The sequence below is a fragment of the Aquarana catesbeiana genome, linkage group LG04 (genome assembly GCF_042186555.1).
Source record: "Aquarana catesbeiana isolate 2022-GZ linkage group LG04, ASM4218655v1, whole genome shotgun sequence".
Classification (NCBI taxonomy): Eukaryota; Metazoa; Chordata; class Amphibia; order Anura; family Ranidae; genus Aquarana; species Aquarana catesbeiana.
In genome coordinates, this window is record NC_133327.1 from 524,325,870 (window position 1) to 524,397,958 (window position 72,089).

Sequence of the window (72,089 nt, forward strand, 5' to 3'; positions counted from 1 at the left end):
ACAGGGGTAGTTAGTTTGTGTCCCAGTTCTGGCGAGCCTTTTTTGCACAGTTGGCAATTCAGCTTGCTTTCTCCTCCTCCACAGTCTAATGGGGCTGCATAACGAGCCAATCAGTCCTTGGAGCAATTCCTACGTTGCTATATTTCTGACCATCATAACAACTGGTCAGACCTCTTACCATGGGCGGAGTTTGCTCACAATAGTGCCTTGAATTCTCCTTCCCGATTGTGCTCGTTTATGGCGAACTATGGTTTCCAACCTTCCATGTTGCCTGACTCATTTGTTCTGCAGAGTATTCCTGCATTAGAGGAGCATCTCCGTGGTCTTCATTCCACTTGGGCACAAGTCCAGGAGGCTTTGTGACATACTAATGATAGGTACAGACTCCATGCTGACCGCAGACGCCTGCCTGCACCTTCCTACCAGGTTGGGGACAGGGTCTGGCTGTCATCTCGCAACCTAAAACATCATGTTCCCTCTCTGAAGTTCACACCTCAGTTTATTGGGCCTTTCAGTATTCTTCATAGGATTAACCCAGTGGCTTACGTACTAGACCTTCCTTCTAATATGCTTATCTCAAATGTATTTCATGTTTTCTTATTAAAACCTTTGGTCTGCAACCGCTTTACCACCTCGGTGCCTCGTCCTCACCCTGTACAGGTTGAGAACCAAGAAGCGTATGAAATACAGTCCATTGTTGACTTCCATAGGTTCCATGCACGCATACAGTACCTGGTGCATTGAAAAGGGTACGGTCCGGAGGAATGCTCTTGGGTCTCATCCTCGGACGTATATGCCTCTGTCCTCCTCTGTGATTTCCATAGACATTTTCCTCTCAAGCCTGGTGGTCCTGCTCATCCAATCTGGAAAGAATATATTACCAACAAGTGGATTAACTGCATCTTCTGAATTTATGGCCTTCGCCTACTGTCAGAAACCATGAATCAGACCGAGACAGAAGTACAGTTAAACCACACTTGTTTAATAATAAAAGTAGTGGAACAGCAAGCAGGATCTGGAGCCATCTGGGCTGGACGGCTTAAGTAGGCAGGAATGACGAGCAGGATGTCATCAACAGGTGAGTCAATGTAGAGAGATAGGAGTTGGCAATTAGCCAACAGCTGAGCAGCCAGCTCAGAGAAGGAAAGGCTGAGCCCAGCCCTGACACACTGGTAGACCAAAGGTCTTCAGAGAGGAAGTGAACCCCTATATAACCCCTCCCACACAGGAAGCACTTCAGTTTTGTAGCAAGCACTGAATCCTCAAAAAAGAGGGGAGGGATATCTGTGCCCCATGATGTACTCAAAAGGATTTTACAGGTAAGTATGACAAAAAAATCCTATTTTCTTTTTCATACATCATGGGACACAGAGTCAGGCTAATATTCATTACCTACTGGGACGTTCCAGAGCAATAGCCTTGAGGGGAGTGAGACACCCTGCCAAACAATAGCCATCAGAATTTATACGGCAGCCCGCAGTATACTGCGGCCGAAAGCCAAATCCTGGGCTGCTGAAACATCCACTTGATAAAATTTTGTGAATGTATGCACTGAGGACCAGGTAGCAGCCTTACAAATTTGAGCCACAAATACCTGATGGCAAAAAGCCCAGTAGGTTCCTACAACCCTGGTAGAATGAGCTCTCACCCTAAAGGCAGGAGCTTTACGTTTCAGACCTTAAGCCTGAATGACCAATTGACGGACCCATTGGCAATGGAAGCTTTGGAAGCTGCCTGCCCTTTCTTGGGTCCTTTTGGTAAAACAAAAAAGGAGTCTTATCCTCGGATCTCTGCAGATCCAGACAAATAAACCTTGACTGCCCGGACAATGTCCAAAGAATGCAGTCGTCTCTCTTCTGCCGAACAAGGCTGAGAGAAAAAAGAAGGCAAAATAATGTCCTGATTTCAATGAAAGGCCGACACCACTTTTGGCAAAAAGGGTGGAACAGGTCGTAACACGACCCTGTCATGGTGAAGGATCAAGTATGGTTCCCTGCATGAAAGGGCCACCAACTCCGACACCCTTCTAGCCGAGGTGATAGCCATCAGAAAGGCTAGCTTACTTGACAGCAAGTCTAATTGAATTTCCTTGATAAGTTCCAATGGTTGTTTCTGTAACACAAACAGCACCAAGTTCAAGTCCCAAGGAAACATAGGTGCCCTAATGGGGGGAAGCAAATGAGCTGCCCCCTGCATAAAGGTTCAGATCAGTGAATGGGTGGCTAAAGGCCTTTGGAAGAATACTGACAGGGCCGAAACTTGACCTCTGATTGTACTCAAAGCCAATTTGATTTCCGAAGCTGACTGTAGTAAAGAGAGAATTCTCCCAATCACGTATTTCCGAGGATGCCATTTTCTGGCTTTATACCAAGTAATAGAAGTCTTCCAGACCTTATGATAAATTTTCCTAGTGACAGCTTTTCTAGCATTCACTAGGGTAGACACTGCTGATCCCGAGATGCCACGGTCCTTTAACACCCTGGCTTCAATAGCCATGCTGTCAAATTTAGAGACTGTAAATTGGGGTGGAACATAGGACTTTAAGACAGTAGATCGGGCGACGTGGAAGCATCCATGGCCTGTCCATGGCCTGTCTATTGTCAGTCTCACAATCAGCCTTCTGGGCCAGGCTGGTGCCACCAGAATGACTGGAACTCCCTCTTTCTGAATTCTGCGCAACAAATGTGGAAGGAGAGGGATCGGAGGGAAAGCATAAACCAGGGAGTACTGTCTCTATGGAACTATCAGAGCATCTGCTCCGATTGCCAGAGGATCCCTTGTTCGGGACACAAATTGCTGTAGTTTGTTGTTGAATCTGGATGCCAATAGGTCAACCTCTGGCCAGCCCCAATGCCGGCAAATCTTCTGGAACACCCCTGGGTGTAGGGACCATTCCCCCGGGTAGATCTGCTGGTGGCTGAGATATTCTGCCTTCCAGTTCTCTACTCCCAGGATATGAACTGCCAATATAATTGGCACATGTCCCTCTGCCCAGGCTAGTATGTGGTTCACCTCCTTCAGAGCTGAGCGACTCATGGTACTGCCTTGGTGGGTTATATAGGCCACTGCAGTGGCATTGTCGGACTGAACCCTGATAGGGCAGTCCTGAAGCTCCACCGTCCAGGACCATAGGGCCAGACGTACTGCTCCTAATTCCAGGATGTTGATGGGCAGGATCTGTTCTGTCCCTGACCATTTTCCCTGAGCTGTGAGCCCTTCTAGGGTCGCTTCCCAGCCTGAGAGACTGGCATCTATAGTCAGTACTCTCCAAGTTACCAGGAGAAACGATTTTCCCTTTCGCAGGTTCTGATCCTTCAACCACCAGTTTAGGCTTAAGCTTTTCAAGGAGATAAGCACATTGGATAATCCAGGGCTTTTCCTCTTCTGGTCCAGGCCAACAAGATGTCTCATTGTAAAGGCCTGGAATGGAACTGGGCATAGGGCATTGCCTCGAATGAGGATACATCCTCTCTAGAAGACTCATACAGAGCCGAATGGAGGGTTGTCTGGTGCCCCTTATCTGATGCACCTGAACCTTCAGGTCACAGATCCTTACAGGTGGCAAGAATATTCTTGCTTGAACCATATTTAGGATCAAACCTAAATACTTTAGATTTTGAGCTGATTTCAAGGCTGACTTTTCGGTATTTATGATCTAGCCTAAGCTTTTCAAATACCACACTGTGCATATTATGCTCTGTTCTAGAGCCTGTAATGAGTGATCTCTGAGTAGGAGGTCGTCCAGATCCCCGAGCACCAGGATCCCTTAGGCCCTTAAATGACCCAGTACTGGTGGTAGGACCTTTGTGAACACCCGGGGAGCTGTAGTCAGCTCGAAGGGAAGAGCCACAAACTGAAAATGGCGTTCCTCAACTGTAAAACGTAGGAACCTCTGATGAGGCTGAAAGATAGGTATGTGTAAATACGCGTCTTTTATATCGATAGAGGCTAGAAAGTCTCCCCTCTGGGGTGAGGCTACTACTGAGCAGACAGACTCCATCCGAAAGGACTGTATCAGTAGATACTTGTTCAGGGATCTTAGGTCCAAGATGGGCCTTGTGTCCCCGTTTGGTTTAGGAACCATAAAACAGGTTTGAGTAAAACCCTGTGCCCCTTATGGATACCGGAACCTCTACAATTACTCCTTGATGTACTAGATGATGTAATGCCTGAAGCAATAAGTTTCTTTTTCTTTTCAGATGATCTGAGGGAACGCTGGATTTTAAAAACCTCTGAGGGGGAACCCCCCGCAACTCTAGCTTGTAACTGCAAGATATAATTGAGGTGACCCACTCTTCCTGAATTATTATTCTCTAAATGTCCGTAAAGTGCAGCAGCCTCACCCCCACTCGATGAAGTGGGGGCGTCCCCTTAAAAGGAGAGCTTGGTGCTGGGTTTAGAAGAATCTTGGACCCAGAGCTTCTTCTGACCCTGCAGCTTGCCCCTGGCCCTAGCGCCCTGTTGGCGGCGGAACCACCTTGACATTGAGACATTTAAGAAAGCAGTCCCTGAACGAGGGACGTCTGGTGCTTTTCTTCACAGGAAGTATAGAACTCTTCCCTTCAGAGATCTTTTGGATATATTTGTCCAAATGATCACCAAATAAACGTTCCCCATGAAAAGGGAAACTTGCCAATACATTTTTACGAGGAAGCTCGGCTGACTGGTTCTTAAGCCATAAGAGTCTGCGCTTATGTACAGACAAGAGAGCCAAATGAGAAACATGCGTATTAAATCCTTTAAGGCGTCAATAGCAAAACAGAGTGCTTGAGAAATATCTGTCTTACTTTCAGGCAGATCATCCTCCTGGTAAGGCCTATCAGGCCGTTTGACCTGATCCTATATGGACTGACAGATACCAATTGCTGCAACAGCTGGCTGAATAGCTGAACTGGCCAAAGAAAAGGAAGCCTTTAATAATGACTCAAATTTCTTGTCAACAGGATCTTTTAAACCCTGTGCATTATCTACCAGACAAGTTAAGTTACATAGTTACATAGTAGGCGAGGTTGAAAAAAGACACAAGTCTATCATGTCCAACCTATGTGTGATTATGTGTCAGTATTACATTGTATATCCTTGTATGTTGCGTTAATTTAGGTGCTTATCTAATAGTTTCTTGAAACTATCTATGCTCCCCGCTGAGACCACCGCCTGTGGAAGGGAATTCCACAACCTTGCCGCTCTTACAGTAAAGAACCCTCTACGTAGTTTAAGGTTAAACCTCTTTTCTTCTAATTTTAATGAGTGGCCACGAGTCTTGTTAAACTCTCTTCTGCGAAAAAGTTTTATTTCTATTGTAGGGTCACCAGTACGGTATTTGTATATTGAAATCATATCCCCTCTCAAGCGTCTCTTCTCCAGAGAGAATAAGTTCAGTGCTCGCAACCTTTCCTCATAACTAAGATCCTCCAGACCCTTTATTAGCTTTGTTGCCCTTCTTTGTACTCCCTCCATTTCCAGTACATCCTTCCTGAGGACTGGTGCCCAGAACTGGACAGCATACTCTAGGTGCGGCCGGACCAGGGTCTTGTAGAGTGGGAGAATTATCGTTTTATCTCTGGAGTTGATCCCCTTTTTAATGCATGACAATATTCTGTTTGCTTTGTTAACAGCAGATTGGCATTGCATGCCATTGCTGAGCCTATCATCTACTAGGACCCCCAGGTCCTTTTCCATCCTAGATTCCCCCAGAGGTTCTCCCCCCAGTGTATAGATTGCATTCATATTTTTGCCACCCAAATGCATTATTTTACATTTTTCTACATTGAACCTCATCTGCCATGTTGTTGCCCACCCCATTAATTTGTTCAGATCTTTTTGCAAGGTTTCCACATCCTGCGGAGAAGTTATTGCCTTGCTTAGCTTAGTATCATCTGCAAATACAGAGATTGAACTGTTTATCCCATCCTCCAGGTCGTTTATGAACAAATTAAATAGGATTGGTCCCAGCACAAAACCCTGGGGAACCCCACTACCCACCCCTGACCATTCCGAGTACTCCCCATTTATCACCACCCTCTGAACTCGCCCTTGTAGCCAGTTTTCAATCCATGTACTCACCCTATGGTCCATGCCAACGGACCTTATTTTGTACAGTAAACGTTTATGGGGAACTGTGTCAAATGCTTTTGCAAAATCCAGATACACCATGTCTACGGGCCTTCCTTTATCTAGATGGCAACTCACCTCCTCATAGAAGGTTAGTAGATTGGTTTGGCAAGAACGATTCTTCATGAATCCATGCTGATTACTGCTAATGATACCGTTCTCATTACTAAAATCTTGTATATAGTCCCTTATCATCCCCTCCAAGAGTTTACATACTATTGATGTTAGGCTAACTGGTCTGTAATTCCCAGGGATGTATTTTGGGCCCTTTTTAAATATTGGTGCTACATTGGCTTTTTTCCAATCAGCTGGTACCATTCCAGTCAGTAGACTGTCTGTAAAAATTAGGAACAACGGTCTGGCAATCACTTGACTGAGTTCCCTAAGTACCCTCGGATGCAAGCCATCTGGTCCCGGTGATTTATTAATGTTAAGTTTCTCAAGTCTAATTTTAATTCTGTCCTCTGTTAACCATGGAAGTGCTTCCTGTGTTGTGTCGTGAGGATAAACACTGCAGTTTTGGTTACTGAAGCCCCCCGTGAAGACTGAGGAGAAGAATAAATTCAATACCTTCGCCATCTCCCCATCCTTTGTAACCAGTCCTTCCTCATTCTTTATGGGGCCAATATGGTCAGTCCTCCCTTTTTTACTGTTTACATACTTAAAGAATTTCTTGGGTTTTTTTTTTGCTCTCCTCCGCTATGTGTCTTTCATGTTCTATCTTAGCCGTCCTAATTGCACCCTTACATTTCTTGTTGCATTTTTATAAAGTCTGAATGCTGAGGATGATCCCTCAACCTCGTATTTTTTGAAGGCCTTCTTCTTTACTTTTATATGCATTTTTACATTGGAGTTAAGCCATCCAGGACTTTTGTTCACCCTTTTAAATTTATTACCCAATGGGATACATTGGCTAATGCCCTTATTTAATATACTCTTAAAGCAAACCTCCTCCCTAGCTCCCTCAGTGATGTCATCTCTCACATTCACTTGTACATTATTCTTGATATATAGGCATACCCCTCCCCCTTTTTTACCCTCTCTATCCTTGCGGTAAAGGGTATACCTTTGAATGCTTGCCAGCCAATCATGAGAGCTGTTGAACCAGGTCTCTGAAATTCCCACAAAATCCAAATCCTCCTCGTACAACAGTATCTCTAGTTCACCCATTTTGTCCGCCATGCTCCTGGCATTGGTGAACATGCCACATAGTTTAGACCGGTCGCATATTGTCCTCGTATTGGGTGTTTCAAGATTGCAACTAGGACTTGCTACTATACTTACCTTGTGTTTTTGTGCTTTGGTCAACCTACCACTAATGCCCCCAATACTACCCTCTGGAATATCTTCCATGCTGTCTTGTTTAAGGAAGCAACTGCTGCATCTACTGCTGGCATGCTCCATTTTTTTTAATGAACTTTTCATCCATGGGATATAAAATAGAAAACCTCTTAGGAGGAATGAAAATCCTGTCAGGATGTTCCCAATCAGCATACACCACCTGTTCCAACAGGGGGTGTAGAGGGAAAGCCTGTGCGGCCTGAAGAGGCCTCAGGGATCCCAAAGAGGACCAGGGGGGCTCAGTCACCTCTGCAAGAGAGGCAACTTAAAGACAGAACAAATCATTTCGGTCAGAGTCAGGATCAAAAGCCTCTGTGACTGAGAGGCAGACATCAACTGGATATCTCCCTGTCCAGATTGATTGGAAGCAGACTCATCTGCTGGGCTATCCACAGAGTCCTGAGCTTTAAGCACTTCCCCATCCTCAACCCATTCCTGCTCCAGACTAGGAGGCTCCGGGGAGGGGATATGTCACGCTTCCTGCTACACTGCGGGATGGAGGCAATCATGCCAGCAATCCTGTGCTCTAACCTGGCTCAGGCCGATGACAATTCATCCTTAGTGATAAAGGGTAAAAGCAGCAGCATTGACTGTAGGCATAACACCAGATAGGCGCAAAGGCCTAGATTGCCTGGAAGCCTCTGGTCTTTCAGGGGATACAACACTAGGGATACGACTAGGTTCATCAGGAACTACTGACGACATTGGTGTGCCCTTCCCTATAGTGTTAGTCCCGTTCCTCTTTTTTGAAGACATTTACCCGCCACAAAAAGAGAGTACTTGGGTGTAGTATTAAAACACTTCAGAAGGGAGACCCTTTAATAGGGCTGGTAACAAATAAATGGCCCCTGCCCCCACCTATAACTGTCCTTCACAGCAAGGAGCACATGGAAGGGCTATCACATGAAAGACAAAAACAGAACATTCCATAGCTCAACTCACCAACCAGTCTGCCAACTGACCAAAATAACCTGTCCAACAGTCTGTGTTAAAAACAGGGGTTTAGGTAGCACTCATTTGCAAACGCATGCATAAGGTCTCTTCACGGCACCCTGTGTATGCTTGCAGTCCTAACGCTACTGAATTTATAAGCCTCTCCACAATAGAAGCACATGCATTAAATGGATAGATGAGGGGCAGATGGGCCTGGAGGCAGCCAATCCCCCTTAAAGGAGCAGGAGCACACTGGACACCCAGCAAGAGCACAATGGCAGCAAGGGTTTACAGTGTGTCCTCGGACCAAATATACACCGGTAACAAACAAATGGCCCCTGCCCCTACCTATAACTGGCCTTCACAGCAAGGAGCACATGGAAGGGCTGCAAGCATATACAGGGTGCCGTACAGAGGCCTTGCAGCTTATGCATGCGTTTGCAAATGCGTGCTAACTAAACCCCTGTTTTTTTCACAGACTGTTGGACAGGTTATTTTGGTCAGTTGGCAGACTGGTAGGTGAGGTTGAGCTATGGAATGTTCTGTTTTTGTCTTTCCTTTAATAGGGCTCCCAAGTCTCTATGTAACAATCCTGCTAAGCACCTTTAGCCTGCCAAGCAACTCTTGGTGACTCACGTGACCCATTAAGGAAAGAATGAACCGCTGCAAGTGTCTGTTCAGAGCCTGCTCTATGTCCCACAGCTGCCTTCTGGAAGCACCGCATGCATGGCCTATAAAGCTTAAAAAAGCTGGGTGTGTGCCGGAACGTTCTGTGCATGCGCACACACATGCTTGCTCCCAGTGAACGGACGTGGCTGTATTCGCATATGACACAAATCCTTGTGCATTCAATTAAAGGCTACTGCGCATGTGTGGAAAAGCTGCGTGCGCCATGGCCACCAAACAAACAATTGCTAAGTCCAGCAGCACTTTTACGAATGCATGTGTGCTATGGTCACCAAACAACAACTGCTGAACACAGTGTCAGAGGGGACGGGGTCACTGGGTGGCCCCGCCCCCCGTTATTTAAGAACCGTCAGAAGAGGAGACGCGTCACACAGCGGGAGCCTCCCACCATGCCAGCATGGATGCGGAGTGGCCCGGAGAAGAAGATGAAGAAGAAAAGAAGATGAAGAAGAGAAGAAGATGAAGAGAAGAGCGGGAGCCTCCCTCCATGCCATCATGGATGCGGAGCGGCCCAAGGAGAAGGGAAGAAGACGCCACGGAGGAGATGCTGGACGAGAACACCGGAGGAAGAACCAGAAGAACCAGAAGAAGATGAAGGAAGATAGAAGAAAGAAGAAGCATTTAAATAAAGGAATTGTCAAAAACTGTCTCTTGTCATTTTTAACATTTTTGACAGTTTTTTAGTGAAATGGTAGGGTACCCCCTTACCATTTCACACAGGGGGGGCTGGGATCTGGGGGTCCCCATATTAAAGGGGGCTTCCAGATTCCAATAAGCCCACCGCCCGCAGACCCCCACAACCACCGGCCAGGGTTGTGGGGATGAGGCCCTTGTCCTCATCAACATGGGGACAAGGTGTTTTGGGGGGCTACCCCAAAGCACCCTCTCAATGTTGAGGGCATGTGGCCTGGTATGGTTCAGGAGGGGGGCCGCTCTCTCGCCCCCCCTCTTTTCCTGCGGCCTGCCAGGTTGCATGCTCGGATAAGGGTCTGGTATGGATTTTTGGGGGGACCCCATGCCGTTTTTTTTTTAATTTTGGCGCGGGGTTCCCCTTAAAATCCATACCAGACCTGTAGGTTCTGGTATGGAATTTAGGGGGACCCCCCACGTCATTTTTTTTTAAAAATTTTGGTTCGGGGTTCCCCTGTGGGGAATTCCCATGCTGTTTTTATCAATGATCTTCTATGTGTATTGTCGGACCGGCAATGCAATAGCCGCGAGTAGTTTTAAATGACTTTTTTTCCTTTGAAATGTCATTTTGCTGTCAGACTGTTCTAAACACGGGAAACATGCGCCCCTTTACAGGCATACTATAGACACCCCCCAGGTACGAAATATAAAGGGATATTACAATTTTATTGTTTGACTTTAAGCATTATTAAAATCACTGCTCCTAAAAAAACGGCCATTTTTAAAACTTTTTTTTGCATTGATCCATGTCCCCTGGGGCAGGACCCAGGTCCCCAAATACTTTTTATGAGAATAACTTGCATATAAGCCTTTAAAATTAGCACTTTTGATTATTCATGTTCGTGTCCCATAGACTTTAATGGTGTTCGTGTGTTCGAGCAAACTTTTTTCCTGTTCGCATGTTCTGGTGCGAACCGAACAGGGGGGTGTTCGGCTCATCCCTACTCCTAAACCTCGGGTCGGGTTCCCTTGGAGGTAACTCCTGAGATGGCCTTTGTGCTCCCCCTCTGAAGGGTGGTCTCTGCTCTCCCCCCATCTGACTGGTGGGGTATGGGAAACCATGTGGCATATATCTTTTGACTATATCAGCATATGTCTTTTTCTTGGTTTCACAATGTAACGATTGAGGAGATATAGGAGTTTCAGCCACAAATTTAGTTATAGGTTCAGGCCTTACTTTGTCTTCAATGGTCTGTTGGATAGAGTACAAATTGTTACTCTATTTTACCAAGTATTCCAGTGAACATCCCAACTTGTAGTCCATTGCTAAACTAATTTTTATGTAGGTAGATAGGTGGGGCCTTGAAGAACAGGGATTGAAACTCAGGGTGATTGTAATCTGGCTCCTTTTCTGCTAAGTGATAAGCACTTTTTAGCACAGCCAGAAATTCAGTGGGGCTTTGATGATTGGTATATCACAGATTGTATATAGCCGCTCTAGCCATGGTAACGTTTATGTATGGGCCCAATTCTAGATGACAGCAGTGTTTAATTTCTTGCCATGAAGTACCATACAGACCTTTTAAAGATTCACAGATTCTACGGTATTTGGTTTCAAATACCCACGGCAAGAAATTAATCCTAGACTGGTCATCATCCAGGCCCAAAACTGAGAGGGTATTTTCATAGGCCTCAATGTGGTCAGTGATATACATGGATCCCTTCTTCATAAAGACCGGGATGGCACTTTTCAAAAATGTTATTATTTTTGAGGCGTCCTGTTTAGGGGTGCATGTCTTTTCCTCTGAACCTAAATAAAACTGATTATACTTACCGTTACATGGTGGTTTCATTCCTACCCTCCCTGTGCTTTGCAGATGGTTTGGGGTAGTAGATGGGCTCTCTTTCTGATTCCTCCCCACTGTTTAACCCTTCAGATTGAGAGTTAGATCTGGGATTATAGCCAGACCACTCAATTTTAGGGTTAGGCATATGAGCACTACCCTGGGGCATGAACTTCACTTGTTCTTTTAATTCTCCTAATTGTTTAATTAGGAATTCCTGTCCTGACCTCAGCTCATCCACTTCTCTTTTTAATTTTCAAATGCCTACTACTCGGCAACTTTCACCAGGGGACTCTTTTTCTTGTCTTTAACTCTCCAGCTCTTCTTTTAATTGTTCACACTTTTCATTTAATCTGAGATTTCTAGCCTGGTGTATTTAATCGTATGCTTGCACAAGTGCTATCTCATCTTTCAGTTTCGGTCTGAAATTGTGATAACGATCTGCCTTATCAGTGGCCTCATTAATTTTTTTAGTGAGTTTTCCTACCTCACATTCCTTTTCTTTTAAACGGGATTGGGACTATATCCTTCTCTTTATGCAAAATATTATTTATGTGACCACAATAACTATGATTGTTCTTGTACAAAACATTAATGTAAATATCAGCAAGTGCCTTCAATTAATATGTCGTGCTTTTGAGGATCATTTTCCTGCATGGTATTTATAAATGAGTCATTTTATAATGATAATATTTTTAAGATACAGGATCAATCAATATGAACACAGACTAAAACTAGGAGCTTTATTCACCAGATATGTATTCATACAAAATAGTTATATATATATTGGTTAACAGAAACAAACGTTACATAAAATTAAGAATATAAATTAAAACAGCCGCTAATGGGAGTGTTGTACGTTCTAAATGACACAGAAATGATAAAACTTCCCTGTAGACTCAATAACCAAGTAAGAATGACGATTAGACAGAATGTCTGTATTTCATTAATTCAGTCGTTACTATACTGCAGGTAAGTAACTGATCAATAGTGTGAAATAAAATTAGACATCTGCTATGTCAATGGGATGGAAACTATAAAAATGATAATGAAAAATTGAAGTTTAAAGAAAAATCTACAAGGAGATTATCAACTCTAGAGAAATGGTTATCCAACTGTCTATAATAATCAATAAATAAATATTTTAGATAACACAAATGAATATAAAGTAAAAATCAATACAACATAATTACCCTTTCCAAAATGGCTAATGGTCTGAAGTGATGCTTACCAGAGGTTTAAAATGGCTACTGTGGCTTCCAAGATGGCTTCAGCTTAAAGAGGAATTACTTCTTGCGTCCTCAGAGTTTCAAATTATAAGGTGTCAAGGAATCTTCATGACATATGAGTTAATGAATGGAGTATGTGTGTCTGATTTAGTGTCTTCATAGCATTTATCTTGATCCTACATACCATTTTGGACAACCGGCTTATAAAAATTATAATAACCTGGCCCACAAGGTGTGACTAAATTTCCATTGGTTGAGGTATCTAATAATCTACCTTTCAAGAAATCCTTTTGTTTGAATTGTCACTGCTTCTTTTAACCACCAAGGGTCATCATAGAGCAGAAATATTCAACTTGAAATATTTTTAGTAAGAAAGTGTCATCTTTACGATGTGTATCTAACTATATAGAGTTGCTAATATATATAATATTTAGGAACCCTGGTAACCAGTACAATATACGGGTATAATTTTACTCATCAATATCACATACAATTATTAAATATGGATAAATGTATTATTCTTGTAGATATTATGAGTACTTATTCATTTAGCTAAAAACACATGCTATATGTATATATTTATGTAGACATGGTCATGATATATACTGTATATGTCATTCACAACTATGATTGATATACTTTAAAATATTTCTGAGTAAGGGAAAATCTGATAGTCCTTTGAGTTGCCTAACATGGACTTTGCCCAGTCTGATTTACTAGGTAGTCAGTTGAGCTGGATAAACAACTCTTGGAGTCTTCACAATATTCTCTGTCCACTGACAGGGGTTTCATCTGGAGAATAATCAGTCAAGTATTTATCTTGTCGACTCATCTTATTGGCATTAGGTCTTTATTAATCTACCAACCCAAAATGTATATATCTTTGGTTCTTTGGTTTCTAGCTTTACAAATAGTTCATTTATAGTATTTAAGGATAGGTGATTCATTAAAAGTTGGGAAACAGATGAAGTCATTGTAACCCTTCCTTCACCTTCCTCTCATGGGGCTCATGACATACAAAAAAAAAATAAAAGATGTTTTTATTTCTTCTCAAAACTTCTAACAATATATATATAATAGATGTATACAACTGAATAATGCTTCTGATCCCCTGTATCATGTTACCTATTGTAAATGCAACAAGGTTCATTGTAACCTAAATGTGCAGGTTTATTAAAGCAGTAATAAACCGCCACTGAAACAAAATGTAACTGGGCCCCCCTGCAGGGTTAAGTCATAATGTTCTAGTATGCACCACATACTGCCACATTATGACAGACTTACCTATAAAGCGGATACCTCTGGCACAGCGCTGTCACAGATAACCAGCACCGCCGTCTTTACCTGGTTTTCCTTTCGGGTTCATGAACTCCGGCTGGGTGAATGGCAGCTGTGACATCACTCAAATGCATGTGTGCAGGAGCCCTCAAGTCGGCACAGAGCTCTGAAGGTACGGCACAGGTATGCTGTCTCTTCAGAGCGTATGCGCCGGTGACATCACTGGCAGCGTCTCTTGAGAATATCTCCTAAACTGTGCAAGTTTAGGAGATAGTCACATTACCTACAGGTAACCTTTTATTATAGGCTTACCTGTAGGTACAAGTTCAAGAATGGAGTTTACCTCCACATTAATGCATTACCATAATTAACCACTTCAGCCCCGGAAGGATTTACCCCCTACCTGACAAGAGCACTTTTTCCGATACTTGTCGCTTTAACTGACAATTGTGCGGTCGTGCGACGTTGCACCCAAACAAAATTGATGTCCTTTTTTTCCCACAAATAGAGCTTTCTTTTGGTGGTATTTCATCACCTCTGCAGTTTTTATTTTTTGCATTATAAACAGAAAAAGAGCGACAATTTTGAAAAAAAAGCAATATTTTTTACTTTTTGCTATAATAAATATCCCTAAAAAATATATAAAAAACACATTTTCTTTCTCAGTTTAGGCCGATATGTATTCTTCTACATATTTTTGTTAAAAAAATCGCAATAAGCGTATTACTATATTATATATATATCTATGTAGATTGGTTTTCGCAAAAGTTAAAGCGTCTACAAAATAGGGGATAGTTTTATGGCATTTTAATTATAATTTTTTTTTTATTAGTAATGGTGGTGATCTGCAATTTTTATTGTGACTGCGACATTATAGCGGACACATTGAACACTTTTGACACAATGTTGGGACCATTGTCATTTATACAGTGATCAGTGCTATAAAAATGCACTGATTACTGTGTAAATGACACTGGCAGGGAAGGGGTTAAACACTAGGGGACGATCAAGGGGTTATGTGTCCTAGGGAGTGATTCTAACTTTGGGGGGATGGGCTACCACTGACATGACAGCAATCACTGCTCCCGATGACAGGGAGCAGTAGATCTCTGTCATGTCACTAGGCAGAACAGGGAAATGCCTTGTTTACATAGGCATCTCCCTGTTCTGCCGCTCTATGACATGATTGCGGGCCCCGGTGGACATCGAGTCCGCGGGACCCATGGGCACGGACACAGAGCACGTGCACGCGCGCCCATAATGCCGTACCTGTACGCCCATTTGCCCAGCCATGCCATTGTGCCAAAGTACCTCGCTTCTCTCCCCCTCCTCTCTGCGAGGCAGGAAATTGCAGGTGTGGCCGCCCGGCTGTGGCTACACAGCCGGGCGTGCACTGCGCATGCGCAAGCTGCACTACGTGTTATAAATGACCGGGCAATCTTCTGGGACCTGTGACGTGTCCCAGAAGATTGCAGGGAGGGAGGAGGGAGAGGTGAACTTCCTTCCGGCTCCAGGAGAGGAAGTGGGAGCTGGGTACCTGAAAACCCCCACCCCCAAAAATGACATGTCAAATGTTTCATGTCAGGGGGTCACGAGTACTTAGACTGGAAGTTTCATTTTTGGGTGGAACTCCACTTTAAATCGACAAGGCACATGTTAGCTCATGGGCTTATCTCTTGAATTTAACATTTTCAGTACTGGGAGCATAGCTACTACCATACTTTCAGTACTCTGATGCTGGATCTTCGGTTCTCAGCTCTTGCAGATGCAGAATCGTCTGCGCCCACTCTGCCTATCCCTCCTCGAGGTAGAGAAACTGCTGTGTGAGAAAGCAGCATTGCTCCTGCCAAATCGCTAGGAGTATAGCGATGGCTGTACTCCCAGTGCTCAGTAATACTGTCATTTTTAAATAAGAGAGATAAGTCCATGAGGTGGCATGCACTTTGTTTGACTTAACCCACAGTTAGCTAGCACATTTTAGAAAGTGGATGGATTCCCAAAGCTTTACCTCAATTCCCAGTCTGGGCAGCCACAAACCAAAAATGAGATGTTTGTTTTTTGTTTGTTTTTTTTACCTTATGACTTTTTGAGTATGAGTATAATAAAAACTGCAGAGCTTTTCATCCTGTGAAACTGCATGTACATGTTCTGTGTGATTGGTCTGGGGGAAATTACATTATTTTTCTTCGGGTCCAATGTTTTTCATTTTTACAGATCAAATTGAAAAATAGTGCATTATGACCATTAGATGGGGCTGATATTCATAAGGAATACTTATTTACTGTTATTGTCAGCTCCATCTAGTGGTGATAAAGCAGTATTTTCTTGATTCGCTCTATTCTTTTTTAATGAAAAGCCTTCAATCTGGAGTTAAAATAGCCTTATAACATACGTGTTTGCTCTCATTCATACAAAACAAATGTACATTCAGTTTCACGGGATGAATAGTTCTGTGAATACATTATAAATTCCCACTTTGTTTGTTGTTGCCATCTCAGCTCAGTGTTGCAGGTAATGGTGATTGGCTTAAGGTGAATACGATATCTGTGTAAATAAATGCCAGGGCACAGTCTTAACACTCATTAGCGCTGAAGAAGCTGTTTGGATGAACAGTGAAACATCTTCAGCATTACAAAATAAGTCCAGTAAATGTTACTAACCACTACTATCAAAAGCAGATATTTGGCTACTATTGCTGTTTTTCTGAAGTGTCTGGGGTCCTGTTTTTATTTATTTATTTATTTATTTTTTTAAGGGTGAACTTGTTTAACTTAAACTAATCTTTTCTGTGTGATATCTAAGTAATAGAACAATTACATCTTTCACTTCAGGTCTTCAGCCATTATTTTACAGTAAAAAATAATAGCCAAGCAAACTATAATGAACACAGATGTTTTCAAACCACTGATCATTTTTTAATTGTGCTCAACCACAGGAAGTTATCCAGGCTTGAAAAGATTGCTCTCTAATACCACAAAAGAGATTCTATTTAAAAACATTTGGTTGTGTAACATCTGTGCCGCTCACAGCTTTGGCACCACGGGTGGTGTCATTGTTCTAGTTTTTTGTTCTGCTACTATGTTCAACTTCCTCCAGGCAAAGTTCTGAGATAACTGCAAAACTTGAAGTTAGGTCTGAAATTACCTTGAAAATAAACTGCAAACTGATCACATCCAACGTATAGGGCAAAATCACATTGTCAAAATAAATCCTTTCAGGATAGAAAAATGCACAGTTATTTTTTGAAGGCTCAAATTGTCATCCTCACCCTTGCTTCAAGACTAAGGGCCCAAAGCATGAAAAGTGTGCTAAATTTCTTGTAACCCATGGCAGTCACTAAATATCCATCTTTCATTTTTACAGCCTATGTTTGAATATGAATCAAGGAAGCAAATTAGACATTATGGGTACCAAGAAATTTCTCATCTCAGGCTTTTAGTGAGTCGGGGACCTTGAAAAATCACGCAGACAGTAAAGTGGTTAGACAGGTGCTATGCACATGTTTGTTTTGGGTCAGTGGTTCACCAAGCGCCAAGAGGATAAGGATGACAGACTTGTATATCTAAAAAAACATATTGACCATCATACTATTTTTTTTTTTTACATTAGATGGTTTATTATTATATATGATATGTACTTCTAGAATTGTTTTGGTTATGTTTCTTGGGTTGATTTACTAAAGGCAAATAGACTATGCACTTTGCAAGTTCAGTTGTACTCATTTCTCCTGATCTTTTTTTTAAAACCACCTAATTTTTATTATTTTTTTATACAAACAACAACCAGAATAACAAACAACAGTGAGATGGGGTAGAAGGAAAAAAAAACCCATACCCCCCCCCCCCCCCCCCTACTCTCCCATCTAATTATACATCCAAAATTTCAGACCATCTTCTCCATATCTTTTCAAAATTCCCTGGGCATCCTTTGTGTAGAAAAATGTATTTTTCCTTAACTAAGGTTTCCCTTATCTGTACAGTATCTTCCATTCAGCTACTGTAGGTGGACATGACGATGTCCACTTCTGCGCTATAAGCTTACGTGCCTGAAATAGGCTCCTGGTTATTGGTATCCTGTATTCCCCCGGGATTCCCCATTCATCCAGGATACCCGAAAGGCATCCTCCCGGTTCTGGAGACGTCCCGGTCCCAAAAACGCTATTGATCATTAATACCATTTCATACCAATAACGATAGAGTTTAGGACATCTCCATAGCATATGGATTAAGTTAGCAGGGCTCCCTTTACATCTGGGACATTGGGTTGTGTCTCTATGTTTCCATTTGCATAGTTTCTCTGGTGTGTAATAAGCCCTGTGTAATATAAATAATTGTGTTAAGTTTTGTGTTGGGGATAGGGTTTGCCAGGGGTGTTACCGACAGTACCAATGGCCATTGTTCATCTGAGATTGGCCCTATATCGCAAGACCAGGCTGACCTTGCTGGTATGTCCACTGTTCCTTTAAATTTATTATATAATATATCATATATTTGTGATATCAAACCCTTTTTCTTTTCTGTCTTTTCCAGCAATGCTATTACCTCTTATTTATTAAATTTAAATTCATGCAATCGACCCTGTGCTTGTAATGCATGCCTAAGCTGGAAAAATTGAAAAAATCTTTGGTTTGGGATATTATATTAATTTCTTAGTTTAGTAAAGGTTTTTTATCACATCTTCCTGGAATAGCTGTATCATATACCTTAGTCCCTTGAGCCTTCATATCTCAAACCCTTCCAGTTTTATCAGTTCCCCATAACTACTATTATTCCATATAGGGGTATATACCATATAGCTCTTTTTTCCCCTAATTTTTGTTCATTTCCTGCCATACCTTGTCAAATAATTTACCCGTAACAAATCCTTTATTAAACAATTGATTTCTCGTCTCTAATAAATAAATGGGTAATCGGGGTATACTGATAATAGCAAACTCTGTATAGAATCAGAGCTTGCTATTACTGTCCATCCAAAAAAATGTTGTATGTGTGGAGCTAAAAAATAACTTTTTGGGTAGGGAATCGCCAATCCGCCAGCTTCTTTATTTACCATTAATGTTAACTTTATGCATGGTTGTTTTTTCTTCCAAATAAGTTCTCTAAAAAGAGATTCTATTTTTTTAAAACAGAATACTGTGATCCTTATGGGTGAATTATTAAACACTTAAAGTAATTGTGGGGTCCAAATCATTATAACAAGATTTTCTCTACCTATAACTGTCAATGGTAACTTACACCAGCTTCGGCATTTATCCTTAAATTTCACTAATAAAGGTTTAAGGTTCAAGTTAATATAGTCTTTTACATTCCGAGATATCTCTATCCCCAAATATCTCACTGTATGCTTGATTTGAATTTGGGACGCTTGGTTTAATAAAGGGACTTTTAACTCAACTAATGGTAGTAGTTCAGACTTATCCCTAATAATCTGGAAGCCCGAAAGTCAACCAAATAATGACTTTGAGGTATCCCCCAGAAAAATAAGCGCGTCATCTGCATAGAGGGCCACTTTATTCTCTCTTCCTGCTCGTCGGAAACCGACTATTTCCGCTGACTGTCTAATAACGAGGGCAAGAGGTTCCACTGCTATTGCAAACAGTAGTGGGGACAGAGGGCAACCCTGCCTTGTCCCTCTAGAAAGATTAAACAGACTAGATAGTGTATTATTAATTCTTACCCTAGCTTTTTTGTCTCTATATAACATTTTAACCCATTTTAGAAATCCCGGCCTATACCAAAGGCCTACAGTATGGCCCATAGATATCCCACTCCACCATATCAAAAGCTTTTTGGGCATCCAGGCACAATATTGCTCTAGATCCCATATTTTTCATGGGCAGCTGCATATTTAAAAAATGTCTACGGATATTTGTTGTGGCTGCTCTTGTTGGAATAAAACCTGTTTGGTCCTCATGAATCAAAATGTTAATATAGCTTGATAATCTATTTGCAAGAACCCGGGCCAATATCTTAACGTCTGAGGTGAGGAGAGAATTAGGGCGATAAGACTCAGGCAGCATTGGGTCCTTACCCTGTTTTGGAATTACTATAATTATCGATTCCTGCATTGACTCTGGAAGTCTTTGTTTCCAAAAAGCATCATTTAGTACTTCTAATAATTCTGGCAACAAGATCTTACCAAATTTTTTATCAGATTTGCGTCGGTAGTCTGTCCATCCCTGGTGCTTTATTATTGTGAGTTTGTGCAACTGCTTGTTTTAACTCTTCCAGGGATATGGGGCTATCGAGAAACTCTCTTTCTTCTAATTTAAGTTTTGGGAGAACCAATTTATCCAAGAATTGTTTTACTTGATTCATTGACTTCTCTACCCTTGATTCATAATGTAAGATGTAGAAGTCAACAAATATATTCTGGATACTACTTGTGTCATACCTCACCTCCCCTTTTGCATTTTTAATTGCTGCAATAGTTATCAGGCCCTCTTGAGCCCAAGCTATCACCGCCAACATACATCCCACCTGTTCCCCCATCTCACAGTGTTCTGCTATTTTCTGCTTTAGTTAAAAATAACATCTTATACATTTTTTGAGCTTCCTGTAAAGCTAGGCGCTTTTCTTCTATGGGATCCGTAATCCTCCTCTTCGCGTCTTCTAGATGAACTCTTAATTTTAGATATTTCTTTAATCAGTACCCCACGCATATATGCCTTCATAGTGTCCCATATTACTAATAAAGATGTTGAGTTTTTTTTATTTTTTAAATTCTATCAGCTGTAATTCTATCATGTCCTCATCTGATATTAATAACAGCCACTGTGGATTAATTTTCCAAGGTGGAGAAAATAACTGTCCCTCAGTCTGTATGGTCAGAATAAGTGGAGAATGATCAGAGAGCCCCCTAGGGCCATATTGAATTGACTCTAGCCATGGGAGAAAGTTATCATTCCCCAAAGTCTATTCTTGACAGAGATCCATATGTACTCAAACAACATGAGTATTCTCTCTTTAGTGGATATCTAATGCTCCACATATCCGTTAACCCCATCTCTTGTATATGGCCGGCGAATCTGGTTCTCTTCGTTCTTTGTTTACTCTTTGTGGTGCTATGTCTATCCTGCTCCTCATTCATTATGTTATTAAAGTCTCCCATTACTAGGGTTGGTAAATTCATCCACTGTACCATTTTCCTAAACATATTTTTTAGCACCTCATCATTATATGGGGGAGGAACATAGACATTCGCCAACAAAAAGTTTTTATCATTTAATAAGCACCAAAGTACAATATAATGACCCCTAGGGTCTTTAAAACTCTCTCTGCATGAAAACCATACCGAACGGGAGACCAGGATACTAGTGCCTCGAGAATAGGTAGAATATACCGCATGAGTTTGATACGTAAATCTTGATCTTTCAAAGAGCATCGTATCCTCTCGTTGAAGATGGGTCTCTTGCAGAAATATTATTGATGGTTTATAAAACTCAATTGCTTCAAAAACTGCCTGTCTCTTTCCCCTATCACCCAGCCCCCTCACATTCCATGACAACACCTTAATTTTACCACACATTATTTTTTTTTAAATAATCTGTATTTTTCATTTTTAAGTTTTACAACACAGAGTGACTTCACAACAGGATAACATCCAACAGGTAGAAGAGGGAGAAGGAAGGTAGGGGGGAAGGGGAGGGGAGAAGAGGAAAAAGAAGGGGGGGGGAAGGGGGTTACAATGGGGAGCATGTAATCCGGTCAAGGTGTAATCAGCAACTATGTAAATCGGGAGGCATGTCCACATTTATCATGAAAGCACCCTTCTTGTCCTGGACAATCAATCCCTATGGACAGGCCTCCCCTCTCCATTCGGGGGGAGGTAGGGTGACTATAAGCTTTGGACCCATAATCATTGTACACATGGCTCCCGTTACGCATACATTATGAGTGTACCCGAAAAAGCCTGGCGCGGTCAGTAACCTGTTAACTGTCCAGAGGGTTTGAAAAGGAAGTAATAAGTACACTGGAATTGTAACACAACCTTTAACACTTAACAACCATAACAAGGAAAATAGATAAAAAAGGAAAGGGATTATGAATAGGAAAAGGATGATTAAGGATAGCAAGCTAAAGAAAGAGTAGAAAGTAAATGGAACTGGTCTCATCGGATATATTGAGGTGTCTGGTCCACTTTAAGCAGACCTTGAAGAAGTTGAGGGATGGTTCACCTGGACACGGCTTCCAAAGGAAGGATCTGCTAGAGTAAGTAGGGCTACATCTAAACTAGATGATACCATTGTTGTGTCATGTACGTGGGTTTTCCAGGCTGACCATGTTAGGTCAAATCTTGCACGAGTGTTCCTGCAAGTGGCAAGCCAACTTTCTGCCTCCATGATCTCCTCCACCTTCCCCAACCAATCTGTCTCGCTTGGAATATGCGAGCTCTTCCAGTGTATAGGAATCAGGCGTTTTGCTGCATTGAGGAGGTGGGGGAGAACACTTACTTTATAACGAGACAGGGGCATGGGAGTGGAGCGAAAAATGCTTTGGCAGAGCCGGGATTTCTATGCCCATACAGTCTGAGATGTGTTTACCAACCATATCCCAGAACGGTGTCAGCACAGGGCACTCCCACCAAATATGGAGGAATGTGCCTTTCATTCCACATCCCCTCCAGCACCCATCAGAAGCAGAAGGGAAAATTCTAGCCAGGGTAGTAGGTACCCTGTACCATCTCAATAGAATTTTATAATTATTTTCCTGGGTCTTTGAATCTATCGAGCTTGTGTGGGTCAGGCGGTATAGGTGGTGGAGCTGTTCCTCTGTGAATTCAAATTTGAGTTCTCTTTCTCATTCTTTGATAAACTGATGTTTGGGGCTTGGTGTTTCTGTCTCTAGTAGTCCATATAGTGCCAAGATCATGTGAGGTAGGGATCCGTAGATGTCCACATACTTTCAAACTCTGTCAGTGTGGCTCTGATCGGTGCCTGTCTGGTACATTTGGCTATAAAAGTCTCTAACTGGCGGTGTCTCCAGAAGTCAAAGGGGAAGCTGCCATATCGTTCTCGTAGGGTGGAGAGTGGGGTCAATGAGCCCCCCTCAATAAATTTTGCCACACAATCAGTCCTGTACCCTGTTCATGTTTTAAGTGAGGTTTTCTGTTCCCCCGGAGGAAACCACGGGTTTTCCACCCACTGGCGCCAACGGAGACGTCCGTGGCGCCAGGGCTAGGCGTGCATTCACTCCATCCCATATTTTCAGGGAGTATATTGTCAGTGGGGAGGCTCAATCAGAAAGCCCCCTATCCCCCAAGGGGGACCCAGGGCGCATACGTTAGGTCCCGGCCCGCCATTGTTTTCTCCAGGGGAACCCACAGCTTAAGGGTGGCATGGAACTTCCAGTTCAGGATGCATTGTAGGGCAATCGCCTGGTAGTACTGGCCTATGTTGGGTATGCCCAGTCCCCCCTTTAATTTCGATCTTTGTAGCAAGACGTGGCTTCTTACCACCCCATACAAACTTAATAAAGAGGCTGCGAAAATCGGTAAAGAAGCGTTTTGGTAGTTGTATTGGTATCATTTGCAAGAGGAAAAGAATACGGGGCAATATAGTCATTTTTAGAATATTCGTCCGGCCCACCCATGTGAAAAGGGCCTTGTCCCACGCTGATAAATCTTGGGAAATCTTTTTGAACAAGGGAATATAATTATATGAATACAGGGAGTCTAGTTTATCTGTAAGCTGAATGCCTAGGTATGTCACAGAGGGTGTGGACCACTCGAAAGGGAAAGATCCCTTTAGGGAATTAGTTAGGGATGGGGGGACAGTAATCTGCAAGATCTCTGACTTGGAGCAGTTTATCCTGAAGATAGAAACCTCTCCATACTCCGTTAGTTCTTTCAGCAGGTTCGGCAACGAGACTAAGGGGTCTACAACATGGAATAATATGTCATCCGCATAAGCAGAGAGTTTGTGCTCATGAGAGCCCGCTTGTATTCCCCTGATATCTGGATTATCTCTGACCCTTTGTAGTAGTGGTTCAAGGACCAGCGCAAACAGAAGGGGGGAGAGCGGGCACCCCTGTCTTGCGCCGTTCCGGATGGGAAATGTAGAGAGGGTGCCGTTTACCTTGACCTGGGCGGTGGGGGACACGTATAGAGTTGAAATCCACTGTAGCATATGTGGGCCTAAGCCAGTACTCTGGAGCACAACGTTCATAAAGATCCAGTCCACGTGATCAAACGCCTTCTCAGCGTCCGTGGACAAAATCAAGTATGGAGGCATCCGATCGCGTGTACTTGCCCAGTGGACAAACTAGAGAGCTCTTCCCACTATAAAGCCTGTCTGGTCTGCATGTACCAATTCGGGCAATAGATGTTTAAGGCGATTGGCAAGTATCTTAGAAAATTGGATGGTAACTCTGTGGCTGGGAGGGATCCTTTCCCTCTTTTGGGAGTACTGTTATGTGAGCCAGAGAAGTCTCCTTAGGGAGGCTTCCTTGAATTGCTAAGGAGTTAAGAAGGGTGCAGAGAGGACCCTGTAGTGTGTCGAAGAATTTAAGGTAGTAGGCCCTGGTGAGGCCGTCAGGCCCAGGGCTTTTGCCTGTTTGCAGGGACTTAATCGTGGACAATAATTCATGTGTAGTGATTGGGTGTTCTAAATCCATTGCTTGTTCTGAAGATATTGTGGGGAGCCTTACCATAGAGAGATAGTCTGCTATCCTGGATTTTTTAAGAGCTATATCTGCCGGAGAGGAGGCGGAGTCCAGGTCATACAGGGCCGCATAGTAGTCACGAAACACAGATGCTATTTTTGAGGTGTGGTGAGTTGGCGCTCCCCTAGGGGAATGTAATTTATGTACATGTGCCAAGAGCCTCTTTTTACGGAGAGCCCGAGCCAATAGCCTGCCACACTTGTTGCCACGTTCGTAGTAAGTGTGAGCCATGTAGTGTAGTTTACGGCTTATTTGGCGGTCTAACAGTTTTGAGAAAAGCTGTCTTAGTTCGCTTAAGCGTCGGGCCTCAGCAGGATCCGACGTTCGTTTATGACTGAGCTCAACTTGTTGTAATGCCTGTAGTACTCTCCTTTTTAAGATTAGTTCCCAAGGCAATAAAAGTGCCACGGACCACTGCTTTGTGACCCTCCCATAGAATGCCATCACTAACCTCCCCATTAGCATTTTCTGTGAAATAATGGGTCAAAGTCTCCTGTACCCCTGCCACCACTCCTAAGTCATCCAGCAAGTTCTCATTTAGTTTCCAGGTCCTTGTTTTAGCTAAGGCTTTAGTTAGTGAGAATGTAAGTGTCACTGGTGTGTGATCAGAAATCATGATCTGCTCTATAGTCGTTCCTAGTAGGAAGTCCAGAGTTCCCTGGTCCACCAGTAGCAAGTCATTTCTAGTGTACACTTTGTGGACACCTGAATAGTAGCTATAATCTCTTTCAGAGGCATGCATAGCTCTCCAGCAGTCGATCAATGTGTGTCCCTGGAGAGTCTTCCGGAAGTGTCGCAAAAAGGAGTGGGAATGAGCAGATCTGTTCGTTGAGGTATCTATCTCTGGGTCTGGGCTAACATTGAAGTCCCCTCCCAAAATCAGTCTGCCCTCCCTGAAGTCTGCCAACCTAGAAAGGGTTTGGTCTATGAACGTGAGCTGTTGAGCATTAGGAGCATACAGTGTGGCAAATGTGTATGTTTGTCCCATTATGGTGCCCTTCAAGAACACGTAGCGTCCCTGGGGATCTATTCTATGATCTAAGAGTTGAAATAGGCAATTTTTATGTATGGCTATGGCCACCCCTTTGGATTTAGGTTTTGGGGAATTGCTCAGATGTCATTGCGAAAATATGTGTATGGGTGATTTAGGTAGGGAGGAGTCAGTAAAATGGGTCTCTTGTAAGAATAGCACCTGAGCTCCTAGACTTTTCACTTCTAACCACAGCTTATTTCTTTTGTTGGGGGAGCACATGCCACGTACATTATATGACACTACCTTAATTGTAGCAATGATGCGTTAGAGTGGGTTGTCCAGGCGACCATCCTGATTCCAAGGAGTTCCGCTTTCTGGGAAACAGAGAGACAGAGAGGGGGGATAAGAAAGACGAAAAGAGAGTTAGCAAGACATAAAATAAACAAAATATCTTACAGTGCAACTCCACCAGTGCCTCATAGGCCTCAAGTGGAGTTACTCTAAGTTGTTTGCCCGACTCACATATCCCCCTAATATAGGGGAGACACGTGAGTGTGGCAAAATGCTCATGTCTGGGCTAACACCCAATACCGGTAGAACTAAGTGGGAGTCGTGTTGGACATAGGAAGCCAGGAAGTTCCTGCTCCCCACAAAGGCAGAAGCGGTAGATGTCCGGGGAATCAGTGTTTGGCCAGTCCTTAGAAAAAAAAATGTGTGTCCGATAGTATACTGCAACAATATTGTCCTGTAGTAACCTCAATGGTTATTTGCCCCTCTGTGAGTGTGGCAATGGAGAGAGTGACTAAATGGGGAAAAAAAATTAAAAAGGGCAAAATAGTAGAGAAAAAAGGATTTAGTCAGTGTTCCAATGCAGAGGTTATCACAAAGGTGCACCTGAGACTATGGGTATGTGTGCGGGCCTTTCAGTTCCCTGCGAGGGGTTCCTGACTCGCAGTTGCAGAAGAGGAGCGTTTGCGGTTCTGTGGGTTCCGGTTGGTGCGGGTCTGCTGCCAGGGTTGGGGTCCCAGTGCTGTTTGAATATCACATCCAATAAGGGAAATCCACAGGCTCCAAATTTAGTTGTGACAAAAAACGCTGGAGGTTGTCTTTTGTGCACAGACTGGCAGATTTTCCATCTCTTTCTGCATGGAGGCTAAAAGGGAACCTCCATCTATAGGTGATGCCAGCCATGCGAAGGGACTCCAATAGGGGTTGCAATGCTCTGCGCTGCATCAGGGTGCATCGGGACAAATCCTGGTAGAAAAACAGGCGGGCTCCGTCAAAGTCAAAGTAGGGACGTTTGCGCATAAGCTGCATTATTTGGTCTTTGACTGTGTATCTGTGCAGCTTGCAGATTATATCACATGGATTTTCTGCATCTTGAGAGGGGGGTCGGAGGGCCCTGTGTGCCCTGTCAATCTCAACTGCTTCATTTGGGGGGAGGCCTAGAATTTCCTTGAACATGCCTTGCAGTGTAGGAACAATATCCTTGGCTCTGGTTGCCTCTGGTAACCCCCTTATGCGTATATTAGACCTGCGACTACGGTTCTCATAATCATCAAGTTGCGAGATTAAAGTCTCTATTTGATGGTTTTGTGCTGCACACTTGTCCCTGAGCTGGGTGATGGTTGACAGGGCTTCCTCTACGGTCTGTTCCAGGGTTTCTAGCCTGTTGCCTATTTGGGTAGTGTCTGCTTGCAGTTGTTCTATGTCCTGTTTAAAGGCTTTTTCAACCCTGGTGGCAAAACGTTCCAGGTCTTCTCTGGTAGGGAGAGACCATATGTGCTGCTTTAAATCCCTGTCCCCCATGAGCTCTGAGGCATCCGATCCCTGGTCTTATGAGGCTGAGGAACCCGGGGATTCAGGGGGAGCAATGTCCCTTATGCCGCGTACACACGAGCGGACTTTACGGCAGACTTTGTCCGGCTGACTTTTCAACGGACTTTACGACAGACTTTCCGAATGAACGGACTTGCCTACACATGATCAACCAAAGTCTGACAGATTCGTACCTGATGACGTACGACTGGACTAAAACAAGGAAGTTCGTAGCCAGTAGCCAATAGCTGCCCTAGCATCGGTTTTTGTCCGTCGGACTAGCATACAGACAAGCGGGTTTTTCGACCGAACTCGAGTCCGTCGAAAAGATTTGAAACATGTTTCATTTCTAGGTCCGTCGAAGTTTTGGGGAAAAAAAGTTAGCTTGAGCCCACACACGATCGAATTGTCCGACAGACTCCAGTCCGCCGGATCAAGTATGCCGTACAATCCGGTTGTGTGTACGCAGCATTACCAGTTGTGGAGACCTAGCAGGCTGTGGCTGTGTATGGAGGGGGGGGAGAGAGAGAGAGAGAGAGAGAGAGAGAGGCATTAGCAGCTTCTGGATTTTCAAAGAAGAGGATCTTTCACCGTCCATAATTCTCAAATTGCCAGGATATAACATTAAATATGTTATTTGTTTTAATTGCAACCTGTGTTTAATGTTTGTAAATTTTGCTAGTTCCTTCTGTACTCCCATCGAAAAGTCTGGATAGAAGGAGATTCTTTTTCCATTGTACTCAATATTACCTTGTTGACATGCTTTAGAAAGGATTAAATAATAACTGTCCTGGGATTACTAGAGGAAGAGAGCAGTCGACTAGGAATTCGATGGGCTTGTTCAATTGTAAAAAGTCTTGAAAAACCCTCTGTGCCAATTGTATCCATTATCCATTTTTCAAAGAACACAATCATTAATTGTCCGTCTTCATGCTCAGGAAAGCCCAAAATATGTACATTATTATGTCTGCCTATTTTCCAAATTATCCAATCTCTGTGCTTGATCTATTATTTGTACTTTGGTTTTTGGGGGATCCTTTTTTATGGAAGGCAGGGCATCCTCCGTTGTAGGTTGTTCTCCAATTCCGTGGTACGCTCACAGATTATTTTGAATTTATTGTCTTATAACTGTGATATCCTTTTTTAGGTTTGTTTATTTGACTTGTTAGAGATAGTAAGGAACTATTACATGCCTGTATGGCAGTAAAAACATCACTCAGCGTTGGTTCTTTTATTATGGTTTTACCAATATTGCTGCCATACAGATTTAAACTTCCAGCAGTTTTTATTCCCGTCTGTACTCTGTTGGTCCAATTCCTCCATGTTTTGTGGATCTTGGTTTTGAGTATATTCTTCATTAAATTCGATGCCCGCTGCAATGTCAGTTACACATCTTCCCTCCAGACCCTAGGAGACCCGGGAAACCCTTAATGTCTGTGATTTATTAAGATCTTCCTGTGTGTGCTCCTTTGAGACCTGATCTTTTCCATCCCTAGGTCCCTGCCAGGACATACTGCGGGTTTCAGGCATCAACTTTGTCATATCTTCCATGACACCTTTTTTAGGGATATCCGGTGTTTGTATTTTAATTATACTCTCAGCTCTTTCTTGAAGTGGGCCTTCCCCAACAAACATTTCTTTATCGTACATCATAGGACACAGAGCCTCAAGTAATTACTTGGTGGGTTATAGGCCTACCTTCAGGTGTTGACACTGGTATAACCAAGACAGGATGTTGACTCCCCTATATAACCCCTCCTCCTTCCAGGAATCCTCAGTTTTTTCGCCAGTGTCTAATGTGTTGGTCACGAGTGAAGATGTGCTCTGAGGAGCTCCAGGGAGGGATTCATGCTGGATTTAAAAAACTTCCACAACCGGATCCATGCTCGCCACTGAGGCCATAGGATGGTACCTGGGCCTCGCATTGAAGAACGAGGTTTTGCCTGTAAGCTTCTCCTTGAGAGCTGGACCCTAGGAACCAGGACTCTTTTTGGTTTTTTTTATTACCTAAAGTTATTCCTGAGGGGTGCTATACAGGTCCAAAGGAGCGGAACCCCTTTAAAAAAGGCCCCAGTCTTCGAAGGTTTAACTACGCTGCCCGCCGTGATGGGTGAAGGTTGGATCTGTCTGTTGAATCAGCAGTATCCTGCAGCGAGGAGAAGGTAAGGGAAGAGGCTGGGTACTGTAAAAGGTGCCTATGCTTTCCTTCCATCTTTTTTTTTTGTAATCATTATTTTATTGTTATATAACATAAAAAAAACATAGAACAAGATATATCCAGTAGTCTGTAAAGGAGAAAAAAAAAAAATGAACATTGTGGTGTCGACCTCGCAGGGTCGTTTATACAGAGCATGGACTAGTAGATTAGTTTAAGCAGAAACATAGTCAGAAGATCTAAGATTCCTGACCTCATATGAAGTAGTCTAATGAGGTGTATCGGACGGGGAGACCCTCTAGGATTTTTGAGACGGCTGGAGTCGTATTATAGTCTGTCAGCTCACTGAGTCCCCTTTATAGGGCGTGTATTGATCTTGAGCTGAGAAGGTAAGACCCTTGCCTGAACATCAAATAAGTGGTCCCCCGGCCCACGAGCGGGGCGGAAGGGGGGGCCCAAAGGCCTCCATCAAACCACCCACCGCCCCCCGCCCGCTGGGGGGGGGACCAGCATATGATAGCAGTGTGTTTATCCGACAGGAACAACTATAATCATGCGACACCAGGGGGTAGCCTCATGTGAGAGTCTCTCTGTCCGTCATCATAGAATCGACAAAACATTCTACTGTTATAAAGTAAGTAGATAAGTAGAAAAGAAAGAGAGTGGGGGGGAGAGAAGGGGAGAGGGGTGGAACGAGCTAGGCATACCTGTGATCCCTAGGGATGCGTCGTCCATGTCCACGCCGGGCACACCGCAACACGAGCGTCCATCACATCAATCAAAGCTAGTCCACATTAACTCATCAAATTCTGGGTTCTCTATCTCTTAGCGTTTGTTAGTCTACGGGTTCTAAGTGAGGGATCTGCTAACTCTAATAAAGCTTTATCTAAGCTGGAGGGGACCCAGCATGGATCAGAGGAAAAATCATTCCAGGGTGTCCATATTGCTAAGTATTTCTCCTGAGAACCTCGACAGGTAGCTATCCACTCCTCAGCCTCACGTATCGCATTTACTCCTGCAATCCACTGTTCCCTAGTAAGGATACTGGACTTCTTCCAGTAGGTTGGAAGTAGCCGCCTGGCTGCATTCAGCAGGTGGGGCAGCACACTTTTTTTATATTGTCTAAGTGAGGATTCGGGTATATGCAATAGAAAGTGCTCAGGAGAGAAAGGAACCTCCAGCCCTAGTATGGTTTTTATCTGGTCTTGAATATCTTCCCAAAAAGGCTTGATTATGGGGCAGCTCCACCATATATGTAAAAGAGTGCCCCTGTGTCAACATCCCGACCAGCAACGATCCGACATAGTGGGGTAAATGCGGGATAAGTCTGCTGGCACACTGTACCAGCGAGACATAATTTTAAAGTTTGTTTCTTGGGTTCTGGAGTCTACGGAGGATGAATGGGTCATATAGTAAAGATGGTTCAATTGTGTAGCTGTAAGTTCGTGCTCTAGGTCATTTTCCCACCTTTGAATGTGTGTAAGTTTGAGTTGGGGAGCCGCATCCCCTAAAAGTTGGTACAGTTCCGACACCATATACGTAACTGGTTCTTCATCTGTGAAAAGACGTTCATAAGGAGTGGGAGTGGATGGGTCCCTAATCGTATGAATATGTTTCCCAAAGAAGTGGTGCAACTGTCAGTATTTTTCATAGCTCATAAGCTTACCATCCTTCATGAATTTGCCGCAACTAGCGTTTCCATCATCTAACCATGACTCAAAAAACTCCAACTGTTCACCTGGAGGGAACCATTGGAACCCACCCAGCGGTGCCAGCGGGGACACAGGGGGAGCTAATTTCAGCAGTGAATTTGTTTTGTCCCAAACTGACAACACCTGAGTCGTCAGCGGGGAGGTCGTTTCAGAAAGCCCCCTATATTCCCACGGCAACCACGGAGCGTAAGCCAGATTTCTACCAGCCAGGCACTTCTCTAAGTTGACCCAGAGTTTGGAGTGTGTGTGGAAACGCCAGTTCAGGATCCTCTGAAGGGCTATAGCTCGATAGTAGCACTTTATATCTGGGATTCCCAATCCACCCGCTCGCTTTGGTTGGTTTAGCAGACGTAAAGCTATACTGGGCTTTCGTGAGCTCCAAATGAAGTTTGAGAGCATACTGGACAGTTGGTCAAAAAAGGCTCTGGGTAGGGGGATCGGTAGCATCTGTAGGTAAAACAGTATGCGGGGGAAAACATTCATCTTTATAATGTTCATGCAACCAAGCCACGTAAAAGCGGTCAGCGTCCACCGTGAGAGGTTGTCTCTCACCATAGACAGCATTTGTGGGTAATTAGCCTCATACGGGGTGTCGAAACGATCTGTGAGCCGTATGCCTAGGTATTTTAATTGGGATGAGGTCCAAGTAAAAGGGAAGGCCGCCTGAAGGTTTGTAGTCAGTTGGGAGGATAAGCAGATAGGGAGGATCTCCGACTTCGAAAGGTTAATTTTGAAGTTAGATATTGACCCAAAGATCTTCAGTTCCCGCATTAGGTTAGGCAGTGAGATCAGGGGGTCTGATAGGTGGAACAAAATGTCGTTGGCATATGCCAATAACTTGTGCTCCATGTTTCCAACCCGTAGTCCCTTGATGTTCTGATTGGCTCTCACAGAGCGGAGAAGTGGTTCCAATACTAAAGCGAACAATAGGGGTGAGAGGGGGAACCCCTGCCTTGTGCCGTTGCCAATGGGGAAGCGAGATGAGAGTGTCCCATTTACTTTGACCTGTGCTCAAGGTGTTGAATATAGGGCTAAAATTGATGTCAGCATTCGCGGGCCTAAGCCTAATGATGTAAGTACCGCTGTCATACAAGACCAATCCACACGGTCGAAAGCTTTTTCCGCATCTGTGGATAAAATCAAGTAAGGTTGTGCCCAATGTATGAGTTGTATTGATCTAAGGGAGTTGTCTCTGGCTTCTCTACCTGTTATAAAGCCTGTTTGGTCAGGATGGACAATGTTTGGCACAAGGTGCTTAAGTCTGTTAGCTAGAATTTTTGCTAGGAGTTTTATGTCCAAATTGAGAAGGGAGATGGGGCGGTAGCTCTGGGGGATGGTGGGATCCTTGCCCTCCTTCGGTATCACCGTTATGTGTGCCAGAAGTGCTTCCGAAGGGATTTCCTTACCTCCTGCTATAGAGTTAAAATATTTGCACATAGGTGTAGCTAGCAAGGGAAAGAAGGTCTTATAGTATTCTTTGGTGAACCCGTCCGGGCCAGGGCTTTTCCCATTGGGCAAGGACTCCACCGTTGCCCCAAGCTCCGTTACCGTAATTGGGATTTCTAAAGCTGAAGACTGGTCATCAGTGAGTGGTGGGAGTCCGGCTGAGGACAGGTATTCCTGTATCGCATGCTGTCTAGTGTCTTTCGTGATGGTAGGGGTCTCGGAGTCTAAATAGTACAATTTGGTGTAATAGTCCCGAAAGCCAGAGGCGATCTTGGAGGATTGAACCACCATCTCTCCTGAAGCCGATTGTAGTTTATGTATGCATGACTGTGCCTGTCGGTTTCTAAGTGCCCATGCTACCATTCGTCCGCATTTGTTTCCATGCTCATAATATTTATGTGACATATAGCGGAACTGTTTCTTGGTTTGTCTATCTAGAAAACGTAGGAACAGCTCCCTCAGGTCAGTAAGCTTCTTTAACGCTTCAGGATTCCCATCCGCCTTATGCTGGAGTTCCGCCTTTTGGAGTGCTGTGTGTAATCTCAAAAAGTCAGCCTGTCACTCTTTTTTTAAGTATGGTCCCCTGAGAGATCAACTCTCCGCGTGCTACGGCCTTATGGGCCTCCCACACAACTCCATCACTCACATCCTCCGTCGAATTCTCTCTGAAGTAGTGAGTCAGAGTGTCAGAGACACCCTTCACCACCACCTCATCATCGAGTAAATTACTGTTCATTCTCCACGTCCAGATCCTATGTCCTCCTGAAGGCAAAGTAAGAGTTATGTGGACAGGAGCGTGGTCTGAAATTGAAATATTACCAATAGATGCTTCTTGTAGGAATTCTAGCATGACGCGATCCACGTAGATGTGGTCTATGCGAGTGTAAATGTCATGTACTTTGGAGTAGTAACTATAGTCACGGTCTGATGGATGGAGTACCCGCCATGCAGTCTAATAAAAGATGTGATTGAATGGTCTTACGGAAGTGCTTGAGAAATGCAAAGGAGTGGGGGGATCTCTTATGGGATGTGTCTACCGAGGACTCACATTGAAGTCACCTCCGAGAACCAGAAGGCCCTCCCTAAAATCTGCTAACAATGATAAATTAGTGTCGATGAAAGTGAGTTGATTAGTATTAGGGGCATAAATTGTGGCCAACGTATAAGTTTTTTTTAGAAAGACATATCTACCCTGCGAGTCTATTTTGTTGTCTAGGGGTTGGAAAGGACAGGATTTATGTATTGCGATGGCCGTACCTTTGGATTTTGGCGTCAGGGAGGTGCTAACAAACCACTGGTTAAAGAGATGAATGGGCAGTCTAGGAAGTGATTGGAGTGTAAAGTGGGTCTCCTGAAGGAAGACCACCTGTGTCTTTAACCTTTTGAGTTCTCTCCATAATTTACTATGCTTATGTGGAGAACAAAGACCCCTAACATTATAGGAGCTCACCTGTAGAGTAGCCATGAGATGGAACGAAGGGTGATGTAGCACTCGACCCGGCGACACGCCCAGCGCGGACGATGAAACGACTTGCTGTTCCTGTAGAGGGAGGGGAGGGGAGAGGGAAGGGAGATAGAAAAGGAGGAAAAAAGAGAAACGTGAGACAAATATATAACCAAGGCGGCCGGAACTGCTTGAACATAGATAACATCTATAAGCCATGTCTCGTCCCCCTGAGGGGAGGGAGGCTCAGACCACGGCTCCATATCCCAAGAGGGATCAATACCCTAAAACAAGAAGGGTGGCCTACGGGGGGGGGGGGACGTGGACCAACAATGAACAAGATCGAAGGGGCCTCCGACTCCTCTCACCGCATCTAACAGTGTGTGGCTTACGGGGGAAGCAGGTATGCTACCTGTTGTTGGGGAGAATTTTTAGGAGGAGGGGATAGAGGGGGCTATCGTGATTAATTAGAGCACAGGCGACGCCTGCAGAACAGTGCTCTATTCGGCTAAACGGGGTTTTACTTGGAAAACAAATTTATCATAGTAGGGTAAGCGAATATAAACTCGGCACGTCATCATCTATGAGAAAAAGTCTCGGATGTAGCCTGCAGAGGATGTTCTTCATATCTCTGGAGGTATTGCCACTAGTCCCTAGTGGAGGCATGTCCAATTGAAGTGTCAGACTGGTGCCGTCTGCGATCCCGTCTACGGCTCTTACGTCTGGCAGATTGCCATGGCTGGAGTGTTGGTAGCTTGGCCGTAGGGAACTCTGGCGAGCTCCTCCAATCTGGGAAATCCACTGGGTCTAGATCCAAAGAGGACAGAAAGTTCGGCAGGTCATCTTTGGTACGGAGAGTCACAGTTCTGTCTTCTTTGGTGACTTGGAGAAAGAAGGGGAAGCCCCAGCGGTATATTAGCCTCGCCATCTTGGATGGCCATCACGAGAGGGCGAAGAGATCTGCGCTGCATCAAAGTACGCTTCGAAATGTCCTGATAAAAGGCCAAACGTGCACAATCAAAGTCAAAGTAGGGCTTGCCTCTCATTTTCTGCATGATACGCTCTTTTAGTGTATACCTGTGCAACTTACAGATAATGTCTCTCGAATTATTAACATCTTGATAAGTAACACCGCGCGCGCGCACACATGTTACCTTAAAACATCCACACAGCTGAGTCAGGAGTTTCACCTGATGTCTGTAAAGGGTTGAGGTGGCGGGTCGCGAAGGGGGTGTGTTTTTTTCAGGGCGGTGCCATGTGTAAGTCATAGAGACATCCACACAGCTGATCTGTTTCACAGATAGATGGTGCTAAGGGCGGAACGCTAAGGGCGCCAATTAGGATTCTCACCTGATGTCTGTAACGAAGTAGCTCATAAAGAGTCTATTGCAGCCACGGCCACATCACACTAACAACACAGCATCGCTGGGCATGTAAGAGGTGTTATCACAGGCATTTCCAGCACAGGAAATATGATTGTTGTCAGCAGTTAAATACTGATTATATGATAACACTTGTCTTGTAAATTTGTATTAAGGCAACTAAGAGATAATTTGTTACCTCTGTTTTTTTGTACCTTGTATTATGACTTCCAAAGCTACTTTGAAGGTACCTAAGGTGCCACCCCCAGGTGCTGGGAAACCCAGTCATTCCGCCATGCTGTCATCTTCTCCGGAGATACCTGACATGGCAAGCCAGGGTGAGTCATTGGAAGCCAGCGGTGGTGCAACTGCTTTACACACTTCAGCCCCTGTATACGTGACTGAAGATGCATTTTCCTCAGCCCTGCAGGGCCTAGAAGGAAGATTAGCGTCTCTAATCGCATCCTCCATCCAGGTGGATAGGAAGCGTCCTAGATCCCTCACCCCTACCTTAAATTCTTTAACAGTGGAGGGTCCAAGGGAATTGTGGGAACAAGATGAGGTATCTCCCACAGATAATTTAGAGGAAAGACAAGCTGGTTATTCCTCTGCTGAGGAAACAATACTTGATGTGTCAGTTTCACAAGCTGAAGTTCAGAACCTTACTGAAATGGTTCGCTCTGCTTTCATGTTACCCCTAACAGAGCTAGTTGAAGGTCCGGTTTCCTCCCTGGGTTCCCTCAAGCCTTTGCAATAATTGCATGCATTTCCCGTCCACACTTTACTAGAAAAGCTTATTTATACCAAATGGGAGCATCCAGATAAGCATTTTCCCGCTCCAAAGAGATTCTCAGTTCTCTATCCTATGGAGGAAAAGTTCACAAAAAGATGGAAAGTTCCTGCAGTTGACGCTGCAATTTCCAATGTGAATAGGAGTTTAACTTGTCCAGTGGACAATGCGCTTATGCTTAAAGATCCAACAGTTAAGAAGTTGGAAGGCCTGTTAAAATCCTCTTTTTCCTTAGCAGGGAGCGTGACTCAGCCTGCAATTGCAGCTATAGGCATCTGTCAGTCCTTAAAGGACCAGTTCACAGATGCTCTTAACGAGCTCCCTGCACAACAGGCCCGGGAATTGGCAGAGCTACCTAGAGCATTATGTTTTGCCATAGATGCCATGAAGGATTCTATTCATCAGGCTTCTCGCCTTGCGCTTGTGCTAGTTCACATGCGAAGAACCCTTTGGTTAAAGGGTTGGTCAGCTGAAGCGCCTTGCAAGAATCTTTTAACCAGTTTTCCTTTTAAGGGAGAACGACTATTTGACGAAAGTTTGGATAAGTATATCCAGACAATCTCTAGCGGAAAGCGTACTCTTTTGCCAGTTAAAAGAAGATACAGACGGCCTTCATTTAAGCGCACCTTTTCTCCTGCACCAGGTACATCCACCTCTAGGCAGGGGCGATGGCCTCCACCGTCAGACTCTAGAGGAAGACCTCAGGGTCAAACCCAGGCACAAAGGAAGACCTGGGGCCGCAAGCCTGCAAAGCAGAATACCAAGGCCTCGTCATGAAGAGGCATCTCCCCTCACCAAGGTGGGGGGAAGGCTTCTGGGGTACTCAGAAGTCTGGCAAAGGGAGATTCAGGACTAGGGATGAGCCGTACACCCCCCGGTTCAGTTCGCACCAGAACCTGCGAACGGACCGAAAATTCGCACGAACGTTAGAACCCCATTGACGTCTATGGGACTCGAACGTTCGAAATCAAAAGTGCTCATTTTAAAGGCTAATTTGCATGGTATTGTCCTAAAAAGGGTTTGGGGACCCAGGTCCTGCCCCAGGGGACATGTATCAACTTTTAAAAACGGCCGTTTTTTCGGGAGCAGTGATTTTAATGATGCTTAAAGTAAAAAAAAAAAAAAAAAAAGTGAAATATTCCTTTAAATATCGTACCTGGGGGTTGTCTATAGTATGCCTGTAAAGTGGCGCGTGTTTCCCATGCTTAGAACAGTCCCTGCACAAAATGTCATTTTTAAAGGAAAAAAAGTCATTTAAAACTGCATAGGTACCCCCCAGTCCATTACCAGGCCCTTTGGGTCTTGTATGGATATTAAGGGGAACCCCGCACCTAAATTAAAAAAAGGAAAGGCATGGGCCACCAGGCCCTATATACTCTGAACAGCAGTATACAGGCGGTGCAAACAAGACAGGGACTGTAGGTTTGTTGTTAAGTAGAATCTGTTTGTAATTTTGAACTGGTACATTTTTAACGTGTTTAGCTCCAGCCAAAAAAATTATTTTAAGCTTTTTGGAAAACATAGGGAAGGGTTATCACCCCTGTGACTTTTGTTTTGCTGTCTGTGCTCCTCTTCAGAAGATTTCACCTCATTTTTTGTCCCAAAGACAAATGTTTTTTGAAAATTTGGGGTTTTTTGTGAAACAAGGATTGGTGATAAAGCATCAGTGGAAAGGAGAAACGTTTTTCCCACATTAACTCTTACAGGAGAGAATTTCCCTTCCTAGGGGTAGATTTCATCTCACTTCCAGTTGTCTCCTTCCGTTTGCAAGTAGGAGTCATTTGTAAGTTGGATGTTTAAAAGTAGGGGCCTGCCCTATATACTCAGCAGAAATTTGGGCCTTAGGTGTTGTTGTGGCCACAACACTGTAAGCCCTCACAGGGCCCTGCTGTGAAATATTAGATCAAGAATTGTAATTACATGCCCCTGTTGAACAGGGGCAGACAAATTGGGCCTTTGGTGGTGGTGGTGGTGCTGGTGCCACAACACTGTAAGTCCTCACTCACTCTTGGTGGGCGCAGAAACGGGCCCTGCTGTGAAATATTAGATCAAGAATTGTAATTACATGCCCCTGTTTAACAGGGGCTGAAAAATTGGGCCTTAGGCACTGGTGCTGGTGCCACAACACTGCAACCCCTCACAGATACTCTAGTTGAAACGCAGAAACGAGCCCTGCTGCAAAGTATTGCATCAAAAATTGTAATTACACGCCCCTGTTAAACAGGGGCTGAAAAATTGGGCCTTAGGCACTGGTGCTGGTGCCACAACACTGCAACCCCTCACAGATACTCTAGTTGAAACGCAGAAACGAGCCCTGCTGCAAAGTATTGCATCAAAAATTGTAATTACACGCCCCTGTTAAACAGGGGCTGAAAAATTGGGCCTTAGGCACTGGTGGTGGCGCCCAGAACCAAAAATGTTCTTACAAGCTATCAGCGTGATCATTGAGGAGGAAGAGGATAATTACTCAGGATAGTCACTCAGCATCAGCATAAGCAGTCTTTGAAGGGATCTGAGATTTTAAAAAAAATTATTCGGTTACATCAGCATCAGGTGCTTGGTAGCTGGTGGTGATCCAAGACTGATTCATTTTTATGAAGATCAGTCGATCGACCGAGTCGGTGGACAGACGCACCCTGTGATTGGTTACAAAGCCTCCAGCAGCACTGAATGTGCGTTCCGAAAGAACGCTGGATGCAGGACAGGCCATTAGCTCAATTGCATACTGTGCAAGCTCTGGCCAGTGATCCATCCTCAAGACCCAGTAACCCAGAGGATTTTCGGTGGGAAAGGTGTCCAAATCAGATCTTACCCCTAGGTATTCCTGCACCATGTAAAGGCCTCACGAAGATGCGATGGCAAGATAAGGTCCGCAACCTTACCCTTGTAACATGGATCAAGGAGGGTTGCCAGCCAGTATTGGTCCTTCTCCTTGATACCACGAATACGAGGATCCTTACGCAGGCTTTGCAGGATCAGGGAGGCCATGCAGCATAGGTTTGCTGAGGCATTCGGTCCGGAGTCCTCTGGGTCACTAAGGACGACATGGTCTGCAGCCACCTCCTCCCAGCCACATACAAGTCCATGTGTTTCTTGGGACTGATCCCTTAAAGACTGCTGTTGATGCTGAGTGCCAGGCTCCACCTCCATACTGACACAATCCTCCTCCTCCTCGTCCTCTTCCTGTGTGATCGGTGGGCACGCAGGAACACTGTCTGGATAAAGGGGGCCTTGAGAGCTAAGGAAGTCCTCCTCTTCCTGCCTCTGTTCTGCCTCAAGTGCCCTGTCCATTATTCCACGCAGTGTGTGCTCCAACAGGTGGACAAGGGGGACAGTGTCACTGATGCATACACTGTCACTGCTCACCATCTTCGTGGCCTCCTCAAATGGTGACAGGACAGTGCATGCATCCTTGATCATGGCCCACTGGCGTGGGGAAAAAAAAACAAGCACCCCTGACCCTGTCCTGGTGCCATAGTCGCACAGGTACTCATTGATGGCCCTCTGCTGCGTGTGTAGCCACTGCAGCATGGCCAACGTGGAGTTCCACCTGGTGGGCATGTCACAGATTAGGCGGTTCTTGGGCAGGTTAAACTCCTTTTGGAGGTCTGCCAGCCGAGCACTGGCATTATATGACCGGCGGAAATGCACACAGACTTTCCTGGCCTGCCTCAGGACATCCTGTAAGCCCGGGTACCTGCCCAAGAACCGCTGCACCACCAAGTTAAGGACGTGAGCCAAACAGGGCACATGGGTCGTTTGTCCCTGTCGGAGGACAGAGAGGAGGTTGGTGCCATTGTCGCAAACCACCGTTCCTGCCTTAATTTGGCGTGGCGTCAACCACCTCTGAACCTGCTCCTGCAGAGCTGACAGAACCTCTGCCCCAGTGTGGCTCCTGTCCCTCAAGCACACCAGCTCAAGCACCGCATGGCATCTTTTGGCCTGCATACTTGCGTAGCCCCTTGAACGGCTACGGAGCACCGCTGGTTCCAAGGACAAAGCACAGGAAGAGGCCATGGAGGAAGAAGAAGAGGAGGGGGTGGAGGAGAAAGGTGTGTCACAATCATTAGTAGTGGCATTTTGAAGGCGTGGTGGCGGAATAACCTCCAACACTACTGCACCTTGTCCTGCATCCTTCCCAGCTGCCAGCAGAGTCACCCAATGCGCGGTGAAACTTAGGTAACGTCCCTGTCCATGCCTGCTGGACCATGAGTCAGTGGTAATATGCACCTTACCGCTGACCCCCCTGTCCAGCGAGGCCAAGACATTGCCTTCCACATGCCTGTAGAGAGCCAGAATCGCCTTCTGTGAGAAAAAGTGGCGTTTGGGTACCTGCCACTGAGGAACCACACATTCCACAAACTAACGGAAGGGGACAGAGTCTACCAACTGAAAAGGCAGCAGTTGAAGTGCTAGCAATTTTGCCAAGCTAGCATTCAACCGCTGGGCATGTGGATGGCTGGGAGCGAACTTCTTTCGGCGGTGCAGCAGCTGGGGCAGGGAAATTTGCCTGGTACAATCTGACATCGTGTACTGAAAGCAGATTGCCCACAAGTACTTGGCTGTGACACACCTAATTCTACACCTTCATTCTTCTCAGTGCAGGTCTCAGAGAGGACTGAAGGTATAGTGGGGTTGGAGATCTCAGCTGATGAGGAGCAAGGAGAGGTCCTCTTTGTGCTTTGGTGTGGGTCTTTTAAATACGCTTGCCAATGAACTGCATGGCAGGTCAACATATGTCTGGTCAAGCATGTGGTGCCCAAGCGGGAGATGTTTTGGCCACGCGAGATACGCTTGAGACATATGTTGCAAATAGCAGCGGTGCGATTTGATGCACTTGTCCCAAAAAAGGCCCACACCAAAGAACTTTTTGAACAACGCGCAGACTGCAGCGCCCTGCACATGCGGAGCTTTGGGGTGTGATGCAGTCAGTGTGCTGCCCTTAGGCTGGCCCCTGGAGGGCATCCTGCCTCGTTGATGAACACCCACCTCCACCTCCTCCTCCTCTCTCCTATCAGGCACCCACGTTGAGTCAGTGACCTCATCATCTTCTCCCTCCTCATCACTGGAGCAAACCTGGCAGTATGCTGCAGCAGGGGGAGCATGACTGCCAGATTGCTGTCCTTCTTGGGCACCCCCTCTGTCCGTGCTCACGTTACTACCTTCATCTAGCTCAGTATCATCATCAGAGCCTTCCAAACGTGGGGCATCCTCCTGGAGCATGTACCCAACACTGTGGTCAAACAGTTCGAGGGACTCCTCAAGAGGACATGGTGGGGCTAGGGAAGGAGTCACTGATGACATTGAGCCGAGGGAAGAGGCCGCTACTTTGCCAGACAAAGTACCCTGAGCATGGGTGAGAGAGGATGAGGAGGATGAGGACGGCCTGGTCATCCACTCGACCAAGTCTTCCGCATGTTGCGGCTCAACACGGCCAGCTGCCGAAAAAAAGGCCAAGCGTGTCCCACGGCCACGTGCTGATGAGGATGCACCGTCTCCACGACCAGCACTGTAGCCTCTAGACATAGAGCCTGCTTGCCCTCTTTTATTGGCTTGTGACTGTCTGCCTCTCCTTATTGGCCTTCCAGACATACTAATGGCCTGTAGCTGCACCAAGCTGGGATATATATATATATATATATATATATATATATATATATATATATACTGATACTGCAGCTAGCAAAATCAACTGTCTGCCTGTAGTATGAGAACACCACCAAGCTTCTACAGGTGGTTTTAGCTGAACATTGTGCAGAGCTCGCAAAAAAATAACTTGTAGTTTTAGCTGAACATTGTGCAGAGGTCGCACTACACTAACTTGTAGTTTTAGCTGAACACTGTGAGCAGGACGCACTACACTAACTTGTAGCTTTAGCTGAACACTGTGAGGAGGACGCACTACACTAACTTGTAGCTTTAGCTGAACACTGTGCAGAGGTCTCACTACACTAACTTGTAGTTTTAGCTGAACACTGTGAGCAGGACGCACTACACTAACTTGTAGCTTTAGCTGAACACTGTGCAGAGGTCTCACTACACTAACTTGTAGCTTTAGCTGAACACTGTGCAGAGGTCGCACTACACTAACTTGTAGTTTTAGCTGAACACTGTGAGGAGGACGCACTACACTAACTTGTAGTTTTAGCTGAACACTGTGAGGAGGACCTACTACCCTAACTTGTAGCTTTAGCTGAACATTGTGCAGAGGTCACACTAAACTAACTTGTAGCTTTAGCTGAACACTGTGAGGAGGACGCACTACCCTAACTTGTAGCTTTAGCTGAACACTGTGCACTACACTAACTTGTAGTTTTAGCTGAACACTGTGCAGAGGTCACACTAAATTAACTTGTAGCTTTAACTGAACACTGTGCATCCATAGACATCAGAGATGCATATCTGCATGTCCCTATATTCCTTCCTCACCAGAAATTTCTGCGATTCGAGGTAGAACAAATGCATTTTCAGTTTGTAGCCTTGCCCTTCGAGCTAGCTACAGTACCTCGGGTATTCACAAAGGTACTAGCCCCACCTCTAGCAAGGTTAAGGGCACAGGGCATAACTGTCTTGGCTTACCTAGACGATCTATTGTTAATAGACCAGTCGGTGGCCCGCTTGAAGCAGGATGTAGCCATTACAAGCAGTTACCTGGAGAATCTGGGTTGGATTCTCAACCTAAAGAAATCCTCCTTAAAGACATTAAAAAGGCTGGAGTATCTGGGTCTGATCATAGACACAGCCCAGAAAAGGATGTTCTTGCCTCCTGCAAAGATCAGCTCCATACAGGAGCTGGTGCGGATGGTCAGGTCAAAGAGAAATCCCTCTATACATCTTTGCATGAGGTTATTAGGAAAGATGGTAGCTTCATTCGAAGCAGTCCCCTATGCCCAATTCCATTCGAGACTGTTTCAAAACAGTATCCTGTCTGCTTGGAACAAGACGATTCAAGCTTTAGATTTACCAATGAGGCTGTCCCCAAGAGTGTCTCAAAGCCTCAGTTGGTGGTTACTAAGTCGGAACCTGCTGAGGGGAAAGTCCTTCAGACTAATTGTTTGGAAAGTAGTCACGACAGGAGCCAGCCTTTCAGGCTGGGGAGCAGTACTAGAGAAGATGACTGTCCAGGGACAATGGTCAAGAACCGAAAGAGCCTTGCCCATAAACATCCTGGAGATTCGGGCAGTGTATCTGACTCCAGGTTAAAGAATTGTCCTGTCAGGATCCAATCGGACAATGCCATGGCCGTGGCATATATCAATCATCAAGGGGGTACCAAGAGTTTCTCAGCTCAGAGAGAGGTGAACCAGATTTCATTCCGGGAGTAGAGAATTGGCAGGCGGACTACTTAAGTCGCCAGCAATTGTTCCCGGGGGAAATGGTCTCTTCATCCCGAGATTTTTCATGCGATTTGCCAAAGATAGGGGACCCCAGACGTAGACCTTATAGCGTCCAGGTTCAACATGAAGCTAGTCAATTTTGTGTCCAGAACAAGGGACCCACTTGCATACGGAATAGATGCGTTGGTGGCCCCATGGGATCAATTTTCACTGATCTATGCATTTCCCCCGATTCAGTTGCTACCTCGACTTCTTTGCAGGATCAGACTGGAAGGAAAGTCGGTAATACTCGTATCACCAGCATGGCCCAGAAGGTCATGGTATGCAGAGATAGTAAAGATGGCAGTGGAGGGTCCATGGCTCCTCCCACTAAGGCCAGACCTGCTAGCACAGGGGCCGATATGCCATCCTACTTTACGAACGCTAAGTTTAATGGCCTGGCTATTGAGACCCACATTCTGAAAAAGCGTGGGCTTTCCAGGGCAGTTATTTCTACTTTAATTAATGCTAGGAAACCAGCTTCTAGAGCTATATATTATAGAGTCTGGAAAGCTTATGTTTCCTGGTGTGAATCCAAAGGTTGGCACCCTTGAAGATATATTATAGGCAGAATTCTTGCCTTCCTACAAGTAGGCGTAGAGATGAAGTTGGCCCTGAGTACTATTAAGGGCCAAGTCTCAGCCTTATCAATTTTGTTTCAAAGACCACTTGCTACGTGTTCTTTAGTCCGGGGTTTCATGCAAGGAGTGATGCGGATTAATCCGCCAGTTAAATCACCCTTAAGCCCTCGGGACTTGAATTTAGTTTTGTCGGTGTTACAAAAACCGACATTTGAACCATGACAGCATATTCCTTTAGTCCTTCTCACTAGGAAGCTGATATTTTTGGTTGCTATATCCTCAGCAAGGAGAGTTTCAGAATTGGCTGCTCTTTCCTGTAAAGAGCCATATTTGATTATTCATGAGGACAGAGTGGTGTTATGCCCTCATCCAGGCTTTTTTGCCAAAAGTAGTTTCAGGCTTTCATCTGAATGAAGATATTGTCCTGCCATCGTTTTTTCCAAAACCATGTTCCAAAGAAGAAAAGTCACTACATTGTCTTGATGTGGTGAGAGCAGTGAAGATCTATTTAAAAAAAACTGCTCAGATTCGTAAGACTGATGTCTTATTTATTCTGCCAGAGGGTCCTAAAAAATGACAGGCAGCGTCAAGATCCACTGTAGCTAAGTGGATTCGTCAAGTTATAATTCAAACTTATGATTTAAAGGGAAAGATTCCCCCCTTTCAAGTTAAGGCGCACTCTACCAGAGCGGTTGGTGCTTCTTAGGCAGTGCGTCACCAGGCCTCCATGTCTCAGATCTGCAAGGCTGCGACTTGGTCTTCGGTCCATACATTTACAAAATTTTATCAAGTAGATGTAAAATGGAATGAGGATATCGCCTTCGGGCGCAGTGTGCTGCAAGCAGTAGTATAATTCCTCAAGATCTAGGGGTGCCCTACGGGTTGTGTCTCCCTCCCCTCAAGTAGCATTGCTATGGGACATCCCACCAAGTAATTACTTGATGCTCTGTGTCCTATGATGTACGATAAAGAAAATAGGATTTTTAAAACAGCTTACCTGTAAAATCCTTTTCTTGGAATACATCATAGGACACAGAGCTCCCGCCCCTCTGTTTTATGGGGTGAGAGTATATCACTTATATAGCTTGGCTACAAAAACTGAGGACTCCTGGAAGGAGGAGGGGTTATATAGGGGAGTCAACTTCCTGTCTTGGTTATACCAGTGTCAACACCTGAAGGTAGGCCCATAACCCACCAAGTAATTACTTGAGGCTCTGTGTTCTATGATGTACTCCAAGAAAAGGATTTTACAGGTAAGCTGTTTTAAAAATCCTATTTTTCTTTTCTTCCTTCTTTTCCTCCTTCTTCCCTCTTTTGCTTGACATCTTTCCAGTTAATACTCTCTTCCTATTCCCGCCTCTTCCTTCCTCCCCCCCCCTCCTACTTATAATCCCTCCCCCTCAGTATCAAAAAACAAAGTCCTTACTTATTTATTCTTTTCCTCCGTGCTCTATACTGTATTTAATATCCTTTCAATATTTGGAATTCAGTACTCAATGCTCCACATTAAAGTCAGGGCTCTGTACATTATTCTTAACCATATCCATTCAGTATTTCAATATTCAGTACTTTATCCCAGAAGGTCTATACCCTGCACAGTATTCCGTAACAGTGTCCATACTGTGTTCAGAATTTATTCAATATTTAACACTCAGCGCCAAACTCATTGTGTCATTTCTGTATACGTTATTCAGTACATCGCACAATATTTAATATCAGTTTAATATCAGTGCCATTTCAATACTCAGATTTCAGCGAAGCATTCTATGTTCAGCAGAGACTTCAGCAGCTCAAACAATTCAGACAGTTTGTATTGCCAGCAGGCTTTTACCTGTATAGATCTTCACTTTGGGTTCACCAGGAGTTGTCTCTTGACCCGTATTACATCTGTATAAATCTTCACTGATGGTTAGCCAGGAGTTATCTCTTTAACCTGTGAAAAAAACTTAGATGTGTTCACTTAGAGTTTCCGCCTGACCTCCTGGTTTGAGATCTACCTTAGCCCCATTATACAAGCGTAGGCATGTGGAACCTCACTTCTCAGTCCAAGCCCCAGGTTCCTCCCCACAGTCCAATGAACCCGCAGGTAGGCGAGAGGTAAGAGAAGGTAAGAGCAAATATTTGATTTATAACAGGTTGCTATGCAATGAACTGATGTTGTGGAATACCTCTGAAATCATTACTTTTATTGACTACTCCTGTAATAATTCCGAATTGCTTGATGACACTGAGTTTCAGTACGTCCATATCAGTACTTCCAGGATATAGTTAATTTTTCTATACAATATAATGCTGTAGTACTAAATTTCTGATTTTCTGGATTCCTGGATAGCACTGTTCTATAGTTCAGTCAGGCTACATTAATGTGCATTAATATGCAATGTGCAGTTTTCTGGATTTCTGGACTTGTAAAAAAGGAAAATTTAAGGATTTTTGCTTGCACATGACTGGATGATGGAAAGCTTTACCACATTTACTAAGCTCTTGGGTAAATGAGTGCAACTGCACTTGCAAAGTGCACAATCTATTTGCCTGCCAAATACATAAATAGTATAAAATTAGGTTTATTTGACTGTTGCTCTTGCAGGAGAGATCTGGACTGGGGGCAGGACAGCTGCTGGGTTCTATATAGATATCTGCTCCCAGTTTAGATGTGAGCCAGCCGCTCCTGTCCCCTCTCCAGCCCGACAGAGCACTGGAGGGCCATAGCAGAGAGCTGGTGACTGACAGTGAGCAATCAGCAGTTACACAATCACTCTGTTCTCTGGCTTAGAACCAGGGGGGACAAATTTCAGCATCAGACCGATGTTGCAGCAGGTAAGTACAACTTAAGTATGTATTTATTTTTATATTCCCACACTTTTCCTTTAATGTTGAAAGAATTCTGCTATTTTATTAAGGAAAGGTGAATAAGGATTATGTGTGATGATGGCACAGTAATTAGAATTTAATTTAGGTGACATATACATGTATTTTTTTAGCCTAAAGAAATCTATCCCTACAATAAAAGGACCAGATTGTTGTGTTCGTTGCCTGGGCAAAATGTTCCCAGTCCCCCTACCATGCCCATCCCAGCTACACTTACTCCCCGCCAGTTAGGTTGGCTACCAGTAGTGGAAAGAAATAACCGGTGCTTTTAGATAAAAGGAGAAAACTGCTCATCCTGTTACTCTTAAATGACAGCACTAGTGCATGCTGACTGACTACTCTCTTATTCTGCACCCAGAAGTCCATAAAATGTAGGCAGAGGATCCAGAGCCCTGTGAAGGCTTCCAGCTGTAACATTAATGCTCACACGGGGGGTTCTTCTTTTTGTAACCAACATCCAAATTAAGTCATGGCCAGACTGTACTATTTCTCCTGCTTCCCTCTCCGATGGGGGCCTTCTCTGGACTCACTCCCCCAGACCAAGTGGACGGAAGGGAGGTGGAGTGGGAATCCTTCTAGCCCCATGCAGCACCTATCAGGTTCTTCACCCACCTCCCTCTCTGACACTCTCCTCTTTTGAGGCACATTGCATTCGTCTTTTCTCTCCCATTTCTCTAAGAATTGCTGTCATCTACCGGCCCCCTGGACCAGTATCAGCCTTTCTTGATGACTTCTCTGCCTGGCTACCCTACTTTCTCTCTTCTGAAATCCCCACAATTATTCTTGGAGACTTCAACATCCCTGTCAACACTAACACTACTATTACTTCTAAACTTCTCAGTCTAACCTCATCGCTTGACCTGAAGCAATGGATACAGGCTCCTACCCACTCCAACGGCAACACCCTTGACCTTGTCTTCTCCTATCTGTGCACTCCGTGCAACCTTTCCAACAATCCACTCCCACTCTCTGATCACCACCTTATTAGTTTTGCTCTCTCCTTGACTTCCACCTCTTCTCCCTCCAACCGCCTAACAATTACACGTAGAAACCTTCGCCACCTCAACCCTTCTCTTCTCTACTCTGCTACTGATCACCTCTATGACAAAATCTCCCCTCTGTCCTGCCCCAACCTAGCTACTTTCATCTACAACAGCTCACTGTCTTCCTCCCTAGACAAGCTTGCCCTCCTCACTACACGCAGAATTAGGCCCCGACTGCTACAACCCTGGCAAACAGATGACACCAGAAGTCTCAGAAAACGTAGCCGCGCTCTTGAGCGCCTGTGGCATAAGACTAAGACCCAGGAAGACTTCACACAATACAAATCTGCCCTCCTAAAATACTACTCCTGCCTTCACACTGCCAAACAGACCTACTTTATCACACTCATTAACACCTTCTCATCCAGTCCACGTCAACTCTTCTCTACCTTCAACACTCTACTCTGTCCTCCACTGCCTCCACCCACCAACTCACTCACTGCCCAGGAGATCGCCAATCACTTCAAAACTAAGATTGATACAATTCATGAGGAGATCTCCAATGCGCAAAAACCTCCCCCATGCAACACCCCATGTCCACAGATACAATCATTACTTCCCTCATTCAACCCTGCTACTACTACTGAGGTTGCTAAACTTTTATCTAGCACTCATCTAACCACTTGCCCCCTGGATCCTGTTCCCTTGCAAATGCTACGGTCACCCTCTGACTTGATTTTACGCTCTCTAACTCACATTTTCAACCTCTCCCTCTCTTGTGGCATCTTCCCAAACTCTCTAAAACATGCCCTAGTCACCCCCATACTAAAAAAGCCCTCACTGGATCCCACCAATCTCAGCAACTTACGTCCCATCTCCTTACTCTCCTTCTCCTCCAAACTTCTTGAAAGACTGGTCTACAACCGACTAAGCGACCATCTGACCATGAATAAACTTCTTGATCCCCTTCAGTCCGGTTTTTGCCCTCAACACTCCACGGAAACTGCTCTCCTTAAACTCTCAAATGATCTACTAATGGCTAAAGCAAATGGACACTATTCTGTACTACTTCTCCTGGATCTCTCTGCTGCCTTTGACACAGTGGACCACCCCCTCCTCCTCAAAAAACTCCACTCCTTTGGTCTCCGTGACTGTACTTGTTTGCTAAGGCAATGTAAAACATAAAATCATAGATCAACATTACCTATAAATATTAGTATCCAGTTATATTATGTGCATTTAGGAAAGAATACAGGCCATTTTTTAAAACAATCTACTGAGCTGGCCAGAACTAGCTCGTGAGCTAGTTTAGTTCATTTTTTTACAGCTCTTACCTTGAAGAAGCCTTTCCATATTTGGAGGTTAAATCTTTTTTTCTCCAGATATAAAGATTGCCCCCTTGTCCTCTGTGATGACCTTAACTCTACACCAAGTTCACTAAATGAACCACTTATGTATTTATACATGTTGATCAACCCCCCCCCCCCCTAATCTCCTCTTTTTCAAGAGAGTAAAATCAGTTCTAATCTTTCCTCACAGCTGAGTTACTCCATGCCTCCTATCATTTAGGTTGCCCTTCTCTGCGCTTTTTCCAGTTCCCCAATATCTTTTTTGTGATTATTATTTTTTACATTTTGCTATAATAAATATCCCCCAAAAATGTATAAAAAAAACATTTTTTTTCCCTCAGTTTAGGTCGATACGTATTCTTCTACATATTTTTGGTAAAAAAAAAATCGCAATAAGCGATTATTGATTGGTTTGCGCAAAAGTTATAGTGTTTACAAAATAGGGGATAGTTTTATGGTATTTTTATTAATTTTACTAGTAATGTCGGCGATCAGCGATTTTTATCATGACTGCGACATTATGGCAGACACATCGGACAATTTTGACACATTTTTGGGACCATTGTCATTTATACAGCAATCAGTGCTATACAAATGCACTGATTCCTGTGTAAATGACACTGGCAGTGAAGGGGTTAACCACTAGGTGGCATTGTAGGGGTTAAGTGTGTCCTAGGGGCGTGTTTCTAACTGTGGGGGGCGTGGCTGTGTGTGACACGTCACTGATCTCTGCTCCGATAACACGGAGTCCGCGGGACCCGCGATATGAATTACGGAGGTCCCGGCTGGCACGCGATGGCACAGCTGCAAATTTAAAGGGACATACCTGTACCCCATTTGCCTGTCCGTGCCATTCTGCTGACGTACATTGGCGTGCACTGGTCGGAAAGTGGTTAATAAAGAAGAAGGACTTAAGAAAGAATGTTGCTCGCTTTGGAAACAGCTTGGCATTGCATGCTATTATTAAGCTTATGAGCTACCAGAACACCCAGATCCTTTTCCACCATTGATTGCCCCAGTTGTACTCCCCCCTAGTATGTATTATGCATGCATATTTGAAGCCCCCAAGTGCATAACTTTGCATTTATAAACCTAATTTGCCACATAGTCACCCAACTAAACAGTGCATTGAAGTCGGCTTGTAAGTTGGAGATATCCTGTAAGGACATTATTCCACTGTATAGCTTGGTGTCATCTGCAAAGACAGAAATGGTACTTTTAATCCCAGACCAAATATCATTTATAAATATATTAAAAAGTAAGGGTCCCAACACTGAACCTTGGGGTACAGAACTAATAACCCTAGAGCATTCAGAGTATGAATAATTATCCACTACTCTCTGAATAGGTTGTGCTAAGTAAATATGTACTCAACATGTCAAGCCTTAAAATTGTGTATGTTTAAAAGCCCTTACAGGTCATCATTTTAGAGTAAAACATAACTCTAAATTGATAAACGAATGTGTGGACATGCATATGCATTTACATGGGGGCAGGCTCATCTCTTTTTGGAGGGTTTTTAAGTGCCTTGATGTATCTTTCATTTTTTACACTTCCTTTTTTTCACTTACATACATAGTTACATAGTCGGTAAGGCTGAAAAAAGACAATAGTCCATCCAGTTCAGCCTGTGCAGGTGCATGTATCAGTGTCTGTGCTGATTTCCCATATCCCTGTATCTTGTGTCCTTTAAGTTGTATATCTAAGACTCTTTTAAATATACCCATACTCCCTGCATCCCTGCATCCACCACCAATTGTGGAAGAGAGTTCCACATCCTTATTGCCCTATCATTGAAGAACCCCCTACGGAGTTTAAGGTTAAACCGCTTCTCCTCCAGTCTCATTGTGTGGCCCCATGTCCTTTTACACTCCCTAGGACTGTATAGTTCATTTCCTATGCTGTGATCCCCATTGAGATATTTGTAGATCGCTCTAATGTGCCCTCTCAAGCGCCTTTTCTCCAGAGAGAATAAATTTAGTGTTTGTAGCCATTCCCCGTAATTATGGTCCTCCAGTCCCCTTATAAGTTTTGTTGCCCTTCTTTGGACTCTCTCTAGCTCCAGCACATCCCTACAGAGGACTGGTGACCAAAACTGAATGGAAAACTCCAGATGAGGTCTGACCAGAGCTTTATAGAGTGGCAGAAGTATAGTTTTGTCCCTGGAGTATATCCCTTTTTTATGCATGCTAATATTCTACCTGCTTTGGTAGCTGCAGCTTGGCACTGCATGGTGTTGTTCAATCTGTCATATATTAGTACCCCTAGATCCTTCCCCATCCTTGATTCTCCCAGCTGTTCTCTACCTAGTGAATATTTTTCATTAATGTTTTTTGACCCCAAGTGCATTACTTTACATTTCTGCACATTAAACCTCATTTACCATTTGTCTGCCCACTCTTTTATTATGTTCAGGTCTTTCTGCAAAATTTCTATGTCCTGATGCGAGTTTATTACTCTGCTTATCTTTGTGTCATCCGCAAAGACTTATGCCCCGTACACACGGTCGGACATTGATCGGACATTCCGACAACAAAATCCTAGGATTTTTTCCGACGGATGTTGGCTCAAACTTGTTTTGCGTACACACGGTCGCACAAAGTTGTCGGAATTTATGATCACCAACCACGCGGTCACGTACACCATGTACGCTGAGACTAGAAAAGGCCAGTTCAGAACCAAGCGCGGCACCCTTTGGGCTCCTTTTGCTAATCTCGTGTTAGTAAAAGTTTGGTGAGAGACGATTCCTGCTTTTTCAGACTTGTGGCTTTCAGATCGTTCAGTTTGTGCTTGTGGGTTTGTATCTGCTCTTCAGTGCGTGCAGTCAGTTTGTATTGGAGTTTTCTGTGCGATTTTGCCCGCTCGTTGCTGTTTTTCAGGTCGCTCTTCACAGGCCTTGCTGTTCTTCAGTGCGTTCTGCTACTTCGTTCTGAGCAGCCGACCGTTTTCTAGCCATGTTGCGTATACGTCCTCCTCGTAGAGTTCGTGCTGTGCGGGGGCTTGGTGTTGGGGTCCTGACCTTGACACAAGTCCAGTCCATGAACAGGGTGGGGAGGAGTTCATGGACCAAGAATTGGTTGCTTCAGCGTGACCAGTTCTCTCATATGCCTTTGCTCCGTGAGATCCGTGAGCATAATCCTGATGATTTCAGGAACTTTCTCAGGATGACGGACCCCGTATTTCACCGTTTATTGGCTTCGCTGACCCCCTATATCAGCAGGCAGGGTACCTGCATGAGGCAAGCCATCACTCCGGAGCAGAGGCTCGTCGCTACCCTGCGGTACTTGGCGACAGGGAGAAGCCTGCAGGACTTGAAGTTCTCGACAGGCATCTCCCCCCAGGCTCTGGGGATCATTATCCCAGAGACCTGTTCTGCCATCATCCAGGTCCTGCAGAAGGAGTATATGAAGGTAAGATTTATCCTTTAATATCACATTTTATTGTATTGAATGTTTGCTAATATATTGTATTTATTTCCTCATTCCCTAATTACCATGATTGTAACATGCTGTGAATGTCCCCTTTGTCCTCATGCATGCTGGATTTTTATGTAATTATTTTTTTGTCCTTCATACATATTTGCCTTCACTACCCTCCCCAGCATGCTCTCCTGCCCCTAAATTCACCTCATGTAGTCACTTAAAAATGTATTTTATCAGCTCCATTGTAGTGTTTTACCCCAAACAACCCCTAAAATGTTTAGAAATGTGATTTGTGCTTTAAGTTCAGGCAGAGTGCCAGAGGCTTTTTTTTGTAGTGTCCCCCAATCATTTTTATTAACCCTCCCTCCCCCCAACTGCTAAGTCAGCTGATCCCAATTCTCTATCTATCCTCAATCATCTATCTGCTGACTTTGCCAAACCCATACACACTATACCCACCTCTTTTGTGGTCAGATTTATGGATGAATTCCCCAAAGCATGTAGTGCAAGGGCCTGCCTGTATACTTTCAAATGGTAATGTTTAAAGTTTTTGTATACTATCTTATCTTGATAGGTAATAGCAGAATGTCCAAATGTGCTCAAATGTGTACAGTGTGTATTTATATCTTTGTATTATGACACTTCTTACCTGTCCAGTGGGCTGGCAATAGTGTAACTAAGGAGGGGCTGTTCCAAGTAATACCCATTATTTAGGCATTCATCTCTCAATGAAGTGGAGAGGGTTACCTATCCAAGATCCCCCCCCCCACAATGTTAGAAATGGCCCATGGGGGGGGAGGGGGAATATGATAGGTGTACCTTATACTTTGGTGTTGTAAAATTCCCCTTAATAAATGTTATCTGGATGTTGGCCAAGAATGTTTGTGTCTAATCTGCTTTCCATGTTTATGTGCAAAAATACTAATTTTTTTTGGTTTTCCTCAACAGTCTCCTTCCACGCCACAGGAATGGCAGACTGTGGCCTCCCACTTTGCCCAGCGGTGGGACTTTCCTAACTGCGGAGGGGCAATTGATGGGAAACACGTCCACATCATCCCACCACCCAACTCGGGGTCGTACTATTATAATTACAAAGGGTTCAATAGTATTGTGATGTTGGCGGTGGTGTCGGCTAATTACGATTTCCTGTATGTGGACGTGGGGAAGAATGGCCGGATGTCCGATGGTGGAGTCATCACCCAGACGGAGTTTTACAGGCGTCTCCAGAATGGCAGCTTGGACTTGCCACCTCCAGAAGACAATGTGGAAGGACTCCCATTCCTCTTCGTTGCGGATGAAGCATTTGCGCTGGGGGACCATCTTATGCAGCCATTCCCGTTGAGGACCCTCACCCCAGAACAGAGGGTTTTTAATTACCGGCTGGCCAGAGCCAGAAGAGTGGTGGAGAACACATTTGGAATCATGGCCAGCCGGTTCCACCTATTTCTGACACCCATCCATATGGCGGAGTATATACTTAATCATATAATCCTGGCGTGCTGTGTTCTACTTTTTACGCCAACATTCTGTCAACTGTGCTAGCTCAGTTGGGCCTGAGGCTGGAATTCTACATGAAACAACCCTGACAGCACTTGAAAGTGGCCGTCCTGGCTTGCCCTCCCTGAGTGCCCGTGATGTCCGGTTAAGATACCTTGAGTTCTTTGCGGGTAGGGGGGCCATCAATATGCCAGACAATTTGTGAAGCCTTTATCAAATAAAAAAAAAAGCTAATCTTTGGTGACATTTACTGCTTCTGTTTGTTTTAGCTGACCCTGACAGCAATGTGTGGAGTCCTGAAAATGGCGTGATTGTGTAACCTTAAACAAAGCACTGTTGAGTGTTATTTACTAAAGGCGTAGACACTTTCCACTACAAGTGCACTTGAAACTGCACTGAAACTGCACTTGTAGTGCAAAGAGGATTTGCCCTTAGGAAATAACCCCCATTTTCACAGAAAGCAGCAATTACATCACCACAAAAGTGTTGTAGCGTTGAGACAATAATCCACACATTCTTGATAACAATCTTTTTAATACCTGCACAATCACATGTGCATTTAGAAAAGGTTTTTAAAACAGACCAACATGTTTGTTGTATAACAATTTTTGGGGGGGCATTATAAAAAAATATAAATGTCCATTTAAGATAAAACAGGCATGTGTAAAACCAACAAGAAAGATACAAATCTTGAACTTACAAAGTTCACATTTGTTAGAACTTGAAGGCAATATCAGACATGAGTATTTAGGAACTGTGTTTGATATTGCGTTTAGATGGGGTGAAATCACCCCAGGAAAAGCCAAAATTTGGAAGATGCACACAAATTTCCCAATGTCAACATGTGCTAGCTGCCATCACGGGGGATCAAGGGACGTGTTTTGGGGGAGAAACCCCTTCCTCTCAGCTACTTTATTATTGAGGAAGGGGTTGCACCCCCAAAAACACGTCCATTGATCTCCCGTGATGGCAGATAGCACATGTTGGCACACTGCGTGCATCCTCCAAATTTGACTTTTCTAAAAATCGCTAAAACATTTTTAACATTGTAGCACACAAAAAAATAAAGTGTTTTGGAGGGGTTTTAAACTCGCCCCAAAACATCAATGATGTTTTTATTTTCTTGAATAACATCATTGATGTTTTTCTTGAGGTTTTCCAATTGTAAATTATACCCCATGATCTCCCCGATCAGGATCTGGGCACTTTCTGATGTGAAAGGATCTGGATCCACAACATCACGATCACCTAAAAAGAGAGAAACCAAACAAAAACAGTTATCAAAAATATGCCGGCATCCATCTCTTACCTGAGCCTATGGTCGCAGACACTCACCTGTTGTGGTGACAATTTCCACCACGTCTTCTTCCTCCTGCACTTCTTGGGTTGGGGTTATTTCCCCTTCTTCCAGAGGTGGGGGGTCTGTGGTCTCCTCGGATGAGGGGTGTCCTCCGAGTCTTTTCTCCCCTATGTAAAACAAAAATGGTATACTTAGCACACAGATATTTGATGGCAGAACTCTAAATAGGAAACATTGCTTGGAAGTGGGGTACAATTGTCTATTTCTGCAGAGTTCCAAGATGTAGCATTTTCAGTGTCCTTTGTCAAGCTGCAATACTTTACCTGTTTGGTACAAGCTTCCCAGATGGAGTCACCCCTATAGTATACACTGGAGCACCTGTGTGGCCCCCCTAATAAAAATGGTGTTCTGGGGTCCCACACTAGTGCTCCAGCGTACAGATGTGTAAACAGCTGCTGAGTGTCCTCTCCTTACACAGAATCTAGTTTGCATTTCATTCTAGTAACAAAGCCATCTACACAACCAAATTAGTTTCATACAAGTAGGGCGTAAAAAATGTGGCCAAATGCATATGGCCAAAACAATGGTGTTTTATAGGCCGAAAGAAAAATGTTTAATATGAACGAATAATGTGCCCATGAACATGAAAGTTGCCATTTTAAAATGTACACGTTTAAGAAAAGCACATGGAGCAGCACGAACGTAATAAACACAAAAAGAATAGGAACACAGCACAACTACTTACTTTTTTGCAGCACTCTCCGGATCTTTCTGTACTGCTCATGTTCTCATAATTTGAGGTCCGACCACCGTTTCCTGAGCTGATCTTTCGATCGTCATACCCCGAAATGCCGGTGCAGACTTTTGACCACTTTTGCCATTATCTTGGCCTTTCTGACATTGGGGTTGGGGTAAGGTCCATATTTCCCATCATAGTCGGCCTTCTTGAGGATGTCGACCATCTCCATCATCTCCCCAAAGGACATATTTGAGGCCTTTAATCTCCTTCTGGATCGGGGCGTGTCCGGATCCGGGCTTTCCTCCTCCTCGTTCCTGTAATTAGCACGCAACTGCTGTGTATCCGCCATGTGCTCTTCCCCCACTGCGCAGAACAAAAAGGGGCGGAGAATAGACTAGAAAGAACGCCAGGGGCGGGCGGAGTTACACGCATGCGCAGTGTGTATAAAGCGTAACATGCGTGCGTATTACGTACGATCTGTGAGCGGAGGAAGGAGCATCGGAGGCGCTGATCGTGATAACAGAGGTAAGATCTAAACTTGGGCCTATACAGCTTCGAAATTGAAGCCTATATTGTAACAAGATTAGGAGAGTTTGGCCTGACCTTAGGGTTTGTCTTGTGTAGTGTCTTGCAGAGAAAATGGATGGCTTCAATGACCACAACTTCCTCCCCCTGTTCATAGACAAGTACAGGGAGCTGCCTTGTCTGTGGCAGGTGAAACATCCCCATTATAATAATAAACAAAAGAGGCAGGCAGCGCTGGAGAAACTGCTGGAGTTGGTGACGCCGGTGGTCCCCACAGCAACCATCCCCTATGTAAAAGCCAAAATTGGTGGCCTAAGGAGCAGTTATCTTAGGGAGCGCAAGAAGGTCACGGATTCCCAGAGGTCCGGAGCTGCAGCAGATGACATTTATGTCCCCAGGCTCTGGTACTATGAGAGACTGTGATTTCTGTCAGACCACACTGAAGTCAGGGAATCCCTCTCCACTCTTCCTTCCACTCTTCCTTCCACCCCAGCTGAGGCTTCCGATGTCCAACCTGGGCCTTCCAGCCAGGAAGAAGTGGAGGAGCCCAGCTGGAGTCAGGTATAGCATTCTTCTACAGATTTCTGGTCAATAAAGTAATGATCTTTACTAGATGTTATTATTGATCACTAATTGCTGATTGAAAAAAGTGTTTTACATATCAATAGACAGTAGTGGGCACCCAAAATTGGGACAAGAATGAAAAATGCTGGGCTCAGAATGATAGTCTGTTATATTTGTTAACATTCAATTTGCAACAGTCAGGAGGTGAAAATTGTGTGTGAATGATGACTAAAAAACTAAAACTATGTCCCTTTTTCATACACAGGAAGACCTCAGCCAGGAGGAGGCTGTGGAATGTGGCAGCCAGGAGGAGGCGGGGCTAAGTTTCAGCCAGGAGGAGGCGGGGCTAAGTGTCAGCCAGGAGAAGCCTGGGACAAGTCGAAGCCTGACCGAATCGCAGGTTCCTCCCCTCCACCTTCCATACAAAAGAGCGAGGAAGGGGAGTCACGTTCAGGATTCTGCACTCAGGCTAATTCAGGAGGCTTCTGCGTCCCTCAGAGCCTTACCCACTCCTGAAGAGCCCTTTGCCTGCATGGCTGCCACCAAACTGCAGAGCATGCAGGAGAGTCAACGCCTCATGTGTGAGCAACTTATTTATAAAGTCCTAACTAAGGGGGTGAGTGGCGAAATCACACCCAAGACTGACGTGATTGAGCTGGACCATCCTCCTCCTCCTCCTCCTCCTGCTGCCACAACTCCACCACCACCACAGCCACAGCGTGGAAGGAAGCATGGAAAGAAGACCAGAGAGTGATGGCCCTGAGTTCAGTCTGGTCTGACAAAAGATGCAGTCTCTTGTATGACCACAGCCTGGGGACACAGATGTCATCTGCTGCTTTCCGGATCTCTGGGATTTCTGGACCAGACTGCACTCAGTTAGATAAGGACTCCTCAGGCCACCAATTTTGCTTGAAAATAGTTGATGTGTGCCCTGGGGATCCAAGGCTTCACCCATTTCTGCTGTTTCTCCAGCGTTGCCTCCCTCTTTGTTTAGTTGTGAGTCCTTAATAAATGTTTTTTTGGGAAAATTATACTCTCCTATGTGTGTTTTCATCCAAAAAGGACAGTTTGTTGGTGAGGATTCAGGTACATTTCTAAAGTACAATGTGAAATTAACAAGAGACAACAACACCAAACAATCTTCTACAGATTAAATAGAACAACATATCAATGGTGTTGTGGTAACTTGACACACAAAACACACACAAAAATATTCTGGAGTAAAACTAAAAATAGAATAAAACAAAGATCAGCCTTGGAAAAAATACAAACCTAAAATAAATAAAAAATCTGCCTTTAAAAAAAAAAAAAAAATTTTTTCAGATGTGACAAATCAAAATATATTAAGGGAATCCCGATAAATAATAAAGAAATAAGTTTGTATGAAGTCTGCGTGAATATGAGCAGCAAAACTACTTCATTCTTCTCACATTATAAAGAAGAAGAGAGTGCGCTGTATAACCATTTTTAACATTGCACCGTGACGAAAGTGTTGTATCCATTGCGAACGCTAAGTTTACCAGACCGAGCTGTTTCGTCTCGGAATTTCTTCTGAGCATGCGTGGCACTTTGTGCGTCGGAACAGGCCACACACGTTCGGAATTGACGCGATCGGATTTTGTTGTTGGAAAATTTTATAGCCTGCTCTCAAACTTTGTGTGCCGGAAAATCCGATGGAAAATGTCCCATGGAGCCCACACACGGTCGGAATGTCCGACAACACGCTCCGATCAGACATTTTCCATCGGAAAATCCGACCGTGTGTACGGGGCATAAGACTGAACTAGTTATCCCATACTCTATAGCGGTGATGGCGAACCTTGGCACCCCAGAGGCTTTGGAACTACATTTTCCATGATGCTCCATTACACTGCAGAGTGCCAGAGCATCATGGGAAATGGAGTTCCAAAACATCTGGGGTGCCAAGGTTCGCCATCACTGCTCTATATCATTTATGAATATGTTGAATAGAATTGGTCCCAAGACAGAACCTTGGGGTACCCCTCTCACCACTCCAGACCAGCCTGAGTACATGTTATTTACCACAACCCTTTGAAACCGTCCCTGTAACCAGTTTTGTAACCAAGCACAAACCCTATGGTCCAAGCCTGCGGACCTCAGCTTGTAAATTAAGCATTTATGGGGGACTGTATCAAATGCTTTTGCAACGCCCTTAGATGGCTGCTCACTTCCTCGTAGAATGTTAGCAGATTGGTCTGGCAGGAATGTCCTCTCATAAACCCATGCTGATTACCACTAATGATATTCTTCTCCTCATTAAAGCTTTGGATATAATCCCTAATCATCTCCTCCAATAATTTACCCACTATTGATGTTAGGCTGACTGGCCTATAATTCTCAGGAATATGTCTCTGCCCCTTTTTGAATATTGGTACCACGTTGGCTTTTCTCCAATCAGCTGGTACAAATCCAGTCAGTATGCTATCCACAAAGATGATAACTTGACTGAGTTCTCTGAGGACTGGTGGGTGTAAGCCATCTGGTCCTGGTGATTTATTTGTGTTACGTTTATTGAGTCTTCTGTTGACTCTGGCCTCTGTCACTAACTGTCAGAAACCATGAATCAGACTGAGACAGAAATACAGTTAACTCACACTTGTTTAATAATAATAAAAAAAAGGTAAACAGAGTAAATGTAGTCAAAACATAGCCAGAGTTCAGGAACCGGAACAGTCAGACAAGCCAAAACATCAGGGAGCCAGGGAACAACGTAGTAGAACAGCAAGCAGGATCTAGAGCCTGAAGGAATGTCAGACAAGCAAGTCTTTAACAGGAACACAGGAGAGCATCTCTAGAGATGTGACCAAAGTGAAGGCAGAGATCATGTGGACTGGACGGCTTAAGTAGGCAGGACCGACCAGCAGGATCATCAACAGGTGAGTCACTGTGGAGAGATAGGAGCTGGCAATTAGCAGACATCTGAGTGGCCAGCTCAGAGAAGGAAGGGCTGGGCCCTTTTTCCTGTGTAAAACCTGTGGAGAAGAAGGCATTTAGTACAGTTGCCTTCTTTGTGTCATCTGTAACCATCCTACCATCCTCATCTTTTAAGCGTGCAATGTGCTCTGATTTGGTCTTTTTACTGTTATGCCGTGTACACACAAGGGGAATGTCCGACAGAAAAAGTCCAACCGGAGCTTTTCATCGTATATATACATATCGTGTGTATGCCCCATCTGACTTTTTACGTCGAAAATTCTGACAGACCTAGAAAGAGAACATGTTCTAAATTTTTCCAACGGAACCAATTCCTATCCGGAAAACCGCTCATCTGTATGCTGTTCCGACGTACCAAAAACGACTCATGCTCTGAAGCAAGTACAAGACGGAAGCTATTGGCTACTGGCTATTGAACTTCCGTTTTCTAGTCCCGTCGTACGTTACAGCTTGAGCGGAATTCCGTCGGAGCTCCGTCGGAAAATTCTTCAGAGTTTATTCCGACAGGAAAACCGGTCGTGTGTACAGGGCATTAATATATATTTTTTTAAAAATTGGAGTTATATTTACTTTCTTCCGCTATGTGTCTCTCGTAATCTTTTTTTAGCCTCCCTGATTGTGATTTTACATTTCTTATTACATTCCTTGTAGTGCAGAAATGCTGGTGGTGACCCATTCCCTTTATATTTTTTAAAGGCCATACTCTTTTCCTTGATGAGGCTACTCCCATACGGTTTAACTACCCAGGTCTAATTTTTGCTTTACTATATTTATTGTGCAATGGAATTCACTGTTTGATACCTTTTTCTAATATGTCCCTAAAGCATTCCCATTTCTCTTCTGTGTTCAATGATTCCAGAATTTGGTCCCAATTAATGTCATGTAACAATGACTGTAGCTCAGGAAAATTAGCTCGTTTGAAATTTAGTGTTTTTGTACTACCCATATGCCTCATTTTCCTGTGATTTATGGTAAACGCGATCATCCTATGATCGCCAGATCCCAAGTTATCGCGTATCTCCACATCTGGGATCAGATTTAGATCATTCGTAATTAATAGATCTAACAGGGCATTATTTCTAGATGGGGAATGTACCATTTGGAACTGGAAGTAAAACAGTCATGAAGTGATGGGCCTTTAATGAGTGAGCTGTTCCCTCTGCCCAGTCGATATTGGGATAATTGAAGTCCCCTATTATGATTACATTTCCCTGTTTCCCTGCCATTTCTAACTGAGATAGTATTTCCAGCCCCTCCTTCATGTTTGGTGGCCTATAGCATACCCCCACTATTAATTTCCCACTCACCTCCTCTCTTTGAAGTTCCATCCATACTGATTCCATCTCCCCCCTGGTCCCATACATAATGTCGCTCCTCTCTACCACCCTTACAACACTTTTGACATATAAATACACCCCTCCCCCTCGTCTACCTTACCTGTCCTTTTGATTCAAGGAATACCCCTGTATGTTGGCCAGCCAATCGTGTGAGCTATCAAACCGAGTTTCAGTTATTCCCACAAAGTCCTAATTCTTTCCATGGCCGACGAGAGCAACGGGGAGCTCTCTTTTTTGGATTCTCTTTCCAATTCGGATTCTGAGTCTGACGTAAATTATGGGCCGTCCTCAGTAGTGGAATACTGACAGACTCAGAGGAGGAAGATATTCGGCTCACCAAACGAAGGGGTTCTGGTGAGGAGGCAGTGGCATCCACCAGCAACGCAGTGGCATCCACCAGCACCACAGTGCCATCCACCAGCACTGCAGTACCTTGGCAAGAAAGGCCAAGTACCAGTGGGGTGTCTCCTCAGCCCCAAAGGGTTAGGACCCATGTCAGCCTTCCCTATGCCCTTCAGAACCCCTTGTGGCTTCCTCCTAATTCAGGAGAAGCTAATGTTCCCCCTTTCACTGCCCAGCCAGGAGTCCAGGTGGACATGGAGAATTTTACCCCAATTCATTTTTTTAATTTAATTTTTACGGAGGACATGTTGGCATCAATTGTGGCCCAGTGCAACCTGTATGCACAGCAATTTATTTAGCAAAATCCAACATCATATTATGTCTGTCCCTACGAGTGGAGAGACCTAACAGTGGAGGAGTTCAAGGTTTTTTTGGGCCTCACATTTAATATGGGACTCACCAAAAAAAATCAATTGCGTTCCTATTGGTCAACCCACCCCATCCACCACATGCCGCTCTTCTCCTCGGTAATGCCCAGAACCAGGTATCTGATGATCATGAGGTTCCTACATTTCAGTGACAATACCCAGTGCCCTCCCCGAAATGACCCAAATTATGACAGGCTTTACAAAATTCGGCCAATACTAAATTATTTTTCTGAAGTTTTGCCCCAGCTGTTCACCCCGGACCAACACATATGTGTGGTTGAGTCCCTTGTGAAATTTAGTGGCAGGCTTGCAATTTGGGGGGCATGGCCTAGCGCATGGAGCCGTAGGTCGCACTTTACAGCGGCTCCCGGTCCTACGGATCTCCACAAAGCCTACAACAAGGACATCCCGGCTCACACCGCTCCTAAACCGCACAGATGGGCAAAGGAAAGCCCAAGGAGCACTCCAAGCCCGTCGGCGATCGTACACAGAGCGATCTGGGCAGATTTGTGACCAGAGCTTCCCTCCATACATATATACGCTCCCTCCCAACAAAAGCTGACTTTGAGCATTATACCGCTCGCATGGAAAAAGCATACAGGCAGGAGATTGCGGAGCTTAAAAGGGACATGGGAATCCGTATTGAGGAGGTGGAAAATACCACGGAGGGCATATATACTACCCTGCAATCCCATGAGGAAATTTTGAACTCTCATACTGTCCTAATCCAACAGCTCATGTACCACCAGGACGATATTGAAAACCGTAACAGACGGAACAACATTAGAATACGCGGCATCCCTGAAACCATTGAGCATAAAGACCTGGCAGGGGCTGTAACCTCTATCTTTAATCAATTACTTCAGCAACCCAAAGACACTCACATTGAATTGGACCGAGTACATAGGACCTCCGGTCCCCGCAATTCAGACTCTGCTTATGTCCGTGACACTCTGTGCAGAGTGCATTTTTATAAGGTAAAAGAAAACATCATGCGAGTGGCAAGCACCCAAGACTCCATCAGGCTAAACGACACCCCTGTCATGCTACTCCCAGACCTCTCCCGCCAAACGCTAGCCATGAGGCGCTCTCTGAAACCCCTTACTTCAATCCTGCATGAGAGACAAATCAGATACCAATGGCGCTTTCCGTTTCAACTGCGAGTTTAGCACGAGGGCAAGACGGCCATCTTTCGTACCCTAGGAGAGTTACCGAGATTCCTGAGTACCCTGGAACTCCCGCAGGTTTCCCTACCAGACTGGCCTCTCCCAACTACCACACCTGGTCTTCCATTCAGCACGCAATGGCAGAAGACCGGCAGGCAGAAGCGCCCCAGATCCTCACCCCATAAATCACCTGATGGCTGATGTTCCCTCATGAAACAGGGTGCTACCTGTTACCACTCATTTTTTTTTCCCTCCCTCTTGCTCTGTCGACAAGAGATGAATTTATGTCTGGACTTCCAGATTTACCAACACAACATTGTTTGCAGACGATGCGCACAAATTTTTCTAATTTTTTCTCCAGTTTCTTTGTTTATTGGCCCTGTAGCGCATCCCCATGTACACACCAGCTTTTTCTTTAATATTTTTTCTTTTTTTTTTTTTTTTTTTCTTGCTCCTCGTGCCTAAAGTTAATTGTTGTTGCTGTGGGGTGGGGGAGGGGGGGACTGGCTGGGACGAGGGAAGTATATATTTGTTCTGGTACTGCTTACGATAACCCTTGATTTACTATAATTACAATGTTGCACTGGTGCCTTCCTTCCACACTAGGCTTTATCCCATTCTTCCCAGCATGAGGGTGGTTTTCACCCCCCTCCCCCTCCTCCCACCAATGTGACTCCCCGTGCGCTGTTTGAGTGCACAGAGGACTCCCGGGCTTCATAAAGCATTTTTAAAGTGGTGCGGAAGAAAGGCAGACGTGTCATATTAGGACCGCCACACCACGCCCATGGCTAGAGATGTTTGTGAGCGTTGTCCTCAGGTTATTTGTGCTTTCTATACGGTGGGGATCCCGGGACCGGGGGGCACTTTGTGCGCTTACCACGTTTGAACCCCACTTAGGACCAATAGTGCTTATTACTGCACTGTTTACGTTATTTAGTAATTTCTATCCAGTTAACATGCGATTATACCCCATGATTTGTTCTAGGTTACCACTCAGTGGTTTCAACCTCCTTTTCCACCTTTGTTTTTCATGGTGGCTCTTCCCGTCTACCTGGTGGATGTGTTTTGTTTTCGCATGTCTGAGACGGTCTCTGCCCACCTTCTTTGCTTTTCCCACTTCATCTATTCCCATTCCTTCTCTTTACCTAACCTTCGTTCCTTCCCCTTCTCTCTCCCTCTCCCCCCATGCAGGGCAGGCCTTGGGTCAAGTAGGGATCATTGGAGTTCTGGCAAGAGATTTTGGGCTTGCCTCCGCCCCATTGCTCTCATGTCTCCACTAGATCACATTACCTTAGCCTCCTTTAATTGCAGAGGTTTTAACACCCCTGAGAAAAGGAGCCAAGTGTTATATCATTTCCACAAAGCCAAAACTCAAATCTTACTCCTTGAAGAAACGCATTTTAAGGGCTCGGCCATCCCAGCCTTGAATAACCCCCATTTCCATAAATGGTTCCATAGCACTAACCCACTTACTAAATCCAAAGGAGTGTCTATAGCTTTTCACAAATCCTTTCACCCAGAAGTGTTGGATACTTTGATAGACCCTGAGGGTCGTTTTAACTTTCTCAAACTAAAATCTAACCTCTCTATTTTTACAGTTGCTAATGTGTACGGACCAAACCAGGACCAAGGGAGTTTTTTTTCCATGCTTATAGACAAATTAATCTCGTTTGGGGGCCCCTGTTTTGTTGTAGGAGGAGACCTCAACGTGACCCTTTCGCCAGCCGTGGGCACCTCCTCGGGTAAGTCTGCTATATCACACTCCACCCTCACACATATCAAATCGCTCTTACACTCTGCCCAATTAGTGGATGTCTGGCGGGTTCAGCACCCATTCGAGAGAGACTACAGCTGTTATTCGGCCGCTCATAACTCATATAGTCGCATTGACTATTTCCTAGTATCCCAATTCCTACTCGATGTCCCTATACAAGCTTCCCTGGGAAACATCCTTTGGTCAGATCACGCCCCCGCCCATTTATGTTTAGCCCACCTAAAGCACACAAAACATTTTCCTGGCGTCTAAATGACAATTTACTAAAAGATAGCCTTTGTGTGTCAGACACTCAGCAGGCAATTCGGAACTTCGTTCATGACCACCGCTCAGATGACACTAACCCCCTTACCAAGTGGGAGGCCCTGAAATGCGTGCTACGGGGAAATTTCATCCAACACGGGGCGCGTTTAAAGAAGGCTAGATCGGCCGACATCGTCAAACTACTATCTTCTATTCACACCTTAGAAAGCTCACATAAGAAAGACCTTGCACATAGTACCTTTGTGGATCTCTCCAATGCCCGCAGAGACCTACTCCGCATCCTTGATGCAAACACTCTTATAGCCAGAGACGAAGGACGAAATCGTCATTACATGCTAGCTAATAAATGCGGACAACATCTAGCTAAGGTCCTGCACCCTCGTCCCCCCCAACACCCCATACCGTTCATTTGCAACACAAACCAACAAAAGATCAGAACTCCTAGGGGCATTGCTGACGCTTTCCAACATTATTATTCTCAATTATATAATCTCCTCACACGACCTCAACAATCCCCACGACAAGACTCACAACTCCCTGACATGGAAAATTACATCTCAGAAACGGCCCTCCCGCGAATAGACCCCCCCCCCCACTTCCACAGCTTTAGAGGAAGTCCTGACGTCTTCGGACTTCCTATTGGCTATTAAAGGATTGAAATCCAGTAAATGCCCGGGGCCTGACGGCTTCTCACCCAGATTCTACAAATTATTTGCCCACTCATTAGCCCCACTTCTCGCAGCAGCGTTTAACTATCTAGATGATGATCATCCCCTCTCCAAATCCCTCCTGTCTGCCACCATCTCAGTAATACCTAAACCCGGAAAAGACCCCTCTCAATGTACTAGTTATAGGCCTATTTCCCTTCTTAATGTAGATGTTAAACTCTTTGCCAAGATCCTAGCCAATCGCCTCTCACCCCTCCTACCCTCCATTATACACAGAGATCAAGTGGGCTTTGTCCCTGATAGGGAGGCCAGGGACAATACCACAAAAACGATCCACCTGATTTCTTATATACGCAAACACAACTTGAAGGCCTGCATCCTCTCTTTCGACGCTGAAAAGGCGTTTGACCGGGTTAACTGGCAATTTCTATGCCTTTCACTAGAACAGATTGGACTCGGACCCTCATTTATATCCAAGGTGATGGCGCTCTATTCCCATCCCACAGCCTCCGTGCTGGTCAACGGTTCCGCATCCACCCCATTCGTGATATCCAATGGAACAAGGCAGGGCTGCCCGTTGTCTCCCTTGCTCTTTGTGATGGAGCACTTGGCTACGGCCATTAGGCAAAACAACAACATTATGGGAATACCGACGCCATCATCTGAAGTTAAACTTTCCCTTTATGCAGATGACCTTCTTGTCTACACTCAACAACCCCATACCTCCCTACCCTCCTTAATGCAAGAGTTCCGCAGATTTGGAGACTTCAGTAATTTTAAGCTCAATATGTCTAAGACAGAAGCCCTTAATATATCCCTAACTCCCTCTACCCTCACACAATTACGGACTGATTTCCCATTCCAGTGGGCAACAAAGGGCATCTCCTACCTTGGAGTCATCATCCCATCCAACCTAGCCGACCTTTACAACCTCAATTACCCTCCTCTCCTATCCCGAATTCGGAAAGAATTAGATACATGGAATCAGACCCCACTACCCTGGTTCGGCCGTATCAATACATTAAAAATGGATACACTCCCTAAACTTCTATACTTTTTCCAAATGATCCCGATACTTATCCCCCAGCGGTTCTTTGCTTCTTTACGATCTATGTCTATACGCTTTGTCTGGCAACAGGGGATGTCTCGTATCCGACATGCCCTGCTGACATACCCTAAAACTCGGGGTGGGGTTGGTCTCCCAGACTTCGAAATGTACCACAGGGCGGCAGTCCTATCTAGGATCCTCGGGTGGTTCCCTCGCCCATTCCCCAAGGCATCCACTGCCATAGAACAAGACCTCTCCACTTCTGACCTTCGAGCTCTGCTCTGGGGTTATGGTCGAGGGCTTTCCACCCTAGCTTATTGCTCTCCATTAACGACTGCAGCACTACACCTGTGGTATAGAAAGGGTTTATTAACAATTTTATCTACTGACCCCTCGCCGCTTACCTCGCTCTTCGACCATCCAGACCTCCCCCAGGGTATGGGCTCCAATTTAGTGGGCCCATATTCACGAGATGCCTGGCCTACAGCCAACTCATTCATACACCCTAACACAGGTACACCGGTTCTCCCAGGTGACAAGGGTAATTGGCTCACAGCCCTACGCATCTCCTCCTTCTGCTCTGACCTATTTTCTTCCACCCACACTCATAGACCCCTAACAGACTTCGAGCAGCTGTGTTCTCTCTTGAAAACACCCAGACATCTACTATCCACCATTTACAAATTATTACACTCACTGACTCACGATCAACTTCCACCCTACACGAGGAGATGGGCCACTGACCTAGGCAAGGATCTTTCACCAGATGACTGGCAAAAGTCTTTTCACTTTACACACAAGTCCTCCATCTCTTGCCATATACAAGAGAAAAATTTTAAGCTCTTGGCACGATGGTATAGGGACCCCCAATCGTTACAAAAAATGTTTCCCTCTACCGTCACGACTTGTTGGAGATGTGGCGACCCAGAGGGAAGTTATCTTCACATATGGTGGAACTGCAACGCCATCCAGCCATTATGGTCGCAGGTTTTTGCCGTATGCAGTAGCCTATACGATAGACCTACGACGCCCACGCCTGAAGTGGCGCTGTTGTCCATGTTACCAGGTTCAATACCCTCTCAGAAACGAACCCTGCTTCGTTTTTTTTCTCTCAGCAGTTAGGCAACTCATACCACTCTACTGGAAGACTACTACCACCCCACCGCTGTCCTCCTGGGTCTCCATTGTTAACGATATCATGCGAATGGAGGAGACGATCGCCTTAGACAATGACACCTACGATAAATTCAAAACTATGTGGCTAATCTGGATTGACTATGCCACCTCAAATGCTCTGAAAAATCTACTAAAAGCCACCTGACTCAATAAATCCCATTCAGAGCTCCCGATGTGTTGCCCCAGGGCCTGCCAGCTCGACTTGACCCTCCTACCCTTACCTGTTCCCTACCTTCTATCCTCTCCTCTCTACTACTCTCTATTCCACCACTCTCTCCTTCCCCGCTTTCTTATGATATAAACAGCAGAAGTTGAAATTAACGAACTGTAGCTGTTCTGTTAAATGGTTTATATATTACTCATGGGATCGAAACTAAACCAAACTAATATTCACTCAATTTAATATACTCTGCTCTTTTATATGTATAGTTTGTGCACAGGCGAATTGATTTCTAACATGCTAATCGTTTTATATTACGTTTTGCCAATGTTTAATGGCTTTGTATAACCTTGCAAACTTAATAAAAACATATTTGACTCTAAAATTAAGCAATTTATCCCAGCAAAAGGGCCCGCTATGGGGTGAAGGTGTACAAATTATGTGACCGAGCCACAGGGTACACATATGCCTTCATAGTGTACGAAGGGAAGGACACCCAGCTGCAGCCCCCTAATTGCCCAGAATGAATGAATGAGTGACTTGTATAGCACTACCTATGCGAACTGAAGTGCTAACCACTACACCACTGTGCTGCCCCAGACTACTTGGGAACCAGCGGGAAAGTTGTTTGGTACCTCATATACCCCCTACTGGAGAAAGGCTAACACCTGTATGTAGACAACTTCTATACATTTCTGCCCCTGTTCCACAACCTTCACCGGAAGAAGACGCCAGCATGTGGCACGGTAAAAAAGAATCGGAAGGGCTTTCCTCAAAGTCTTGTCAATAAGAAGTTGAGAAAAGGAGAAACGGCAAGTCTGCGAAACAAGGAGATTCTGGCAGTGAAGTGGAGGGACAGAAGGGATGTCTTCATGTTGTCTTCCATCCACAATAACACCTACGTGGAAATCCCCAGAAGTAATAGCCCCATCCAAAAACCAACATGCATCCATGAATACAATTTGTTTATGGGGGAAGTCGACTTCAACGACCAAATGTTGGAACCATACCTTGCCACAAGACGGACATACCATTGGTATAAAAAAGTAGCAATTTATTTTTTTCAATTGGCCATATTCAATTCTTATATCATTTACCGCAACTCTACCCACAACCCCCAACCCTTCCTTGGCTACCAGGAGGAAATTTACACTGCCCTTATATTCCCGAACGGCCCACCAGAAAACATCCAATCAGATGTTCTTAGTCGACTCTCCGAACGCCACTTTCCAGATAAACTCCCTCCCAAACCAACAGGCCAAATACGTCAAAAAAGATGTAAGATATGTACCAGAGCAGAAGTCAGAAGAGACACATCTTATTATTGTGCATTATATGTCCTTCCCAACCAGGCCTCTGCATAGGTGAATGTTTTCGCCGTTACCATACTTCAGTAAATTATTAGTGAAGTATGGTAACCGTAATCCTCAGTTCCTGCCTCCACACCCCTTATGCCACTGCCTGCTCTGTAACTGACCCTGGCTTGTTATTCGACCACGCTTCTGCCTGCTGATTTTGTACATACCGCTGCCTGATCTGGAACTGACCCTGGACTGTTATTCGACCATGTTTCTGCCTACCGATTCTGTGCATACCTCTGCCTGATCTTGAACTGACCTTGGACTGTTTGACCATGTTATTTGCCTGCCTCTTGGACTGATCTTGTACCCTGCAACTGAACTAGTGGGATTCAACATAGGGGTCTCACATATGTGATGGGCTCCAGAATAGTTTTTCTGGATGAAGAAAACAATTTTCTTTGTTTTCTCATTCCTAGATTGGGGTCTGGAGACTCGGAGGCTTCAAAGAGATTTGGATGGGAGAAGCCTCAACCCCTGTCCCCATTCTGTCCTGAAAGAGGCCCTACTTCTGCCTGCTGCCTGTAGGGCTTACTGCCGTCATGCCTTTGTCTGTCGCACTGACCACAGCACATGGACCATGTTCCTGCCTACTACCATAACCAATATTTTTGGCACTGCTGACAATATCTCTGCCTGCACTGACCCTGGACTGTATATGGACAGTATCCCTGCCTGCTGCCTGAAAAATTGTGTTCACTGTTGCTGACCAAGTCCCTGCCTGCCGCCTGGACCAGTGCTATCCTCCTGTGGACAACTGCGCTACTAAAACCACAGGTAATATTTTGTTTACCCTTTGCTCAGCATAATGTATTTTGGGGTGTAATTCTTGGTATGTGCATGCTATGTGTCCCTGGAACACCTGACGGTGTTCCTTGCATGTTGGATCTCTGTATGTGGCCAGGCTGTGTAAAGGTCTCACACATGTGGTATTGCCATACTCAGAAGGAGTGGCAGAATGTATTTTGGGGTGTCATTTTTGCTACGTAAATGCTATGTATTGGAAATATCTTATAAACGGACAACTTTGTGTAAAAAAAAATGCGTTTTCATTTTTTCCCACATTTTCCAAAAACTTCTGGAAAAAAATGAACCATTCAAAAGACTCATTATGCCTCATAATTTATACGTTGGGGTGTTAGCTTTCCAAAATGGGGTCATTTTGTGGGTGTTTCCATTGTCCTGGTGCTCCAGGGCCTTTAAAAGTGTAATAGGTGAATGAGAAATGAAATGTGTAATTTATGCTCCTCGAACTCCTGAAGGTGCTACTTCAATGTTAGGCCTCTGTATGTGGTCAGGCTGTGTAAAAGTCTCACACATGTGGTATCGTTATACTCAGGAGGAGTAGCAGAATATATTTTGGGGTGTTATTTTTGCTATGTAAATGCTATGTGTTGGAAATATCATATAAATGGACAACTTTGTGTAAAAAAAAATGTGTTTTCATTTTTTTCCACATTTTCCAAAAACTTCTGGAAAAAAATGAACCATTCAAAAGACTCATTATGCCTCATAGATTATACGCTGGGGTGTTAGCTTTCAAAAACGGGGTCATTTTGTGGGCGTTTCCATTGTCCTGGTGCTCTAAGGCCTTCAAAAGTGTAATAGGTAGTCAACAAGTTAGATGGGTAATTTATGCTCCTTGAACACTTGATGGTGCTCCCTGCATCTTGGGCCTCTGTATGTGGCCAGCTAGTGAAAAAGTCCCACACATGTGGTATCATAATACTCAGGAGGAGTCGCAGAATGTATTTTGGGGTGTCATTTGTGATAGGTACATTCTATGTGAGAGGAAT